Source organism: Leptopilina heterotoma, unplaced genomic scaffold, assembly GCF_015476425.1.
Source record: "Leptopilina heterotoma isolate Lh14 unplaced genomic scaffold, ASM1547642v1 Lhet_26, whole genome shotgun sequence".
Classification (NCBI taxonomy): domain Eukaryota; kingdom Metazoa; phylum Arthropoda; class Insecta; order Hymenoptera; family Figitidae; genus Leptopilina; species Leptopilina heterotoma.
Genome location: NW_025110969.1, coordinates 4,981,946 through 5,054,034, shown reverse-complemented (window position 1 = coordinate 5,054,034; position 72,089 = coordinate 4,981,946). Strand labels below are relative to the sequence as shown.

General features: G+C 32.9%; 5 protein-coding genes across 5 annotated transcripts; 2 read left to right on the top strand and 3 right to left on the bottom strand.

Moving 5' to 3' along the window:
* Positions 1 to 29,311: 29,311 nt before the first annotated feature.
* On the bottom strand, positions 29,312 to 31,075 carry LOC122503369. The gene is made up of 3 exons (XM_043613874.1): positions 30,554 to 31,075; positions 29,682 to 30,484; positions 29,312 to 29,543 (listed from the first exon to the last, which is right to left on the bottom strand). Exons 1-3 carry the CDS (start codon positions 31,073 to 31,075, stop codon positions 29,312 to 29,314), a joined length of 1,557 nt encoding a protein of 518 aa, XP_043469809.1.
* Positions 31,076 to 40,128: 9,053 nt separating this feature from the next.
* Positions 40,129 to 42,375, top strand: LOC122503368. Its single transcript, XM_043613873.1, has 2 exons — positions 40,129 to 40,310; positions 40,788 to 42,375. Exons 1-2 carry the CDS (start codon positions 40,129 to 40,131, stop codon positions 42,373 to 42,375), a joined length of 1,770 nt encoding a protein of 589 aa, XP_043469808.1.
* A 7,111-nt stretch (positions 42,376 to 49,486) lies between these two features.
* On the top strand, positions 49,487 to 50,713 carry LOC122503367. The gene has a single exon (XM_043613872.1). The coding sequence runs from the start codon at positions 49,487 to 49,489 to the stop codon at positions 50,711 to 50,713; it is 1,227 nt and encodes a 408-aa protein (XP_043469807.1).
* An 18,879-nt stretch (positions 50,714 to 69,592) lies between these two features.
* LOC122503366 lies at positions 69,593 to 70,408 on the bottom strand. Its single transcript, XM_043613870.1, has one exon. It carries the CDS (start codon positions 70,406 to 70,408, stop codon positions 69,593 to 69,595), a length of 816 nt encoding a protein of 271 aa, XP_043469805.1.
* Positions 70,409 to 70,442: 34 nt separating this feature from the next.
* On the bottom strand, positions 70,443 to 71,105 carry LOC122503365. The gene has a single exon (XM_043613869.1). It carries the CDS (start codon positions 71,103 to 71,105, stop codon positions 70,443 to 70,445), a length of 663 nt encoding a protein of 220 aa, XP_043469804.1.
* Between the last annotated feature and the right edge of the window lie 984 nt (positions 71,106 to 72,089).

The window sequence follows — 72,089 nt, the reverse complement described above, 5'->3', positions numbered from 1 at the left end:
TTAATTATTCAATAAATTATTTATTTTTGCATTTAAATTATTGAATTATCTAATAAAAATTTATTTAAAAATGAATTTCAGTTAAAGTTTTACAAAATAATTGAATATTAAAAGCATTGTAGCATGAATTTTAAGAAATAATTAAATTTTAAAATGGTTTTAAATCAAATTCTTTAAAAATTTCTATTTTTCATACTTATAAGTTATAACTAACAATTCTGTAGAATTAACTATTTTAAAAAAGTTTAATTGAATTTTTTTCTGAAATTATTTGAAGTGTTTATTTTATAATTCGTATTTATAATTGAAGAATTTCTGAATAATTGAAATATCGTAAAATTGATTTGTAAACAAATGGATTTTAAAGTTCTCAAAGAACTTCTTCCAAAAATTATTAAAAATAATTTATTCCTGTGGATAAATAATAATGATTAAAATTTATTTAGAAAAGAAGTTATTGATGTTTTCAAATAATTTTAGAATTAAAGAAATTCGTAAATAAATGCAATGGAACATTTTTTAGAGTATCTAATCATTTTTAGAGTGAATCAGAATATTCTTTAGGGTCAGGGAAAAAGTCAAAATTTTGTCAAGTAATTAAGTTTTTCATATTAAAAAAAAGAAAATATTTTGCAGGATTTACATTTGTTAATTATCTAAAATGTTTGTTACAAAATGCTAATTTTTTAGAAACAAAGGAAATAATGAATAATATAATAACATTAATAATGTTTGTAGATTGATAAAAATATTTTTGAATTATTTGAAAAACAAAAATAATCGGTTCATTTGGGGTAAATGTAAACAAGGGGTAAATGTAAACAGTAGATGTTTCAGCTAAATTTAGAAATTTAAAAATATAAAGTACGACGTCAATAATTTTACCTCAGCTCACCTACAAGATGTTCTGAGTATTTCCAATATTTTATTTTGACAATTGGCACTGCCATACTGTAAGTTATTTTTTAATGCAAAAAAGATGGAAAATCGAAGTTTTACTGTTTCAGTATATTGTCTCGCATTTGCATAAAAATAAATTTAAAAATTAAACAAAAATATGTAATTGTTACGTATGACTTCGTAACATTTATATTTACATAGAAACAACGTAATTTAATTGAATTATATAGAATCCATTTCATAATTTTGCCTTGTAACCTAAAAACACAATTATCGTTCTTACACAAAAATACATATTTATTAGTAACACCAATAAATTCCAACATTAAGCAAAACTCTGAACAACCCACTTTTAATCAGGTAATTAGCACAATTAAATTAAGCAAAGCACATTTTTCCTTTTTATGTTAATATCGCAAGGCAAGATTTCTTTCAATTATTTGTAAATTATTGCACAACAACGAAGTGGTCAGAATCTAAATTTCGCAAGTACCAAATTCTGCAAGCTGTCAGAATAAACTGCATTGAGGATTTCCCCACCTAATTGTCAATCAATAAAAAGAATTGACAAGGAGAAATCTGGGAGTTGCCCGCGTAAACTTGGCGAAACTAAGTTGGGCAGTTTTAATTCAGGCAAAGTACCTGAACGTGATATATATATTGTGAGTCATTAAGACTAAAGAATTTTTATCCTTTTGTGAATTGAAGGGCGTAGTCCCCATTTATTGTAAAACAGAAATATTGAATTGAGATTAAGTCCACTTTAAAGAATATCAAGTTTGAAGCTAAATACGAGTAAGAGAAAAGGAAGATTGCTGCGATATAAATACAAATAAAAGAAGCAAACATAACGATTAAAAGTGAGTAAATAATTACACATTACACTCATATACACAAATCAATTTTCAAAGAAATACGTAAATTTTCATAAGTTGATTTCATGAGATTTTACTAAAAAGAATATTCACATTCTTTTTTTATTATAATTTATATTTTAATCCCAGAACATTTATATATTGGAAAATTAAAGGTTTATAAAATATATGTAAATCTGATAATTAAATAAATATTAATTTAACCAATAATTTCTATTCTTATTAATTGTAACTACACAATTGATATCAATAATTGTGAGAGTGGAAAAGTCCCCTACCTATTCAAATTTATTTAATTTGCTGAAGAGCATTTTTCGTTATCACGACAGATTTAAATTGATAGTAAAATAATTTATCTATTTTACTTTTATTAAATTAAATCCTATTCGTAACAACTGGTGGCAGCGGTGGGATTTTTCCCTCTAAATTATAAGGGTAGAATTTTGGAAATTTATATTTAAAAAAAAAAAAAAAAAAAAAAAAATTTTTTAAAAAAAAAATTTTTTTTTTTACACATTACACATATTTACACACTGATACTATCATTGACTATATATATATGTTTGTACATGAAATTTTAATTGTTTTTTTTATTTACAGTGAATATAAAATAGATATTGTGCGGGTAGTAGATTTTTTTCTAGTTCGTTAAAATCGAACTGTAGGGAAAAAGTAACCATCCTTGCATCGGCAAGCTCTGGTTTCTATAATAAACGTGCCCAATTCCCTGAATTAACCTTGCCGGAAGTGTGTAGCCACTTGGGCAAGTGAAGGGACTAAAATTATCGAAAATATTCACGGTTTAAATAAAATTTTTAAACATTTTTCCTACGGTTAAATAATCATTTTAAATCAACGTATAATTGTTATAACATTCATGTTGTAGTTTATAGTTTTCTTTTCTCAATGAATAGTTCAGATAGTAAAAAAACAATAGGCAAGAAGGAATAAAATTCGCAAGAGCAGTCCGAAGTAAATACGATTTAGAACAAGTAAATTTAGTTAAACGCGTGCTATTCGTGGAAAATAAATCGAATTATAGTAACGACAATAAAAATAATTCTCTCGAAAAAATTGTAGAGAATCTAGACAGTTTAAAACTGCGAGAATAGACGTTTATATTGAAGTACAGAAATAAATGAATATTTGCAATTAAGCAAAACTGAGATTTATGCGAAAAATAAATAAACTAGTTGCTGTTTGAGAAAAATAAAAAGTATATTGTTCGTTTAAATTTGCAGTTGCATTTTTATATAAGAAAGAAAAAAAGAAATTTTAGTGAAGTGAATTTTATAATTATAAAATTTTGTTCGTTAAAATAATATTAATTGAGTTAAAAGATTTAGATTAGTAATGCAAAATTGAAGTAAGTTACAGAAATACGAAACGGGATCAGGTTACCGCACAAGGCCGTGCGTACGCGAGTAGTAGGTCTCAATGAAATTTCGCAAGTCTGAATATTGTAGGTAGTATTTCTTTTCTTTCATTTAAAGAGAAATATCAATCTGTTTATTTTTTTTCAAGAGTTACTGTTTTGTAATAATTATATGTCTGAAAACGAATTTAAGTATTTTCTGAGTCAACAAAATAAGAGAATAAGAAGAGCAAGTTTAAAAAAAAACAATAGTAATTTCTTGTTAGAATAGACTATCACACTGAGAAACAATATTTAAAGTAAAATTTTCTTTCAAAATCCTTTTTGTTCCTCATGACATATTATTTTTAAAAAAAAATTTTTTTAAAAATATTTTCCTTTTATTTTCTGTTTAAAATAAAAACAGAAAAAGGTTTAATCTTAAATATTTATTTTATTTCATTTGAATTTCCTCCCCAAAATTACGGAAGTGTAATTCAATATATTTTTAATTTATTAAAAGTTTATTGTAACATTCATACGCTCAAACTTTTAAGTACGCTTAGAATTTATTTCTTCAAGCGAAAATAAATGTATTTAGAGCATTGAATATTCTGTAATTTTGTATTTTAATGAATCTGTTCAATATTATTTAATTATAAAATTTTAATTAATATTGAATTAAGTCATACATCTCACAACGGACCACAGTCTCCCCGTTCCGTTGTTAGTAGAGTTTGACATTCGTTATACCTATGCCTAAACAAGAAACATTTATTTTAAATACAAAACAAATTTGTAAAAGCAAAAGAGGAAAAAAAGGAATGAAAAAGATTTGTCTTAATAATAGATATTGCATATTTTGAAACTAAAATAATTAAAAACGAAGTACAGATGCGTTAAAAAAATGAATTATTTACTATTCATCTATTATGTTTAAATTATATAGAATGAACAATGTCATTGTACTCAAAATTGTTACTTAGTGGTGACATAGAAAGATGGAAATCGGAAGGATGCAATTTTAAAATAGGCGATCGTAAAAATGTTTACAAAAATGAAGAGTATGAAAAGCAACATCATGACAACCATAACCAGGGACAAGAGGAACATAGAAAGAAAGATAATTGTTATGATCAATATTTTGATGATATTAAAGAGGAGGCTGATTATGAAAATCAATATTATCGCCAAAATAAAAACAAACAATTTAATGAGTATGAACAAGTTACACTCAATAGTTACAAACAACAATGGAACCACCATCGGCAAAAAAGGAATCAACGACAGGATCAAAGATTTAATAGCAGAACCTATAGTAATAACGGTATCAACAACCAAAATAGAAACATGAATTTCAAAGAAAATTATCAAAGTATGAACATGACATCACAGGGGTACGAAAAAGGAAATTTCTATAACAGCGATAGGAATTTTGAAGAGTATAACATCGATTCAAGAAATTTACAATATAGATTTGCTGAACAAGAACAAGAATCCAATTTCAAAAATGAATACAGAAGATACAACGATATACAAGATGATTTCAGAATAGAGCGGCAGAAGGATTATGGATATACTAATTACAAAGAATCGTATATGAACTATGAGGAACAATTTTTTAAAAATGATTATTTCGAAGCAAAGGAATTTGTAGACAATAGACCTGAATTTAAAAGAATACATGATTATGATTTCGTAACACCACCAATTCGTTTTAAAGATTCGTTCACAAACCAACACTCTTTAGAGGATGAAAAACAATCTGATTATAATGTCTCACCCTCTGTAAATGAACAACAATTTGAAACAGAAAGCGAAAAATCAAGAGAAAAAGAAGAACATATTACTATTAGTAACTTCAATAATACAAAAATTCTGAAAGAAGAAAGAACTCAAGAGCAATTAAGCAGCAAAAATGAAAAAGGAAGAAAATTAGAAGAATTTAGGGATGCAACAATAAGTAAAAATGCCAAGCATCCAATAGAAATGTCACATAAAGACGAAAATCCTGCAAGGAATATGACAATTTCTTCTGTCACGAGTGTAAATCAAGAGATATTAGAAGAGGTCCAAACTTTAAACAAAAAATCCAACAACTTTGTATCAATAATTCAAGATTATTCTGAGGAAAAACAGCTACTAATAATATATGAAGACAATGAGACAGAGAATGTACCAGATGAATTTACAATTGAACTGAAAACTGATAAACTGGACACGGAAAGTAATGGAAAGATGACGCTAATAAACAGTGCCACTCAGCAAAATTTGCGTATACCAGGGTCAATGTCATTCAATTTAGTACAACCGAAATTAAAAGTAGTTAATAAAAGAAAATGGGTTCATAAAATCCAAAAAGAAAGATTAAATGCGAAAGGGCATTTAAAGCAAAAATTAAATGCGTTTTATTTTGAGGAAAATAAATTACGAGACAAAACATGGAGGGAACTAGAAGCAAGAGTTAAATCAGAGAGGTTAGGAATAGGTTAGACATAGGTAAACTCAAGCAGAGGGAGTCATAATGTAAGCCTAAGCAAGAAATATCTTTCACAGTCTGTTTGGGTAAAATATTAAATTTACTATTTAAAAAAAAAAAATCTCATAAACTAATTGTAATATAATCATGAATTCTTAAGGATTATAATTCTTTTCTTATTCTGTTAAAACATTATTCTATACTCTATTTTATTCTCGTCTAAAGTAGACAAAGTAAGGTTAAAATTGAGAACATTAAATGACAACTAATTCAATATATAACAAAGGATAAAATAGGATATAAAATTAATAGTATAACAAATGAAACAAAAGACTAAAAATTTGTTAATACTTTTCTTGAAAGAAAAAGGTAATCCAAAAAAAAGAATAAGTAATGAGTCAAATACTAACACAGTACAAATTGCTATACTAATTTGGAATAATATTGCATAATCACTTGCTAACAAATAAAGTTTGTCCAAAGTACTAGAATATTAAAGAAACAAATTTTTTTATATAACAAGTTTTAAAATAATGTTTTTCTCTGAATACAGGAAACTTAAAAAAACACCTTTACTAAATTTGGTACTCAGAAAAATTTAATTTAAAAATAAATAATTACCTGATTAAAATGTTTATTTTTCTACAATTATGTATAAAAATCAACAAAAAGTTATAATATTGTTTTAAACATTTGTATATATGGTTTTTTTATTAATATTAACAAAATTAACCAAAAGTTTATTTGAGATGAGTTTCAAAATACCAATACTATGCTATTCTATAAAAAATAAGTATATTATTGGTTAAAATATTTTTAAAATATTATGTTTCATTGATGCTCTGATTAAATTATGCTAAATCGTAGTTTTTAAATAATTCTATTTTTCTCATAACAGCTTAAAACTATTATGGACTAAATAATATTAAAAGGAATGCTTTAAATTTTGAGCATAAATGAAACTATTGTATATTATCAATAACATAAATTAACAAGCTTAACAGTATTAATTTATAAACTTTAATATTAAATAAAATTATTTTTCTTTAAAAAAAATCTATTTATTTTTCTCGTTGAAAACTAAAAAAAAAATAATGTCGTTTTGTACTTGCATCTAATGAAAACGAGAAAATTTTTGTAATAACAATTTTACTTTTCTTAAAGTTACTTAACTATTTTTTATAGTATTTCCACAAATCCAAGCACATTCAAAGTTCCATAAAAACTTAAAAATTCATATAAAAATATATCTTGTCATAATTTAAAATATATTCTTTTTGAAAAACTATTAATAAACGACAACACATGGAACGAAGAGAAATAAGTTAAAATTTTTTTTTAGTTTATTTCTATAAATTCTTATTGTTTAGCAATTTCTAAATGATATTGCGAAAAAATGTAATAAAGAAACAGTGTTAGCCAATAATTCAACATTATTTCTTTAAATTATTGCATTTTGTGGAATTAAAGAACAATTTTATATCCTTCAATTTGGTTTGCATCTTTTTCGATACATCGTACTAAACTTTATGAACAAAATAATGTTAAACTAAGGCCATATATATTTTTTCTCAAAATTATAATATAATAATAATATGATATAATAATTCAATGTACACAAAAATTTGCGATTATTTTGATTACATTTTTAATATCAGAATTATTACTTACAAAATTTAGAAGGAAATGGTAACGGAATTTAGATTTCATTTTATTATGAAAATACAAAAAATATCCTAATGTTAGAAAAAAAAATAATTTTCTTTTTGTAAAACAACCTTATAAAATCACTACGAATTATAATTTTTCCTAACGAATAAGCAAATCTTGTGAAATAACAACAAACATTGTAAGCAAAATTTTTTTTTTTGAGTTGAAAAAGTTATATTAAAATTAAATTTAAATATTGTAAAGTTAGGTTATTAAGTTTGTTCAAAGAATAATTTTCAAATGTATTCTTCGTTTAAAATTAATAGAAATTGCGTACTTATATACAATTTAAAAAAAAATTTAAACAGTTGAAATAAAACGTTAACTAAAATTATAAAAACCATAAACATTGCCAATAAAATAAAAAAAAGGTTATTTATCTAGAAATAAAACAAATGTTTCATTTGATGAAATACAATGAAATTAAATTTAAAAAAGGAAACACTTTTTTCTACGCTACATGTCTAAAAAGTTAAAAATTTTTAAATCTAAAAAAATGTATTAAATACAAACAAACAATGTACAAATTAACGCCAAAATTTTCTACCGCTGTAAACTAATTCAAGTAAAAGCAAACTAAGATACTTAAAAATCTTCCTAAAACAAAAAAAGAGGAAACGAGTTTTTTTTTAACAAAAAGTTTGCCTTTATTTAAAAGAATCATTTCAAATGTTAACATAAAACAACGAAAATATTTATATTGTAAAAAAAACGCTATCAAGGGACGACAGCGAATAAGAAAGGGGTATATGGGCAGAAAACCGAAAATGTTCATTTTTTTATGCACCATATAGGCATAAATTCTATTAATTTTTGTTTGTCATCTTTGTCTTTTAATGATTTTGTGCAAAACTTTTCTTAAAGAAACAATGTCAGATAATAAAAAAAAAATTAACATTATTTCTTTAAAATTTTACAATATTCAGAACCAATACGAATCATAGAAATATGTTTACGTTCTCGTTTTCAATTAACTTATTTAGAATTTCATGAATGTAACTTTAATAAATTTAGTATATTTTTTTATCAAATAAAAAAAAAATCCTTTTATAAATTAGAAATTTATGATATTGTTATTATATCAAATCAAAATTAGTGACATATAGGTTATTTTGTAAAAGTCATTTCATGTAGACGTACCAAAAATTTGAATTATTCAATATAAAAAAAAAATTTTTCTAATTCTTTAAAAAAAAATAGAGAAAAAGCATGAAATAACTTACAACTTGGTTTTCGTCTTAAAATATAAATCAAATAACAAATAAAACTTTGTAATCGACACAACAAATCTCTCTAATAAGCACAAAATATCCTCAGAAAATGAACAATTATTTACAAAAAAAAAACAAATTAAATATAGTACTAAAATTTGAACAAAATGTTACAGTAATTTCAATTTTTGACATTATGAAATCATTTAATTATCAAAGATCAATTCTATGTATTCTGCGTTTTAAAATACGAAACATTTGTAACAGGAATAATAATTTATAATCATTGTTATTTTTACATTTAAAAAAAAATCAGACATTATCAATTAAATCATTTAAAATTTTTTTTTGTTAAAGAAACATGATTGTACACCGAAACAATGCAGATAATATCTAGCTTGGTAAAAAAAAATGCAATCATATATCAGTAATTACAGAAAATTTTTATGTTTTCAGTAACTCAATTAAGAAAAAAACAAGTTTAAAAATCACATATTCAAACACATTTTTTTTTCTACCATGCTCGATCTTAATGACTTAAAATACAAAAATTACTTATCAATGAACAACGATAAATTTCCAGATTATTATTATTGTTATTAATAAAACAAAAGCAAACTTCATTCATCTAAAAAAAAAAAAAAATAATAAAATAAAAGAGGAAACGATTTTTTTTACTCTCTAAAAATGATAAACAATTTGTTTTTGTTTTTTTTAAAAATAATAACATTTTTTAAAAATGGGGATATATTGGTTATTAACACATTCGAAAACTGATATATTTCAATCACAAATATCAAAAAAAAAATTAGATTTTTTTTTAATAAAATACTTTTCCTACAGAAATCTATGTAAAAATTATATCAAGAGGAATATTTGTAAAACTCGATAGAGTTATAAACATAAAAAAAGCAGATTTACACCAAGGAACCCACCATCACAACACGACTTTACCAGCTGACAAGGGACGTCAGCCTAATAAAAGGGGGGCAGTTGTTACGTATGACTTCGTAACATTTATATTTACATAGAAACAACGTAATTTAATTGAATTATATAGAATCCATTTCATAATTTTGCCTTGTAACCTAAAAACACAATTATCGTTCTTACACAAAAATACATATTTATTAGTAACACCAATAAATTCCAACATTAAGCAAAACTCTGAACAACCCACTTTTAATCAGGTAATTAGCACAATTAAATTAAGCAAAGCACATTTTTCCTTTTTATGTTAATATCGCAAGGCAAGATTTCTTTCAATTATTTGTAAATTATTGCACAACAACGAAGTGGTCAGAATCTAAATTTCGCAAGTACCAAATTCTGCAAGCTGTCAGAATAAACTGCATTGAGGATTTCCCCACCTAATTGTCAATCAATAAAAAGAATTGACAAGGAGAAATCTGGGAGTTGCCCGCGTAAACTTGGCGAAACTAAGTTGGGCAGTTTTAATTCAGGCAAAGTACCTGAACGTGATATATATATTGTGAGTCATTAAGACTAAAGAATTTTTATCCTTTTGTGAATTGAAGGGCGTAGTCCCCATTTATTGTAAAACAGAAATATTGAATTGAGATTAAGTCCACTTTAAAGAATATCAAGTTTGAAGCTAAATACGAGTAAGAGAAAAGGAAGATTGCTGCGATATAAATACAAATAAAAGAAGCAAACATAACGATTAAAAGTGAGTAAATAATTACACATTACACTCATATACACAAATCAATTTTCAAAGAAATACGTAAATTTTCATAAGTTGATTTCATGAGATTTTACTAAAAAGAATATTCACATTCTTTTTTTATTATAATTTATATTTTAATCCCAGAACATTTATATATTGGAAAATTAAAGGTTTATAAAATATATGTAAATCTGATAATTAAATAAATATTAATTTAACCAATAATTTCTATTCTTATTAATTGTAACTACACAATTGATATCAATAATTGTGAGAGTGGAAAAGTCCCCTACCTATTCAAATTTATTTAATTTGCTGAAGAGCATTTTTCGTTATCACGACAGATTTAAATTGATAGTAAAATAATTTATCTATTTTACTTTTATTAAATTAAATCCTATTCGTAACAGTAATTCTTCCTTATTAATGCCCTAACAAAAATTGACTTTGATTTTTGATTTTCGTCAATTTAGTTAATAAATAATTAAGTGTTCACATTTACCCCGAGAATTCAAAAACTCGGGGTAGATGTAAACATAACTTTTAAACTACATTTTAAATGAAAATAATTAAATAAATTTGCTTCTATTTGACAATTTCATTACTTTGGCAATGTTAAATTACATAGAAAAGAAAATTAGGTCTTCTTTAAAAAAAATTTGTTCAAGTTATTCAAGTTTTTAGATTACTAATTTTGTAATGGTTGATTGTTTATTTTATATGATACATTATCAGTCAACTGGTTGATTTACTACACATCTACAAAGAATTTTTTTTCAGTTTTTCCATCCCTTAAAACAGTAGTATACTCACGGAAAAAAAGAAATTAGCTGCAACAGTAAACAGATGTTTGCTGTAAAATCTCTGAAAATTAGCTACCACAGCTAAAAAGTTTGCAGTGGCAGCGAACATGTTAGCTGTGACAGCAAACATTAGTAAAAATTTAGTCGAGTTTGCTGTCATAGCGAACTTGTTTGATCTCACAGCGAACTTGTTCGCTGTCCCTATTTCAACGAACAAGGTTTGCTGTGGCAGCAAAATGTTCGCTGCCACAGCAAACCCTTTCTATGCGTGCTTGAAATAACTTGTTTCTTAAACCTCGTTTAACTGCAGTGGTGTTTACATGTACCCCGAATTTTAGGAAAACTAGCAGAGCTACGCGCGCTAAAGCGCGCGCGATATTTCTCTGTTTCTGTCTTATGATACTCAAGACCTTATTTTATTGTGTGTATATAAAAATGTAAGACCTTATGATCCGTTTTTTTCTTTTTCTAAAATATTGGAAAAAGATTACAATTTTGTTTTGAAGAATTAAAAAACATAAAACACGAAAACCAAAAATTAAATTTAACACACTGAGCTATATTGTAAAATGTTTATAAAACGTTAAGGTAATTACAGATTTTTTCAAGATAATAGAAAGGTTTTTTCGCAAATAGAATGAACATTTCCAATTTGTTGAAATTTGTACCACTGTTAGATAAAAGTTTTTAAAAAATGTAGTTAAATTTTTTAGACCTGTGAGGACTTGTGAAAAAAGTTATAAGCGTCTTTGTTTTTAACTTTTAACATTGAGTTTTGTGGGAAATGAGTACATTTTCAAACATATTTACTCACCACAAAGTACTTAAAATAAGGAAATTAATAAAACATTTTTTAATACGAGACAGATATATAATTAATTAATTAATTAATTTATTAATAGTCATGATATAAGTCGAGGTATAAGCCGTCCATAAACCACGAGGACAATTTTTTATTAATTTTTGACCCTCCCCCCATCCAATATGGAACACAAATTTTTACTTTATGCAATGGACCTTAATTTTGTCACTCGGTGGTTTTTAGGGACGCTGATTACGAATTTGATGTAAGTTTTCATAAATTTAAAATGGTGTATTCAATATGCCAGAATTTTCTTTTAGATTTATGCAATTGACCTTAATTTTGTTACTCGAGAGTTCTAATACCAGTCAGTTAGCTGTAAATGTCATAGGAGCGCTCACTGACAATTATTTTAGCACTTGCGTCGATTCACGACCAGCGAGCGTGTATAGAAAATTTTTTTAAATTTCTCTTTCCCATATTATATTAGTCATTTGAAATTTTGAAAACAAACATCGCATTCGTAATCAGCGACCCTAAAAACCACCGAGTAACAAAATTAAGATTAATTGCATAAAGTAAACATTCTGTTCCATATTAGATCCGCCATTTTGATTTATGGGAAACTAAAATTGAATTCGTAATCAGCAACCACAAAAATTCCCGAGTGACAAAATTAAGGTTTATTGCATAAATTAAAAAAAATTTTGTTCTATATATTAAATCCGCTATCTTGAATTTCTTAAAAATAACATTAAATTAGTAATCAGCGACCCCAAAAGCCTTCGAGTAGGAAAACTTAGGCGAATTTAATTACATTTTAGTATTTTGAAAAATAGTCACCACCCCTTTCAAAGTTCCCTTCATATTTTAGGCCATATTTGGTCCGCCATCTTTAAATTTTACATTCTAATTTACTTTTTTTAAAAGTATACAATTTTTGTGCCTCTATGGATGAGAATTGAATATTATTCACGCACGTACGTTTAACTCCTTAGCAGAGTAGTCAAAATAAAGTTTTCGTGTCACAACTTTGCTAAATTTTTTTATTTCTTTTAATGCCATATATCATTATATTTTATGTTTTTGAGGTTACTGAATCCAAATATTTGGATGGGTAAATGGGTAAAAAAATAACCAAACTTGAAAAAATGAAATTTCTTTTCTGTTTTTAAAGATAAAACCGCTATATTTAATTTTTGTTTTAAACGAAATTCTTTTTTTTCACCCCGGAATCGAAAAGAGCACACTCAATACCTATAAGAAACATACTTGCGGTATAAAATATAATCTGTTTTATTCATAAAAGTATAGGTTGAATTTGCGCAAAGAATTTTCTTATTTTAGGCGTTAATGGGTTAATCATTAAAATAATATTATAATATTTGGGGAGAGTGGTACAAACCGTCCAGATGTCAATATCTCCGAAATGGCGAGATTGTCAAAACTGTTGTTTAGAATTTCAAAACAACCATGTATACCTTATTTTTAAACTAACATTTATACTCAAAATGAGCGTATGGGGCAAACAGTAATAATTTCAATAAGTTAAAATTTGACTGGTTCCCTTCTTAAATTCTTAAATTCTTCTTAAATTTAATTATTCTTTTCTGGACGTTTCGAGGAACCATGGCTACTTTTTTCGTAATTCGATGACGTTGTCGCAAAAGGTTCTATTGGTGCACTAGTATCTTTATATAAAAAAAAGTTTGCAATCTTATAATCGAGTCAGTCAAAATATAAAATAAATGAACTAAAAAGAGTTGTAAAAATGAAAAGGTTTTTTTATTTTAAGTAAATTAAAATTTTTTCACTTATATTAAATTCTTATTTCCCTAAAAATTCATGTCGGGAAACATGTTTTTCATAATTTTCTCATTACCAGGAATTTGCGGTTTTCATTAATTTATCGATAATTAAACTGATAAATTTCATTGGTTCTTTAAAAAAATGAAAAGGGCCCATTTTGTCGGTCATTTGCAAAAAAAATCCTTATTTTAAAAATGGAGGTGTAATTGTGTAATTGTCGAAATGAAAATTTGGATATTGCATCAATTTTTTCACAATAAAGACTGTCAAAAAATTTTAAAGAAGATTAATATCTATTCTTTTTCTTCAAATGACACAATAAAATTGTACCTAATCATTAATCTTGTAAAAATATTATATTAAGCAACAAGGGTATAAAGGCAGCCATTTGATTACGGTGATTTTTGTGACACGAGTCGAGGTCGAGGGCTGCCCGAGACCTCCACTCGTGTCACAAAAATCACCGTAAACAAATGGCTGCCTTTATTCCCGAATTACATACGATATTTTTTATTTCTCATGCACAAAAGTGTCGATTTCAGATAGCAGACGACAGGGAGTAAAAGACATTCACTTGTTTGACTTGTATGAAAATGGCGGCCTTTTTTACTTTGGGCAAAAAAAGCATGGGACCAACTGTTTTTTTGCCCTTGGAAAAAAATCGCTATTTTCATACGGTCGAACAAATAAATGACTGTTCAAAACAGGCAAAAAGAAGGCTTTTTTAGTATATATTATTAAAATAACTATGACATTTATTTAAAAAATTTCTTTTACATGTAAAAAATAATTTATTTAAGAATTTGTAAAAAAAAATTTTTCATTTTTATTTCAAAATGGCGGCGATATACGCCATTTTCGAAAATGCCCATTCTCGGTGTTAAGATCGATTCCAAACTTTCTATAACAGATAAAACCAAAAACGAAGTGGCATTCTCTTCGTTAGATATTTCTTTAGGTGTGGAACCTCAAAAAAGTGGAATTTTCTTCCCCCCCCCTTTTTTAGAGTACTTTTTCTCTAAAATATGCAAAAAAAGGTGTTTTTATTCAGAATTTCCCTTATAAAATAAAGAGAGTTAGAAATTTTCCAGTTTTTAAGGTTCCACTTATAGGCATGATGACGCTGAATCAAAAGCCGTTTGATTTTTTAAAATCGCTTTAGAAGAACTCGAGATATCACTCTTTCCAGATCAAAAAAAGACATTTTGAGAAAAACGCATTTTAAGTCTTTGTTCATAAGTTTTGAATTTTTTTTTAAAAAATCATCGGATTTGATTGAAAATCGTTACTCGGGGGTTTTCGAGGTCGCTAATTACGAATATTGAATCAGATTTTTAAAATTCAAAATGGCGAATCCAATATGGCGGACATTCTTTTTTTAAAATCATTGGATTTGCTTGAAAATCGTTACGGGGGGTTTTGGGGTCGCTGATTACGAATATGACAATTTTTTTAAAAATTAAAAATGGCGGATACAATATGGTGGACGAAAAAAAAATTAAACGAAAAAAAAAATTTAAAATAAAAAAATTTTCTTTTCCGTAATGTTGGATCCCCCATTTTCAATTTTGAAAATTTGATATCTAATTTTTGATCAGCAACACCAAATACATTTTTGTTTGTCTTTTTTAAAAAATGCAAATGAGAAAACATTTAAATCATACGATTGCTTATCCGCATACAAAAACATCTTTGACATGATGAAGAATAAGGATGTATAATTTTTGTTTTACTTCGAATTTTGCAATATTATTTTAGGAGAGTATTCTTGACACTATAAAAAATCCGAAAATAAAAACAAAAAAAAATTTCTGGGCCCGCATTTTATTTACAAAATAAAGCTACATTTTTGTTAAGCGCCATATTATTCGCCATATTGGATCCGCCATTTTGAATTTAATTTTAATTAAAATTTTCGAAATTATGTGTCAAATGCTTAATAAATAAAGCATTAACTAACAAATTGAAACCAATTCAACGCATGTAACGCGGCAGTGCAACCGCCCGTGAAACTGCACGCTCCATGTCTTTTTTACAGCGCGTAACAGGCTTAAAAAACCATCGGTACACTTCAGAAAGCCTTACCCATTGTTCGAAGATAATTGAATCTTAAATAATTATACGAATTAGTTTTTAAAAATATTTGCGATTGATCACAACTGGAGGCGGGGTGGGAGTCAAAAATTGATGAAAAATTGTCCATATGGTTTATGGAACAACAATAAAATTTATACCTCTCACTCATACTTCGTTCTCGATCTGCCTTTCTTTTACTCCTTAATCTATCTGTGAGTGAAAAAAGAAAAATAATTAGCTAATAAGGAAATAAGACGCCCATTTCGTATTTTGGCTTGAAAGTAAAATTCCCCACTTTTCCTTCCCCTATCAAATTCTGTTCCTCTCTTTCTACCTGACACGGAAAATTGAGAAAACAGAAAACCCCCTTCTAAACCCAAAAAGTGGGAATTACTTTCTTAACATTCGTCTCTCTTTCTCTCCTACTCTAAACTAAAAGGAGAGACAACACCTCCCTCCCTCTCTTTCTCTCTCACTGTGAACTCACTGTTACACTGTATGTAAGGAAAGACTAACTTAATATATATAGATATAATAATAATATTCGCCTCTCTTTCGCTCCTACTCTAAACTAAAAGGACAGGCGATACTTACCTCTTTTTCTCTCTATCAACCTTTCTCTCTCACTGCGGACAGAATGTACACGCTCTGGACAGACTGAATGAAAGAATACGAAGATTATTATAGTTAATTTCAAAATCTCGGGGTAAGTGTAAACAGTCAGTTTTAGGCGATTCAGGTGCATCAATATTTTTTTTTACCTTATAAAATTTTTCTAGGGAAGTAAAGTAACAAGTTCATGCAAAAGAAATCCGTCCGTTTTAGCTTTTAACAAAAAAACTAATGTTTTTGGTGAAAAAAAGATATTCCGTTTACATTTACCCCAAATGACCCTATTATTAAATTAATGATATAATAAAAAAATAAAGAAATGTAATATTATCTGTCAAAACATATTAAAAAACAAGAGCATACGTATTTTGTTAAAAAATCGTGATGATTTTATATTTTTTATTTCTATTTTCTATCAAAACTTATAAAAAAGAAAAGAATAATCATGACTAACTTCAGGTGTGGACAGAATGATAGAAACAATAAGACGATTATTATAGTTAATAATAGTTAAATATTAAACTATGTCAATAATAATAATAATTTTTGGATTCTAAAGCGTCAAAATTCATCCTGCATGTCAAAATAAAACAAAATTTTATTTCCTTTAAATTATTATTATTTCCTTAACAGAATTAAAACAAGATGAGCGATGTTTATAACATGAACATTTTGCTTTCTCTTTTGAATCTGCAAAAAAAGATTTTTCTTTAAAATCGTGATTAAAAAATTGGAATTATGCAAATTTTTTTGACTTATTAAAAAAAACTTAAGATTTCGTTAAAAAATTGTGATGAATAAAAGTTATGTAAATTTTATAAATAATTTCGTTAAAAATCGTAATAAACAAATAGAAATTATGGAAATGCTATTTCTTTTTTTCGAAAAGAAATTTAAAATGTTCTAAAATGTGATTTATAAACATCTTTTTCCTTTATTTCTAAAAAACTTCGATTTTGTTAAAAAAATGTAATTGAGAAATGGAAATAGTGCTTACTTGCTTTTTTAAAACACCAGAACTTTGTTAAGAAATCGTAATTAGAAATAGGAATATTTTATTTAATTTAATATTTATTTTTTTTAAAAATCTCATGATTTAGTTAGCAAAATAAGATTCCAAATCGATAAATGTCCAAATAAGTAAAAATTGATTTCGTAAATTTTAAAATGTAGTTCTAGAATTCTAAAATCGTTTACAGAAATTTTGCAAGTGGGTACTTTAAATAATAAACATATAGCACAATTGCCGAAAATCATTTTTTAAAATTTTCATATAGATAAATGTCCAGTAATTAAATAAGTACAAAAACTTAATATAGAAAGGTGCACATGTGAAAAATATTTGTAATATTTAAAAAAACAGAAAATTTTGTACAACAATTGTGATCATAAAATAAACATTATAAAATTGTTCATTTATTTAAAAAGAATTAATATATTTCGTTAAAATTGTAATTAACAAATAGAAATTTTTCCAAAATAAATTGAAAATTTTCTGACATGATGCAAATTATTATTTCCATTTTTCAAAGAAAAATAGATTTTGTTAAAAAATTGTGATTAGAAATAGGTATTTTGCAAAAATTTTTTTTTTTTAAATTAAACTCCTAATTTTAAGAAGATAATTGCGACTGAGAAACAGAAAATATGTAAAATATATTCTATGCCCTAATCTTAATTTTTTAACAATTTTTTAATTTTTTTTAAATTAGAAAAGAGAACTGCTCAATTTTTATTTGCAAAACAAATAAGTTTTTTAAATTAAAAAAATTAAAATTTTTTGAATGATTTCTCTTTTTATTGAAAATTTATTAACAATATTCCAAATTTTCATTAATTTTCTGAATTTCTGTTATGTAAGTGTATAATTTGTAACTCCAACGCAAACAAATAAAATAATCAATAAAAGCATTTAATAATTTTTTTAGAATAAAACAGATTTTTTTGAATTAATTTAAAAAATGAAAATAATAGGTTAAAAAATGGAAGTAGTGTAATATTTTCTATCAAAAAACAAAAGCATAATCATGACTAACTTCAGGTGTGGACAGACTGTACTGAATAAAAGAATAAATACGACGATTATTATAGTTAATTAAAACAAGTGAATTAATTTTATAAAAGACCACAATTTCTAACTTTAGTTCAAAATTATAGTTCTTTACAAAATTACTTTCTTGATCAAATTAATAAATCAAACAATAGAAACATCCTCATATGACAATTTTTAAACTAAAAAATGTTTAAGGAGGAATTGGACGGTGAATCGGGCAAAAAGTTTATGACATTTAGGGAAAATATATATTTCTAAAAGTATTCAATATAGGAATGTCTAAATGTTGCGAATGAATAAAATAGTAATTATATATGACTAAAAAATATCAATTACATAATAATTAAAATGTTTTTTTAAAGAAATTAAAATTTTTAACAATGCTAAATGAAATTTTGGTTAGTGAATGTACGAGTTTATAACCTAAGAAAATAAAAGTTACTAAAAAATAATTTCTAATCTATTAGGAAATATGCTGTAAATATATTATTAAAATGTTTAATTAGTTAAAATATAGCATATTATGCTATATAATGATTTTTTTTATTGTAATTTTTTAATTAAAAAACTTTTTAATCAACTGAAAAACATGGCAACGTTGCAATCTGAAAACTTTTTTTTGCAAACGTTGGCAGCAGTGTCGAATAGTCTGGTAACTGCATGAGCGAGTGAGTTAGCACTATTTTTACACAAGTGTGAGGCGATGCAACAGTTCAACTGAAAGCAACCACAAGCGCAAGCGCAATATGCCTCATCCTTGTTGACGTTGGTCCAGTTCTGCAAGTAACAAGAAGTAAATATTGTTAAAAATGCCAAAAGTTTACAGATGGAAAGGCAAAATCGTGACACAAAAAGTTTATGAAAAGCGTCTACACAGCCAATCTCTTGGAATAAACAGAAAGGGTTGTGGAGACAGTCCAACCTTGACTTTTCAAGAGACGAGAGAAAGTGAGGTTAGGGAACAATCAGGTATTGAAGATAACAATGAAAACGATGTTTCGAAGAAAGTTAAAGAACCACCAAAATTAAATTATTATGAAAAAAATGATAGCGGAAGCGAAACAGTTCCAGAGGAGGAGTCACACAATCAACCAGAAATACAGCCTGATTGTTCAAACGGCAGAAGAATTGTCGAATTCGCATTTCTCGGTTCACAAATGTGGTGTTGTTCGTGCAAAGAAGCATTTTCTTTCGACTTTATTGAAAATGAACTGCGACGTGGATTTGGTTCTATTTTAACTATCCGATGCCATAAATGCTTGCTTTTAAATAGGATTAGTACTGGCAAGCAAAACTGTCATTCAAACCAGGACAAGAGGGGTTTTACTCGATTTGATGTGAATTCTAAAGCAGTGATTGGTAATTATGATTTATTATATTATTTATTAATTATGTAATTTATTATAATTATAAGAAATTATATTTAAAGATTATACTTTTTTCCAAATAGGGAATTCTGCATACTTGGTAAATAACTATTGCTTCAAATACAAAAACCCCGAATTCAAAAACGGTTTTATGAAAATTCATTTTTACTTCATAATTGTGTGTGTTTTAGGAGCATTGCACAGTGGAATCGGTTGGACCCATTTGCAAAAGTTATTTGCATGTATGAACATTCCGTGCATCGATTTCAAAACTTTCATAACATACGAAAATGAAGTTGGCCAAGCAACTGAAGGTGTAGCGAAGGATTCTTGTGTAAGAGCAGCTGCTCTAGAAAGGCAATTGACTATTGAAAATGCAGAGAAAATTGAGAAGTCATTGTAAATATTTTTTATTTTTAATTAACCCGTTTTTTAAAAAAAGGCATCACGCATGAAGCACTACGGTTGATAATGATTGTTATTCGACATCATAACAGATATGATTTAAATAAATATCAGTTTTAATACTGAAAGAAAAAATAGCACAGTGAGTGGATAATTATTTCCCCTAGATTTTTTTATTTAAAATAATTAGAGCTATGTATAAATGTGAATAAAAATTAGTTTTTAGTTATTAAAAAGTTTTTTATCACAATTCCTATTTTCAGTTATTTTAATTTGTTATATAAGCTAACAGTTTCGAAATTTATAATTATCTTCAATTAACAAACTTTTATTTTATTCGCTTAATTTTTTTTACGTTGTAGCACTTTCATATTTCAAATATTAATTACATTTTAATTTGTGTAGGCCTGAAAGTTATCAAAGTAATTTTATTCTACCACGTGAAAGAAATGATTCGTCGGATATCGGTCAAGAATCGCCTTCTAACATTTTCAATGAAAGTCTTGACGATAGAGAGGTTAGTGAAGAAAATCTCACTACTTTCAACGATGTTGTGAGGATAATGGCATCGTATGACATGGGATGGAGCACGCGTGGTGCTGGTCGCAATTATGATAGTTTAAATGGCTTTGGAGCTCTTATTGGTTCACAGAGTGGATTAGTTCTGGATTTTGCAACATGCAATAGAAAGTGCAAAAAATGCGACAGCGAAAATCCAGATCCTGAACATATTTATCAGTGTCGAAAAAACTTCTATGGATCTGCAAAAGCGATGGAACCACATGTGGCTACCAAATTGGTTGTAGAAAGTCAAATTCTTAAAGATCAAAATATCGAGGTAGGAGTCCTAGTGGGGGATGATGATAGCTCCACCATTGCCGCTTGTAGATCTGCAAGCAACCACGTTATCTTAAAGCAATCCGATAGGAACCACACAGCGGGAGGAGTGAAAAAGGTACTCTTCAAAGAACAGAAAAGTCACAAGGAATTAACGAAAAATGCAATAATCTATCTTCATTGCTGCTTTACATACGCTATGGCTCAGAACAAAGGCAACAGCAAAGAAATGGCTAATGCAGTGCGGTTCATACCGCATCATGTTTTCAATGATCACACGTTATGTGGAGTGTGGTGCGGACATCATAATAACAATAATTATGATCATTCTATTATCCCTGGAGGTTTTCAAGATCCAAAACTCTTTGAAGCGTTGAAAAATGTATTTTACAAATTGGCCGACAATGCAGAAAAATTTTCGGCGGGAGCTTCTAGTAATAGAAACGAGAGTTTAAATGCCGTAATGGCGTCTAAAGCACCTAAATCAAGGTGCTACAGTCTTTCCGCTTCGGACGATTTTAGATTTGCTGCTGCAGTGGCCCAAAAAAATCTTGGAGAGAAATACACGGAAGAAGTGATCAACACATTGAATTTATCACCTGGAAGACATCACAGAAAACATGTTCAAAGGACTGAAACCATTTCACTCCGAAAACGCCAAATGGTTGAAAGTCGTGTTTTTAAGAGTAGACAAATGTTTTTAAAAAAAATGAGAACATCATTGCGGCATAGAAGAGAAGATGCTAAAGGTCCAACATACAGTGCCGCTCAAAAGGATTTGCCCACCCTACGACATGCAAGGGCAATACAAAAAGTTTTGTATCTTCAATAATAATAAAGATAAAATCTTAATCAAATATTTATTTTAAACTTTAAATATTTGACTTAAAATAATGCCAAAAAAAATTAAAAAAATTTTTTTTTATTGTTTAATTGCTGAAAATAAAAAAAAAATTTTCACTTTTTTAAAAAAATTTCAAATTGATAAAATTTTTGAAGAAATCATCACATTTAAAATCTACAAATGTCATTGGAAAGCATTTTTTGTCACCTTTTAAACGATTTTTTTGAAGATTGCTCTACGATAATTTTTAAGAAAGATATGATCATTTGTTTATAAAAATACCTTATTTTTTCAATTGTTGGTAACTTGAGAACAATTGATTTATAAAAAAAATTGTTAAGGAAAAAAATGTGCCTCTTTGTGCGTAGAATTAGAAAAAAAATATTTAATCATTAAAAAAAAAATTTTTCCATTTTTTCCTTCTGTATACATTTTTAAGACGAATAACATATACTTATCAATACATATCGATAAAATCTAACACAACATAAATTATTACTGTTAAAAAGAACAGTTAATAATTACACTTTTTAAATATTTAAATAACATGAATTAATTAATTAATTTCGTGATTTTATATTGAATGTTATTTTTAACAACACTGATTTAATTATTTATAAACAAATAAATGTGTTATAATTAATGTTTTTTAAATATTTAAAAAGTGTAATTATTAACTGTTTTTTTAACAGTGATAATTTATGTTGTGTTAGATTTTATCGATATTTATTGATAAGTATATGTTATTCGTCTTAAAAATATATACAGAAGGAAAAAATGTAAAAAAAATTTTTTTTTTAAGTTTAAATATTTTTTTCTAATTCTACGCACAAAGAGGCACATTTTTTCCTTAACAATTTATTTAAAAAATCAATTGTTCTCAAGTTACCAACAATTGAAAAAATAGGCTATTTTTATAAACAAATGATAATATCTTTCTTAAAAATTATCGTAGAGCAATTTTCAAAAAATCGTTTAAAAGGTGACAAAAAATGCTTTCCAATGACGTTTGTAGATTTTAAATGTGATGATTTCTTCAAAAATTGTATGAATTTGAAATTTTTCAAAAAACGTGAAAATTTTTTTTTTATTTTCAGCAATTAAACAATAAAAAAAATTTAAAAAAATTTTTTTTTGGAATTATTTCAAGTCAAATACTTAACACGGTGGTCTTCAAGCACTTTTAGGTTTACCTAAAATGAGCCAAAATTGTGCTAACGCAGTTTTATCTAGAATCGTTCCAAGATTCCAAATTTTCATTTCCGAAAATCGTAGCTGATTCTTTTTTCGAAAAAAACATAATATATGGACAATTCCACGTGAGATTTTAGTCGACCTCTTAAAATCGTGCAAAAATATTTTTTTTTATTCTGTATCGAAAAAAAACAGATACGTATTTTTCTATTTTTGTTTAATTGTCTAAATTTTCTAGTTATGAATTTTCGATATTTTGGACTTGTAATTGTAGACCTATATTCAGTAGCTTATAAGTCCAAAAATATTGAGTTTAGGAAAAAGTTGCCAAAGAATGAAAGTATTAGTTTTCTTTCGACTTTTAAGAAATGTAAACAAAAAATTAAAAAAAAAATTTTTTATAAACAAATTAATTTTTTTTAACTTTGGGCCTAATGTGTTAAATAAGTTTTAAAACATTTTCAAAAATCACTTGCAAACATCACAGTGAGATTTTTTTACAATTGACTTTTTAAAACTGTCTACAGCGTAGACCGTTTAATTTAAAACAAAGAACATTCAAATAGATTAAAAATTATACGCTGTAGACAGTTTTAAAAAGTTAATTGTAAAAAAATCCCACTGTAATGCTTGCATGTGATTTTTGAAAATGTTTTAAAACTCATTTAACACATCAGGCCCATTTCGGGACTTTTTGGAAAATCTCCTCTATATTATAAGGTATAAATAAATTTTTAAAAAAATAAAAAAAGATTCGGCTCAAAGTTAAAATAATTAATTTGTTTATAAAAAAATAAAATTTTTTTTAATAAAAAATTTTTTAAAAAAATTTAAAAAAAAATTTTTTTATAAAAATTAAAAAATTTTTTTTTAATAAATAATTTTAAAAAATTATTTGTTTACCTTTCTTAAAAGTCGAAAGAAAACTACAGTACCGTCCGAAATTGTCAGTCCACCCATTTTTAAAAGAATGAATACAATTTTTTAACATAAAATTTATGAAAACTCAAATTTTTTTTGGGTTATATTTTGAAAGACGATAAAATTTTGAAAAGAATAAGACCTCACAGAAGTCTTTTGGACAAAATTTGTAGAAGATATTCTTAAAAATCGTCATTTTCAATGTTTTACAAAAATTTCAATAACTTCTAAAATAATGAACGCTTTTTAATAATCTTAGGCTTATTTTAAAGACCATTTTCCACAGAATAAGAATTACTTATAGGTATTAACCTGTCATTTTTAACTTGGAATAAGCATGACGTCAAAGTTGGACAAAAAAATTCAAAAAATTTGAAATAATATTATTAAAATAAAAATAATTTTTGAAATCCAAACATATTTTTTTATTAAATTTTCTTGAAAAATCTACACCATATCATGTTTTATATATGTTCTAGAATAGTTTTTAGTACAAAAAATTTATTTCAAATTTTTCCAATTTTTTTGTTCAACTTTGACGTCATGCTTATTCCAAATAAAAAATTACAGGTTAATGCCTATAAGTAATTCTTATTTCGTAGAACATGACCTTTAAAATAAGCCTAAGATTATTAAAAAGCGTTCATTATTTTAGAAGTTATTGAAATTTTTGTAAAACATTGAAAATTACGATTTTTAAGAATATCTTTTACAAATTTTGGCCAAATGACTTCTGTAAGGTCTTATTCTTTCCAGAATTTTATCTTCTTTCAAAATATAAACCAAAAAAAATTTTAGTTTTCATGAATTTTATGTTAAAAAATTTTTTTCATTCTTTTAAAAATGGGTGGACTGACAATTTCGGACGGTACTGTAAAACTTTCATTCTTTGACAACTTTTTATTAAACTCAATATTTTCAAACTTATAAGCTACTGAATATAGGTCTACAATTACAAGTCCAAAATTTTGAAAATTCATATCTTGAAAATTTCGACAATTAAACAAAAATAAAAAAACAGATATATATCTGTTTTTTTCGATACAGAATAGAAAAAAAATATTTTTGGCCGATTTTAAGAGGTCGACTAAAATCTCACGTGGAATTGCCCATATATTAGGTTTTTTTCGAAAAAAGAATCAGCTACGATTTTCGGAAATAAAAATTTGGAATCTTGGGACGATTCCAGATAAAACTGCGTTAGCACAATTTTGACTCATTTTAGGTTAACCTAAAAGTGCTTGAAGACCACCGTGTTAAGGTTTAAAATAAATATTTAAATAAGATTTTATCTTTATTCTTACTAAAGATACAAAACTTTTTGTAATGTCCTTGCATGGCGTAGGGTGGGCAAATCCTTTTGAGCGGCACTGTATGAATCAGGAATGACATTATTGACTGAACCAGCCGTCCCAGTCGCTACAGATTTTGATGAGGATTTTGAAGAGTCGGAAGATTCTTCTTTTTTCAATTGTTCTTCTGGATTTAGAAACGACTGGTCTCGATAGAAATTGCGACATTTTACAAATAGCTGCCCAATGCAAAAATAAAAAATTATCAGTATATGTAAAGCCTACGAAGGAAATTTCACCTGCAGCAACTTCTATCCACGGAATATCAAATTGATACGGACAGCTTTTACTGCACGGAAAGCCAGTCGAGTCAAGCTCAGTGAAAGATTCACTAATGGCCCTTCTTGAATGGTTATCATTACTTAAGAAAAAATGTTGCATTGTAACACATAATTTGAAATTTGACGGTCCAAGACTATTAAAGGATATTACAAATAACTCTTTATTAAAAGATTTTAGTGAGGTTATTGAAGGATTTGCTGACAGCTTAACCATCATTCGACAAAAAACAAGTAAAAAAAATGTTCCCTTTCCGAGTTGAGTAAGGATTTGGACATTTTATTCAATGGGGCACACAATGCGATTAACGACTGTAGTGTATTATTTAAAATTTTTTAAAAATTAGAAATTTGCAACTCTACAATTCTTGAGCACATGACACCATTCATTGATCAAATTTCACATTGGATGCAACTTGATAATGTAAACAATAGTTTAAAGACTTTACTGCCAATGAAAGATTATTCAAGCAAATCAGTTAGACGTAAACTAGCGGAAAAAGGAATTTCAATGGATTTGTTAACTAAAACGTTTATTGACAAAGGCAAAAAAGAACTGGTAGACTTTATAAGTCAATCGCTTCTAAAACAAAAACAACGACTCCAACAGAAATCGTTAAATAAAATTTCTTAATATTTTGAACAAAATATTAAAAGATAAAAACAACTTTGGAAAAGAGTTTTTTAAAATTTATATAAAAATTCAACAGGCCGAAATATTATTTGCTTATTTATTATCAATATAATATAAAGTGCAAATAATTATTAATAATGTTTTTAAAAAGGAATTTTTGTTTATTTATATATAAATCTAAATAGTGTTGTACCTATATTTTTAGAATTAAAAATTTTTAATATGACCTTGCACTTCTTTCTAACAATTAATTTATTTTTAAACTTTTAATCACAGACAAATGTCGAAAAAATTATTTATTCAGAAATAATGGTCATAGCACATAAAATTTGTTTAAATAATGAAATCAATGTTGCATAATAACTATTGAGAGTTATGAAAATAATTGATATTAGATAAATATTTATTTTCAATTTTCTAAGTTATAGTGTTTAATATTTTATTTATTTAAAAATTTTATTTAACATATTTTAAGAGGTGAGTAATTTGTATTATGAAATCTTGAAATTGTTTAAATTTTGTTACCTTACTTTTCGAACTATAAAAACTTCACTTTGTTTAAAAGAAAAATTCTGTTATTTATGTATAACTAATTGTAATTATTTATTATTAATTATTAATTTTTTGATAATTAAGAAACGAAAATTAAAATAAAATGGCTAATAATTAGATTTTTGAATAATTTAAAATTAAAAGGGCATCAGGAAAAAAATAATGGTTTCGTGATAGACGTCTTATTTAAAAAGAAAAGAATATTTTGATAAATAATTATTTTATTATTATTATTTATTATTATTTTGATAAATAATTATTAAAAAAAATTGTTTAAGTATACGGAAAAAAGGGGTTTTGAACGGTTCAGTATAGATTCAGTGTCAAATCGCGACCACTTCTGAGAATTGGCGCCACCTCCTTGAACACTGACACATAGATCCACTTGTCTGTGTGCTCGCCGTCATATTGTCTCTCACTTTCGACAAAAATGCCAAAAATCCAACTTTTGTAATTTCGTTTTTCAATATTTATTTCAAAAATTACTTGCAAATCTCGAGAATATTCTTTATCATCATGAATTCCCCTAATTATCATGATAAATCAGAACTAAATATCTCTAATTATTTAGGAGTGATACGACACGCGGGAAAACACTTTTAAGGGGCGAGTTTTAACGGATGCCCTTGATTAATTATTTAAATTTTTAATTAGTACAATAAATAATTTTAAATTTCAATTATTATTAATAAATTAATTCGTTTTCAATATTATTCATGACAGATTTGTTTTAAAATTTGGCGCGCATCAATATGATTGGTTCGATTTTCTTCATCGACAACTATCTGTATTTTTTCTGCGACGTTGCCATGTTTCTACTAAAACTTTTGAGAAACTTGTGTTTTTTTTCGTATTTTTATTATTTTCTATTAAACTAGCTTGTGAAGACACACAAAATTAATTATTTATTAAAACTGGCATCTTTAGCTTTTATATATATTTATATTAAAAAAGGTTGAGATTTTTAAACAGTATTTTTTCGTTTGTGAAGATCCAATTTGTTGGTTTCTCTATAAGAGGCCGTGTTAAATTTATAATTTTAAAACTTTTAAACTATGCAGTGAAAAATTCTGAAATTTTTGGTACTTATTTATTATATCAAAATAAAACAAACCTCAAATTTTCAAGAATTTCTAATACCTATCCAGTTCCTCCTTAAAGCAATTTCAAAACTTAACTTACAAAATTAATACATACTTTTTTTTTTTTTTTTTTTTATTAAGAAGAGGGTTGTGGACCTAGGACCTTGCAGGTCAACGCCACTAACGCTTGGGTAATCCCTTTACGTTCCCCATAACCACCCCTATATCCGAAGTCCTTTCCACAACAGGAGGACTTCGGCCAGGTTTCTGGTAGCGATAACGGTCTCCCCCAGAAAGAAGTAGCCCGTAATGTGTTCCCGCTCCTTCACAAGTGCAGGGCAGTGACACAAGATGTATATCGGGGTTTCATATTCCTTTCCACACCTAAGGCACTTCGGGTCATCTAGGATCCCCATTTTGTGCCTATGATAGCGCAGATCACCATGGCCAGTTAATAGCCCCGTTATGATCTTTGCCTCTTTTCTATTTAATTTGCGGAATTCCGCTTTCCTCATATAGGGTTAATACTACTTCCCATGAGTACCTTGGCTTGTCTACAGCCCTTAGTTACCTGCCATTCCCTTTGGTGTTCCGCAGCTATCCACTGTTTAATTTCCAGTGTCAAGCATTTGTTGGAAACACCAATGGGAGGTTCAGGTCCAATAAGTTGTTTTCTAGCCCCTTCTTTGGCTAGCTCATCCGCCCTATCGTTTCCCGCGAATCCACTGTGACCAGGGATCCACAGGAGGGTAACGCGGTTCGTTTCAGCTAGTTTGTTAAGTGATTCATCACAATCACCGACCAGCCGTGATGTTGATACGTATCGTTTCTCTCTCAATTTCAATTCTGTTTGTGCTGTTTTTAGCTCAACTCTACCCCACCAGACCACACAAGCATAGGTCAGCCTAGGGAGCAGAATTGCTTCATAGATCCACAATAGTGTATCCGGTTTGAGACCCCAGCTACCACCAATGGCCCTTCTACATTGCCAAAGAGCAGCTGTAAGTTTCTTACATTTTTCCTCTAAATGCTTTTTCCAGAGCAGTTTGCTATCCAGGATTACTCCTAGATATTTTGCCTGCTCTGTGTATTTGATCTCTTTTCCGGACAGCGTAAGTGAGCACGAGGCTTTCCACTTGTACCGTCTGGTAAAAATAACCGCTTCCGTTTTCCCCGGATTTACAGATAAACCCACCTTCTCACACCATTTATCTACCAGGTTTAACGCTTTTTGGGCCACTTCGAGTATAACTTCAAGGTGGGGACCGCGAACGATTAACAAAATGTCATCCGCATAACCAATTACATGGTATCCTGCTTCGGTCAGAATTCTCAGTAGTTCATCCACTACCAAGGACCAGAGCAAGGGTGAAAGAACACCTCCTTGGGGGCATCCAGAGTTGACTGTCCCTTTCAGGACTGAGTCTCCTTTAGTTGATAAGAGGTTCCTGTTTTTTAACATATGACAGGTTCAATCAACCACTCCTGTAGGAATATTAAAAGCTGTCATAGCTCTTTTTATGGATTCCGGAGAGGCCTGACTAAAAGCTCCTTCTATGTCCATAAAAACACCCACAGCAAAGCCCTGATTCTGCAGTTGCCCATCAATTAGGTCTACTGCTCTAGCCAGAGCTGTTTCCGTAGAGCATCCCGCTCTATACGCATATTGATCCTTTTGTAGCGGGAACCGCTCCAAAATCTCACTGCGAATATATCTATCCACCAACCTTTCAACTAATTTTAGGATAAAGGATGTAAGGCTAATAGGACGGAAATCCTTCGGTGAGGTATAACCGTTCTTGCCCGCTTTAGGTATGAATACAACTTTTGTACCCCTCTACGCTACTGGGACATATCCCAGAGTCAGACTCGCCCTAGCAAGTCTTACCAATGGTCCAACAGCCTCATCTATCGCTCTTTGCAAGAGGACAGGGTAGACGCCATCAGGACCCGGAGACTTGTAAGGGCTGAAAGATTCCGTGGCCCATCTGATCCTCTCGGCAGTCACAATCCTGTTAGCCAACTGCCTCCGAGACCGGTAATCAGCCTGCGGAAGGTTTGTTGGCGGCTCAGGATCGGATCCGCCCTCCCCAGACCTCGAAAAGCCCGGGAAGTGTTCCTGGACCAGGCAAGCCAAGGTTCCATCGTCCGACTCAGAGAAATTCCCGTCCGGCAACATTAAAGTGCCCAGAATTGCATCAGGGTTCTTAGCGAGCAGCTTATCCAATCTGGCCGCCTCTTTCCCTTTTTCGATGCTAGAGCAGAAAGCATTCCAACTGTCTTGTTTTGCTTTCCTTACTTCATACCTATATTCGTCTCTCATTTTCGTAAAATCAGACCAACCATTAGTCGTGCGCCTTTTCTTGGCACGCTTAAAGAGTTTCCTGGTTTCTCTCCTGAGATGTTCTAATCTCTCGTTCCACCAGCACACCTCTTTTCCCGAGAATACTTTTGTCGGTTTGCAGCTACTTTCATAAGCTGCCTTAATAGCCTTTGTAAAATCATTGGCCGCCTCATCCAGGGTCTGATAATCTCTTATCTTACCCGGTAAACCAGAAAGTGTCCTTCGAAGTTCTGAGATATAACTAGCCCAATTCGTCCTTCTGGGATTACGAATCCACTTAGTTTCGGATCGGACCGCAGACTACACATCGAAGACTATCTGTGAATGATCAGAAAGAGAAGGTTCATTAGAAACTTGCCATCTTCTTACCTTATTTCCAATGCTTTTGGAGCAGAGAGTGATATCAATCACTTCCTGCCTAATCGCATTGCTAAAAGTCGGGGTCGAACCCGTGTTGAGAATATCTAGATTCGTTCCGATTAGATATTCCAGTAGCTCCTGTCCTCTCTGGTTGTCCTTTGAGCTCCCCCACACCGTATGTTGTGAGTTTGCATCGCAGCCCAGCAGCAGAGGAAGTCCCTTTTCCATACAGTAGTCCACCAACCTACGAACTTCAATTGGCGGATTATTTTTATTATCATATGGAAAATATGCCGATCCTACGACCGTCTTACCTATACCCTCCAGGTTAGTTACCACCACCATTAGGTCCCCTGAACACAGATCCAATAGTGGAGTTGCGTTGACACCCTTAGTAAGAATGCACGCTCTGGGTTTGGCAGCTCTGCAGTCCCTGTAACAAACTAGACCAACCCCACCAAGCCCCCTAATGACACCTCTTACTAACCATGGTTCTTGGATTAGTGAGATGCCTGTGTGCAACTTAGCCATGCTCCTCGTCAGTACTGATGAGGCGCCTTTGCTATGATGCAAGTTAATCTGAATAGCGGAGAGTTTGCAAACAGTGAATTATGTTTGCTCTTCTCCCTCCTCTACATTGCTTGTGCCGTCACGATCAGGGACAGTTACCTTAAAGGTTATCCGCCCGAAGTGATAGTGAGGCTTAAATTCGAGGGCCTCTATAGCCCTCGCCTGACTTTCAGGGACTTGAGCGACAAGAAGAAAACTCTTGTCCCTCCTGTTCGCCACCTGAGACCCATCAACATTCAGCAAACGCCAAGTCGATGTCTTCAACGTGGGGTTGAAAGCCTCCAAATGTCGCAAGACCGTCCGCGCGTCCGCCGTTTCTCCCGGGAACCACGCAGTAGCCTTTACCATTCTTTGGAGCATCTCAACCCCACCAATTTTCAACCTCGCTCCCTTCCAGGGCTCATGGTCGGCCACACATTTTGTCAGCCATTCCACAGCCTCCGGGTTGGAAGCGATGAAGATAAAGACTCCTCCTCTGCAGAAGGAAGTCTCAAAACGCGGCCACCTTTCGACCGGCTCCTCACAGGTCAGCGTCACAACGGTCTTCCTAAGAAGTCCAAACTGCTCATCAGTGAGCGCCACATCTGGGTAGCCCTCGCTATAGACCACCATCGTTAGAGGATTTGTCCTTTGTGCCATTGTTAGCCCAACATTGTACCCCTCTCTCCTGGTACTCTGTTGGACCGACTTTGGCCTTTTTACACCCTCTTTTTTTTCCAGAGGTGATGCATCCTGGCCACTCTTTTTCTTCGACCCAGTAGCAACACCCGAGGAAACCGAGTTGTTTACACCGGCTGCTAGCCGTTCTTTCCTTAGCCGTTTCTTTTCAGAACCGGTAAGGCGCTTTCTTCTGATTGGGGCCATTTGCACAGCCTCCGAATCTCCTCCCCCACCTAAGACCACATTACCATCAGATCCCGAAGAACCCGAAGGAGCAGCCAAAGAGGAGGGGGGAGACTGACCCACGACTTCAGGATTCGAGACCGTCACATCCACAACTTCCGAGGAGGTTGTAGACGCAGCCAACGAGACCCCTTTGTCACCCAAATTTAAATTGGTGAATTGATTCTCCATTTGAAGACCCACGAGTAGCAAGGGAAAAGAAAGTCCACTCCTGCAGAGCCCCGCTTGCAGGAGTAAGGCTAATACTACCGGAAGGTCGCCCGGTGTTCCGGAGCCGCCGTTTAAGACACCTCCGTTCACATCACGCCAAGACCAGCCGCCCGCTCGCCTGCCGGAACCCCAGCCGGATCGCTCCCCCGAGCTTTACGGGATCACTCACCGACCAGTACAATCCCGAGAGACAGACAGGCGGCCGGCCCGTCGTGAGCGACAGATTTGGTAACCCTAGTGCCATTCATCCATCGACACGGCAGAAACATCTTGGATTGGGGGACCGTTTCTTAGTTGGGGCCCCGCAGGCAGTACACCCCTCCGCTTCCAGTGGTGATCATTTCTGAACGCCCAAAGGTTGCTTCCTCACCATTCTTACCCTCTACTCCATGGAGCTGGTCTATTGGGCGGTCCCTCCCTTATGAGGAGCAGGCCGCCGCAAACGACCAACGAGGGAAAGAACGGGGTCCAGAGGTACTCCCCGATTAGGCCTTTAAGCCACCCCACCAGCTGCAAGGTCCTACGATCCCTAGGGGTAGTAATACATACTTACTAAAATAAAATAATAATAATACAAAATGTAACAGTTGTTAAATCTAGTGAAGAAAAATAAATAAAAACTCTTGAGCAATTATTATCAGAAATATATTTTAATTATTTAAAGTATTTTAATATAACAATTTATTACATTAATTTAAATAACAATTTATCACATTGTCAATCACAATTTTGGTAATAAATTATTTATTAATAAATAATAAATTATAGTGGTAATAAATAATATAATATATTTACGAAATATAATATATTTACGAAAGTCATTTCGTTTTAGTTTCTGATCGGTCCCTGGCATTAAATTTTAATAACATTTAAATCATTATTCTAGGGAACAGGAGGATTTTCAACAGTAGTTCTTTTTTTCCGTTCATCACCCCAATCTTTTACATTCGGAAAGACTGTTTTTAATTCGTCCAGGAAGAATCTTTCACTCACCGGCATAAAAGTTATGGGCTCTTTATGAGTTGTAGATAGTGGACCTGAAAACAATTTTTATTATATAAATTTAATATATTTTTTAAAGTAGTTTCATGGTTTAATCTACAGCTTCAAAAGTAATTATTATTATTAAAATATTCATTAAACGATATTCATACCTCTTATTAAACCAGACATTGCAGTGTTCTTAAAAGTATATTTGCCAGTAACTGTTTTTGATGAGACAAATTTTAATGCCAAATCTTCTGACATGTATTTTTTTTATATATTAGTTATTGTTCTTCTGGTTATCAAAAGAGGATCGTTAAATCGATCAAGTAAAGCTTTCTGAAATGATACGAATTTTATAATAAGAAAAATATTTACAATTGTTATATACGTTATAATTTCTCAAATTGCAAGATATTTTTAAGAATTTCATATTTGCAGGTTTCGTACTCATTAATTAATTTAATTACAATTTTTGAAAAACCTATTTTTTATAATTTCTAAATTAAATTATTCAAAACTAGAATGATATTTGTTATATAAATATCATTCTAGTTTTGGATAATTTAATTTAGAAATTATAAAAAATAAATTTTTCAAAAATTGTAATTAAATTAATTAACGAGTACGAAACCTGCAAATATGAAATTCTAAAAAAATTACATTTAAATTATTAAAAATATTTATTCTTGTGGCAAAATAAAGAACAATATTTTTAATAATTTAAATGTAAAACCTTTGAAAATTCAATTATTTTAAGAAATTACAAATACAATTTTTCTGAAATTCATTTTATTTTAAAAATTTGTTTAACCCTTAAACCGCACACTGGGTGTGCGACACCCGGGGACTTTTAAGTGTGTTCTTCAAGCTGGAATAGGATATTATCTTTTGGAAAAATTATCTTATATAGCTCAGTACATCTATTTTGAAGGAAAATAGGTTTCATAATGATTTATTTAATTTTAATAATTAAAAAAGAGTTTTTTAAAACTACTGAAATTACCTTAAACCAAAAAGTGGGTGTCAAACAAGTAGAAATTTTTCGCCGACAACTTCATAAAGTCATCAAATACACAAAGACACTTGGGAGACTAATGTCCCTCACGGAACATAAAGTTAAGTACAAAATGTATCGCCCAATAACGACACATGTTCAATTTTTACGAATTTAACCGAAATATTAGAGTAAAAAGCTAGAATATGGGTGTCGCACACCCAGGGTGCGGTTTAAGGGTTAAATAAAATAATTAAAAATTTTAATAATTTGCGATAATTTGTTAGAAAAATAATAAATCACAACAAAAACATCTTTGATGCAAAAAGTTCCGCCAAGTAAAAGGTTTTGTGACTGTCCAAACAATTAGTGAAATAAAAGTATACCAAGTAAAATTTATAATTAAAATTTTAATAATGATTGATTTTAAATATTTTCTCTACTACACAACTCGAAGTACATATTGCAGTTGAAAAAGCAACCCGGGCTTAGCTGTTGTTATTGTACATTGCGGCTTAATTACATTTCCGAATTAAGTCAATGTTCTTTATTGCATTTTGAATTGTAACAAATAAAATTTAACTTCATAATTAACACTTACAAAAACGAAATCTAATTACTCGTCATGATAAAAAATTTCTATTTCAGCAATTTAAAAATCTTGGCGTCAATAATGCTTCTAACTTAATGAAAGTATTGACGCCAAGATTTTTTAATTGCTGAAATAGAAATTTTTTATTATGACGAGTAATTAGATTTCGTTTTTTGTAAATGTTAATTATGAAGTTAAATTTTATTTGTTACAATTCCAAATGCAATAAAGAACATTGACTTAATTCGGAAATGTAATTAAGCCGCAATGTACAATAACAACAGCTAAGCCCGGGTTGTTTTTTTCAACTGCAATATGTACTTCGAGTTGTGTAGTAGAGAAAATATTTAAAATCAATCATAATTTAAATTTTAATTATAAATTTTACTTGGTAAACTTTTATTTCACTAATTGTTTGGACAGTCACAAAATCTTTTACTTGGCGGAACTTTTTGCATCAAAGATGTTTTTGTTGGGATTTTAAAACTTTTTGCGTCATCTTAACTTTTTAATAAATGAAATAATTAATTGTAAAAATATTGTGGTCTCTAAACTATTAATTTAAAATAAAATACAATTAAGTTTTAAATAATAATTTATTTAAGATATGATTCTTTACATAAAGTTTTACATAATTTTTAGAATTTTTATTCTATACACTCTAAAAATAACATAAAAACAAAAAAGTTTTTAAAATAAATTTCAAGCTTTCAATCCATAATAATATTTCAAAATATTTTACAAATCTGTTTAGAAGTTTACTCTCTAAATCTGAATAAATGAATTTTTACTTATTTTAAGTGAATATTCACTTATTCCATGTTTCAAAACTCTTCCACGTAGAATAAGTGAATATTCACACATAAAATAAGTGAATTATATTCACTTATAAAATAAGTACATACACACTTATGAATACGTGAATATTCAATTATGAAATAAGTGAATACTCACACATTAAGAAGTGAATTATATTAACTTATTATATAAGTTAAAATATATTTTTAATGAATGTAAATAAATAATCGGGATTAATATTATATAAAAAAAATATTTATTTTTTTTCACATTTTTTAAGCTAAATCCCCAAACGGTCACCAATCCTAATATTAACCGCACGCAATGTTGCTTAACTTTGATAATCAACGAGAAACACCACAATGCCACTTAATATGTTGCCTTATACTCATAGGAAATTATTGGGTGCTACTTATAAAGAGTTAGTTTATTGTGTTATACTTTAACGTTTTGTTCAAGATTTCTCTTATTATATATTATATAAATACTAAGCAAATAAAAAGTTAGTTATTAGATTACTGTTAATATAATATTTAACTGAATATTTTTTAAAAAATTTATTAAATTTTAAATAAGAATTTTTATAATTAAATAAAATAAATTTTTTTAAAATATTAACTGAAATGATAAAAATATTGTTTCTAAACATTTAAAAGTATAAATAATTGAAATGTAATGGGCAGGTGGATTTCTTTTTAAATAAATATTTCACTTATACATAAGTGCGGATTTCACTTATTAATAAGTGAAAACAAGTTCACACATAAAAAAGTGAATTTTCACTTATGTATAAGTAGATTCTACTTATTAATAAGTGAGAAAAACGTTTACACATGAAAAAAGTGAAAATTTCACTTATTCAGATTTAGAGAGTAGTCTCTGCGTTTGTCTAAATGTTTAAAAATTCAATTTTTTTGAGAAAAATGAAAATTATTCAAAAAATACGAAGTGAATTGAAATTTCCTGCAATATATATAGAGATTTCAACCCAATCAATAACATTCTAGAATATTTTACATATCCGTTTAGAAGTTTCCTCTCTGCGTTTGTCTAAATGTCAAAAAATTCAATTTTTTTGAGAAAAATCAAAATTTTTCAAAAAATTTCAAGTGTATTAAAATTTCCTGAAATGTATATCGAGATTTTAACCTAATTAATAATATTCTAGAATATTTCACATAACCGTTTAGAAGTTTAATCTCTGCGTTTGTCTAAATGTCAAAAAATTCAATTTTTTTGAGAAAAATCAAAATTTTTCAAAAAATACAAAGTGAATTAAAATTTTCTGCAATATATATCGAGATTTCAACCCAATCAATAACATTCTAGAATATTTTACATATCCGTTTAGATGTTTCCTCTCTGCGTTTGTCTAAATGTCAAAAAATTCAATTTTTTTGAGAAAAATCAAAATTTTTAAAAAAATTTAAAGTGTATTAAAATTTCCTGAAATGTATATCGAGATTTTAACCTGATTAATAATATTGTAGAATATTTCAGAAATCCATTTAGGAGTCTATGCTCCACGTTTGTCTAAATCTCAAAAAATCGCTCTTTTTCCGGTTTTCCTAGCCTAAATTCTATAAAACTATATAAAATATTGAATAAACTTAAAATAATTCTTTCTATTTTGATTCTTTATCTAACGAAAAAAGAATGAGCCAAATCGGTTAAGATTTACTCAATTTATTCAATTTTATCGAAAAACAGCCGATATTTCGAGAATATATATTCGCGGTTTTTGATATTTACTTGGTGGCCATTCTCTACCGCGAATCTTGATTATTAATATTTTGAAATAAATATTTAAATATTATTATATGTTTCTGGTCATGAAAATTGTCAAAAATTTCAGTTAAAAAACAATTTGTAAAACTATTTTTAGAAATCGAGGAAAATTTGAATTGATTTAAATTTGATAAGTTTAGATTAATTTGGATTAAGTAAAGTTAAATTTAGTAACAAAATTTTGAAATATTAATGAAACAATAAGTGGTTCCTGAATTCATGATTGTTCTAAAGAAAATGAATATTAATTTTTTTTCTTCATACCTCTGTCGAAAGTACGTACTTCCCGCTGTGATTTCGCAGCAGAAAGTCAAAAATTTGTGCTTTGGTTGATTTTCACACACAACCTCACTACAGCGAGAGTAAAAGAATTCTCTGTCGGTAAAAACACCTCTGTCGGTAAATAAGAAAATTTCGAGTTCCATAACAAATTAAAGAGTAATTGTTATTGCAATATAAAATGAGAAAAAAATTATCAAGAATACTTTTTATACTTTATAAATTTATTATCCACATCTCTCAATATTAAAATGAACGAAATCTTTTGCTGATATAATTATTTTCAAAAATTATTTTATTATACATTAGAAACTAAAATAAAATAAATAAAAATTTTATAATTTCTTTTTTAATACGTACCAAAATGTTATAATAAAATTTTAATAATTTGAAGAAATAATAAAATTTTGTTCATTAGAACGTTTAAGATTTCAGAAACATAAAATTAATTTTGTACCAACAGAAAAATTTTTTTGAAGATATAATATTAATTTATCTTCCACATTTTTTTCGTGCTTGCCCGCCCCCGACCAGAAACACTCGCTTCGCTCGTGCATCAAATGTCGGGTCAGGCAAATGTTGTTTGCAACAGAGAGACAGAGAAAAAACCAGAGCTTTACGAGTGTCCGCTAGAGGCGTTGAAGCGAAGAGCAAAAGTAAATAAAGATGGCCGTCTGTCAAATGAAACACAATTGCAATTTTCTTAAAAAAAAATTAACAAGCGTACTTTTGACCGTATATATAAAGAAAAATAGTATACATTACACGGGCAGAAATTCGAAAGCCCTAAACTACGCAATGATCATTTCGCGCAGTGAGGGAATTTCGAACTTTCTGCCCTTATAATGTAATATACTATATTTCAACTATTAGCGGTTTTAGAGTAGCAAAAATTCGAAAAAAAGAAATGAGCAGTTTTTAATGCCACAAAGTTAGTAAAAAGTAGGATTTAGTAAACAGTATGACACCTGCATTCAGTGGTTAGTCTTTAATTTATGAAAAAAAATTGTACTTCTAATTCTTTCTGTGCTTACGAAAGCATTCCGAAACTCCGCATTTGCCAATTTGTAATCAAATTGTTGGAACTCGTCATAACTTTGAAAAGGGATTTGCAAATTATTTTCAGCAATAAAGTCATTAAGCTAAGAATTTGAATCAGCAGCTTGAAATTTATTCAATGTCAAACATTGATTTTCTAAAATTTCCTGAAGCATTGAATTTGACTTATTGGACAAAAGTAAAACTTGATCTAGAATAATCAATTTAAAAAGTATCAGGGATCAAATTATCTATTTTATGTAATAGTATGTAAAAAAGGAGATTTTAATTTTTTGAAAATTTCCTTAAAAACTAAGTAAAAATTAATATTAAAAATCGATGATTTACAAAGTATCATTTTAGGATCATAAAAATTGATATTTCTAGAATTTACTCTGTAATAATAATTTTTTATAACAAATTTGCTATTAAAAATTGCTATTCCCAGAGTCAATTTTATAAATAGTACAAGTTGGCAGAAACTCCAAACAGTTTCTGTTTTACTTTGTAAGAAAAAAAGTTATTCTATACCTATTTGTTGCCTTGTATAAAGAAATTTTTATATTTAAAAATTTACAAAAAATAATATAAATAGTATATTACATTATAAGGGCATAAAGTTCGCCATTTTTCTTTATTTTATACGGTCAAAAGTACGCTTATTAATACATTTATTAAAAACATTGCAATTTTACATCCTAAAATTGCACAGCCATGTTTTATTTTGAGCCTTTAGATGTGTCTACTATATCGACCTTTGTAATAGATTCCTATAAAAAAAGTCGGTAATTGACCGACTGATGGTAATGTAGATTTCTAACTCACTATGTGCGCCAGTGTTCTAGGATACCGACTGCAAGACCTATGAGAACTTTCAAGTTGTCGCGGCAGCCGGCGCTTACTATACGATGTGATGAGGTAGGAGTGGTGTTGCGCGCGACTGAGGAGAGTTGCGCGCGACTATGGAGTAGTGGGGCTCGTCGTAGTGGGGTGTCAGGTATGGTGGGGACCAGTGTATAAGTTCGAGAGCGCGAGCCACAATCATCAGTAGCATCTTTTCAGATGCAACTAACAGTTTACAGAGTACCTCCAGATATATTTTCAGAGTTTGTTTTCTTTGTTTCAGTTGTGCTTTTTTGATTTGTTTCAGAATTTTTTTTATTTGTTTCAGGATTTTTTTTTGATTTGTTTTAGAATTTTTTTTTTATTTGTTTCAGGTTTTTTTTAAAATTTGTTTCAGAATTTTTTTTAGTTTTGTTTCAGGATTTTTTTTTGATTTGTTTCAGGAATTTTTTTTTGATTTGTTTCAGGATTTTTTTTGTTTGATTTGTTTCAGGATTTTGTTTTTAAATTTTTGTTTCAGAGTTTTTGATTTGTTTCAGAAATTAGATTTGTTTCAGGAATTTTTTAGACTTAACTTCTAAGATGCCAAAGATTAAATCACCGAAAAAATCGCGATCAAAAATTAAGATTGACGAGTACAATGAAGTTTGTCAAGAAAGTGACAACTTTATTAAAATCGCGGAAAATCAGCTCATTACCACAATGTCCATGTCTGGTGATGAAAAATGCATTACAGCATTTGAATGGCAAAACAAGTGTCAGAAGTATAAAAATATATTTAGAAATTTTTTAAAAAAGTCTGACTTTACAACCTCTCAAAAATCTAGGTGTTTGAATTTGATCCAGAAATTGGAATACTTGTTTTGCCACTTTGATGCAATAATGAAACGTGGTGCGGGTGTACAAATGACAAACGAAAGAATGAAATGGGTTAATTTCGATGAAGCATTTGAAAGTCGATTGCAAACTAGTGGGATAATGAATATAGATTACAAAGATATTAATGAGTTCCTTGATGATGCCTGTGCTTTATTTAAATTTAATATTGAAAAATCTTTAAACAAGTATGGTCCGTTAAAAGTATATATCGTGTTGGGGGCGAAATTTAAGAAAGATTTAATGAATGGGAAAGAGGATCAATCAGAATCAAAAACTTTTATCGCGAAAACAAGTGAAATTTTGTTGACAACCCAGTTAGATGAGTAGTACAATGTTAATGTCAAACAACCAACTTTAAAAAGGATTGAAGAATTCCAAGAGAAAGACTCTAATTGGAAACTTGATTCCATTCAAAGGTTGAAGGTTAACATTAACACGTACAATCCCATGCGTGCAGGTTCTTATATTGATTTACCCCTTGCTATAAAAAGGAAACAAGCTTGTGTCAACGTTCAGAACACAGATAATAAATGTTTTCAATGGTCAATACTATCAGCTTTGTATGAACCAACAAGGGATTCAAAACGCGTTTCAAAGTACATCCAATATGAGAATGAACTAAATTTCACAGGAATTGAGTTCCCTGTTTCTCTCAAAGATATTTCAAAATTTGAGGCTCTAAATAATATCTCAATCAACGTGTACGGACTTTCAAGGAAAAATAAGAATTTTAATGTCTACCCATTACATCTTACCTCGCAGAAAAAGGTTTGCCACTTAAACCTTTTGCGAATTGAAGACCATTACATAGATGAGGATGATAATGATGATGATGATGAATTACCTATCATCTCTTTCAACTACCACTATGTCTGGATAAAAGACTTATCTAGACTTGTTGGCTCACAATTGTCGAAGAAAAAAAATAAAAAGTACATCTGTGACCGTTGTCTTCATTACTTTGGAGATGAATTAAAACTCACAGAACATGAAGAAACATGCAGAACAATGAATGATACGAGAATTAGGCTACCAAAACAAGGTAAAAATTCTGTTGAATTCAAAAATTTTCAAAACAAGGAACGTGTACCTTTCATTATTTATGCTGACTGTGAGAGCCTTTTGATTCCTGCTGAAAAACCACAAGAGCCAAGCAATACCGAGGTCTATCAAAATCACAAATTGCTTAGTATTGGATACTATTTGAAGTGTGGTTTTAATGACTCGTTGTCTTCATACAAAGCATCTCCAAAAGATGAAGAAAATCCCGCCCTATGGTTTTCTAAAGAGTTGAAAAACTTGCAAGAAAATCTAGAGCCTATATTTAAAAATTTTAAGCCAATGCAACCACTAACTCTAGAACAATTTACAGATTTTAGAAATGACAATACGTGTCATATTTGTAATAAGAAAATCGCGAATGGGGATGTAAAAGTAAGAGATCATAATCATCTAACTGGGGAATATCGGGGCGCCGCGCATCAAGATTGTAATGTAAACTACCACGAATCACCGACCATACCTGTTGTTTTTCACAACCTCAGTGGTTATGACGCGCACTTCATTATTGAAAGTATTGCTACTGAATTTGAAGGAAAAGTTGATCTGCTTCCAATAAACAAAGAAAAGTATATCAGCTTTACTAAAAATATTAAAGGTAGTATTATCAAATTTCGATTTATTGATTCTTTTAAATTTATGGCGTCATCATTGGACAAATTAGCTTTCTATCTCGACGAATACAAAATTGTTAATTCAATTTTTTCTAGTTATAGCGACGACAAAATTCAATTGTTGACGCGAAAAAGAGTTTTTCCTTATGAGTATATAGATTCAAGAGAAAAACTCGATGAAAGTCAGTTGCCTCCAAAGGAAAAATTCTATAGCACTTTAAACGACTCAAATGTTTCTGACGAAGATTATACACATGCGCAGAAAGTGTGGAATTAATTCAATTGTCAAAATCTCGGTGATTACGTTTATTTGTATATGCAAACTGATGTTTTGTTACTTGCGGATATATTCGAGAATTTTAGGAATCAATGTTTACTTGCTTATGGCCTCGATCCAGCGCATTATTATACGACACCCGCACCCGGACTAACTTGGGATGAAATGTTGAAGCATACGAAAGTAAGTCTCGAACTCCTCACAGATATCGACATGGTGATGTTTATTGAGACGTCTTACATCGTATACTTTGACGCAAATAACCTGTATGGTTGGGCAATGGTGCAATCGCTTCCTTATGGTGGCTTCGAGTGGGTAGAAAATATTGACGATAGTTTTGATTTTAACGCTATAGATGATGATGCGCCAAATGGATATATTTTGGAAGTCGACTTGGATTACCCGGATGAATTGCACAAAAAACATAGCGATTTTCCGTTTTGCCCCGAACACTCGAAGCCACCAGGATCCAAGGAGGAAAAGCTCCTAACTACCCTCCTACCTAAACGGAAGCACGTTCTCCATTACCGTGCTTTAAAGCAAGCCATTGCCAACGGTCTGGTGTTAGTTCATATTCATCGCGTTTTGAAGTTTAAACAAGCTATGTGGCTCAAAAGTTATATCGATTTTAACACTAGAAAAAGAACTAATGCCAATAATGAGTTTGAGAAAAATTTATTCAAACTAATGAACAACGCGGTATACGGAAAAACAATGGAGAACGTGCGAAAACACGTTGATGTTAAACTCGTGACAAAGTGGGAGGGTAGGTATGGAGCTGAAGCTTTAATCGCGAAACCTAATTTCCACAGCAGGGCTATCTTTAACGAAAACTTGGTTGCCGTAGAACTGAAAAAAGTAGAGGTTTTGATGAACAAACCACTCTATGTTGGTTTGACAGTATTGGATGTATCAAAAACTTTAATCTATGACTTTCACTACGATTATATGTTGCAAAAGTATGATTTTGAGAAATGTAAGCTTCTGTACACCGACACCGATAGCCTTGTTTATGAAATTAAATGTTCAGACATTTATGCCGACATGAAAGAAGATATTCACAAATTTGATACTTCAGATTATCCTGTAAACAACGTGTACAATATTCCGCAAGCCAACAAGAAGATTTTAGGTTTGATGAAAGATGAGTGCAGTGGTAAAATTGTAACAGAATTTGTTGGCTTGCGGAGCAAAATGTACAGCATCCGCGTTGAGAATAAGGATTTCATAAAAAAGGCGAAAGGTGTAAAAGCTGGAGTTGTTAAAAAAGACATTAATTTTGATGATTATGTGTATTGCCTTCAAAATGTAAAAATTCAATCTAGAACGCAGTACTCAATCAGGTCCAATTTGCACAAAGTGCAAACTTTAAAACAAACAAAAGTTGCACTCAGTCCGTATGATGACAAAAGGTTTTTGTTAAAAAATAATACTGACACCCTTGCATGGGGACATTGTAAAATTGCTGAAATTATGGAAGATGATGATGAGGTATTGTAAAAAAATTGTTGGGAGAGAGAATTTGTTATTTTAATAAATAAAACCTGTTATATATTTTATTTTATGTCTTCTTCTTTATTCAATAAAACCTTAATCTAGTTACATTATTTTAACTTATTTTAACGTTATTTTAACATGTTTTAAAATTATTTTAACATTACTTTAACTTATTTTAACTTTACTTCAACATTACTTTAACTTTGCTTTAACGTTAATTCAACTTTATTTAAACATTAGTTTAACTATATTACATGTCAGATTTTTTAATCCAACTATTGTGAGACTTATCAAATCCAATCCATTTCACGTAGACATCATTACCACGAGTCTTGAGAACTTTCTCTACTTGTTAAACATCTGGATGTTTGACTTTCAGCAGTTCTTCCTCATAGAAACCACCTTCGATGGGCTGATTTTGGTAATCTAAAAGTTTGTATGTTACTTTTTTTGTCGATTTAACTTTATCCACAGTGAATATTTCCGTTGTCCAGTTGGGAGTATATCCTTTTTCAAAGATATTTTTAAACTTGCTAACCCGAACTCTATCTCCAACTTTAAATTTTGATCTTCTGAGCGGAATTTTTCGTAGTTTACGGATACGTCTCAGCAGTTCTCTTGTGTCTTCTACGGTAACATCTTTGGGTTTCATACCAATAGTACGATGCTTTTTATTATTGTACTTTGATATGAGCGTAGGTAAAAGATTTATCCATTTGTAATTGCCTTGTAAGCTGAATTCCGGCCACATCATATTTTTCAGAGTGCGATTAAATCTTTCAACAATTGATGCTTTCAAGTTACTAAAAGTTGAATAGAGATTAATGTTAAATTCTTGCATTAAACTCTTGAATTCAGAATTGTAAAATTCTTTGCCTCTATCAGTGTGCAGATTTTTTGGAATTCTGCCTTGTTTTAGAATAGTTTTCATGGCTAGAGAAATATCCTTTCCATTCTTACTCTTTACAGCTACAGCCCAGGCATATTTGGAAAATATGTCTATAACTGTGAGCATGTATTTGAAACCTTTATTAGAATAAGAATAGGGTATCATTTCAACCAAATCTGCTTGCCAGGTTTCGTCGATGCCACGCATTTGAACTTTTCGACGAGGATAATTTTTTCTAGCCTGTCTATGCAACTCTTTAACAACAGTTAACTTTTCATCGTCCATTTTCAAGGTTTGTTAAACGTGAATCCAATTTAGCAATATATTTAGCGTTTTGAAGAGGTAATTCGTGTTGTAAATCAGTTTCAATCTGCTTAAGTTTTTCGTTAATTCTTTCCTCGATAGATTGTATAAGAATATTCAAGTCATCAATAGCTGATCTTGAAGATGATGTAACTGCAAAGACAGTTTTTATTTCGTTTTTAACAATTTGTTTTACTTGTCTTAGATTTATTGCGTCGTGTTGCTCTTCAGCGTCTTGCACGTTGCAAAGTCTTTTGTTATCAATATCGTATTGTCCACTTGAAGTAATTTTAAAACCAATTCCAGAAGGTCCAGGTTGTCCACGACTTGCAGTAGGTCGTGACAAAGGATGTCCAAACACATCAATGCTCATTTTAATACTAAGCTTTATTTGCTTGTACTCTTCTAATATATAATGCGAGCTTCACGTAGTTCTTCAATAATTGACATAATTTCATTATTGTGGCTCGGATTTCCAGCTTGCTGCGATGCTACTAGCAGACGTAATCGGTCAACTAGTTCATTGGGATCATCCCAATAAATGTAGTCTGGGTTAAATTGTTTCTTTGCAATCATAAATTGAGGTAATTTATTTCCAAGCTTCTTCTTCTTCTTCTTCTTACTCTTTATAACACCACTACCCTTTTTTGGTGTACTCTTAAAAAGTTTTGCAATGATATCAATGCATTTAGAACTCCTGTTTATGTTGACAGGTTCACTGGAACTATAATTTTTTCGGTGTGCATTTGTAGTTACAAGAATTTCTTTTTAATTTTCCAAATCATCTGAACTTATTAACGCATGATTAGGTTCTTGTCTAAATAAAAGTTCAAGCAATCCAGCAGTTTTTAAATATTTTTTCTTTCCAGCAAGTTGAATATGTGAACCTTCTAAATCAACTGGTGTATCACCAATTATAAAAGAACCATTAGGAAGCTTACGTACTCCATAAACCATGTCTAAATATTTTTTTCTGTTTTTATTCAATAATTGAATAAATTTATTTGTCAAATTTCCATAATTAAGTTCTTCGTCTTCAAAGTTGTTGTTGCTTTTATCAAGTAGAGTGTCATTAAGTAGTGTTTTATCAAATTCCTCCTCCTCATCAACAGCAGTTGAGAAAGAAAAATCATTTTCCTCCTTTTTAACTTTTTCTTTTTTAATATTTTTGAAAGGTATATCAGTTACTTTAACCAACTTTTCCAGAGGTGCTACTATTGGTTGAAGAGTTTCTTTTAATACTGTTTCTGCAGCCTCTTTACCCATTTTGAGTAAACGATGTTTTCGCCTAATAGCATCACTTGCTTTTGCTATTTGACGAAGTGTTTCTTGCTCTTTTCGATACATGTTTTCTTTGTAACAAGATAAACTATACTAATTAAAAATTCAGTAAACCTGTAGTATTTATAGTGTAATAAAACAATCAAATCCTCTTCTATATCTTCCCTCATTAAAATTACGGTCTTTGTCAATAACAACAAAACCATATTTATCAGATTTCCAACATTCTGAACATAAATCGCGGAATTGAGTATAACTCATATCTGTATTAACATGATCTTCATATACATGTTTTAGATTCTTTTCATCTTGTCTAAATAAAACCAATAAATTAACATTATCTCGAACTAGATGTTTAGGAATACGAGCATACGTTTGGCATAAATAGAAACTGTCAACGTTTACATGTCTACCCATACAAAAGAAAGCTCTAACATTATCTTGCTTTTCACAAGCAATGTCATCAAAAACAAAAATTGAATTTGCTTTAGCATCTTTTGGAGATACTACTTCTTCATGTTCACTAAATGGGAAATACTCAACACCATCTACATTTTTTATTACATTTTCTAAAAATTTATATTTCGGTTGCTGTAGAGATTTAGAGTAGAGGTAAATATTTTCAAAACTTAGACCATTTGGATGTATTATGAGGGAAAGAAGAGCATTTGTTTTACCACAATTTGAGGGGCCACAGAAAACTGCTCGAATGCTGTCTGAAAACAGACTACCGTGACGTTTAATCTTTTTTTCATTAGTTTCAACATCTATACTAGAGATTGGCAGTGCAACAGGTTGTTTCGTGAACTACATCTTGACAGTAACTGTCCTAAAAGCTATAAATACCAAGCTTTTATATTCGTTTCATCAGTCTCACACCAACCTTTGTAGAGTGAAGAATGATTCTGCATAAGGATGTGAAAAAATGTCGCTTTCAAGGAAAAGGTTTAATTAATCGTATTATCAATAGTTTACCGTTCGAGTTACATTTGCCAGGTTACCAATTCTGTGGCCCTGGTACAAAGTTGGCAAAGCGTTTGTCTCGTGGTGATCAAGGAATTAATCCGTTAGACGCTGCTTGTAAACAACACGATATTGCATATTCACAAAATCGTGAAAATATTCAAGCTAGAAACGAGGCAGATAAAGTTTTAGCTAAGAAAGCTTGGGAACGTGTTAAAGCTAGTGATTCTAGTTTAGGTGAAAGAGCAGCTGCTTTAGCTATTTCTGGAACCATGAAAACTAAATCAAAATTAGATATGGGGATGAAAAGAAGAAAAAAAAGAAAGTCATCTATAAGAAAGAAAAAAAGGAAAACAATGTGTAAGAAGAAACGGATAGCGTTAAGGAAAATTGTTGACGCTGCGCGAAAAAGCATGATTCCTAGTAATAATGCTGAAGAATCAATTCGAGCAGCTATGATTGGTGCACGAAAAGCAATAAAAAATGTTGGTGGTAAATCCAAAGTTTTATCACCTAGAATTCTTCCTGTACCTACAAAAGTAGGTGGAATATTACCGCTAGTTCCAATTTTTGCTGGACTTAGTGCTTTAGGTGCTCTTGCTGGAGGAGCTTCAGGAATAGCAAGGGCTGTTAATAAGGCTAAAACAGCTAGTGAACAGCTTTCAGAAGCTCATCGTCACAATAAAGCAATGGAAGCTATATCGCTTGGAAAAGGATTACACCTTAAACCTTATCGACAAGGACTTGGTCTCCACTTGAAACCCTACATTAAAGGAAAAGGAATTAAAAAACGAGCATCAAGAAAGAAGAAGAAGCGAACAACAAGAAAGAAAAAAAACTTGCAGTGAAGCTACCTCACCGTCCATTAACTGATTTTGATCTGATAAGATATGCTAAAGCTGTCAAAATACCTCGTTTTCTTGGGGTTTTTATGCGAAATGAACTACCTATCAGCGGTCCTCATCTATATGAATCAGGAATAATTAATCTTGATAATAAGGAAGGTTCAGGAACACATTGGGTAGCATATAAAAAATGTAACAATGAAACCATGTATTTTGACAGATTCGGCAACCTTGCTCCACCAACAGATCTAGTCATTTATCTAGGTGATGGTAGCTTAATAAAATATAATCATGAAAGACATCAAAATTATGATACATATGTGTGTGGACACTTGTGTCTTAAATTTTTATGTAATCAACTAAATATTAAGAGTAGCTTTAACCTATATAAAAGTGTGTAACTATTGTAAGCTTTCAGTATAAAATCTGATAGCAAGATGAGTGATTCATTTACTTTAACGTTAACGGGAAATTCTTCAGTTCTTGAAGCTGAATATTTCCCTCCAATAGAACTAAATTCAAATAAAAGTTATGTACTTGGTCTTGTTGAATTGTTGACTTTTAATTCAATTCCCAATATTGATAAAGGAAATAACAAATTTTACGTTGGAAATCAAGTAATTGATATTCCAACTGGAAGTTATGAAATTAAAGACATTGAATCCTATATACAAAATTCTATAGAAATTGGAACTGTCATTAGTATAAAACCAAATAATAATACATTGCGCAGTGTAGTTAAATCAAATTTGCCAATTAATTTTAAACCTATTGACTCGATTGGTAAATTGTTAGGATTTACATCGCAGCATCTAGCACCTCACAGAGCACATACTTCTGATTTACCTGTAGCTATTTTAAAGGTCAATTCAGTTAGAATTGAGTGTAATATTACATCTGGAGCTTACATAAATAACCAAAAAGTCCACACTATCCATGAATTTTTCCCCAGAGTTCCACCAGGATATAAGATTATGGAAGTGCCTGCACACGTCATTTATCTTCCGATTGCCACCAAGACAATACATAATATACAGCTGCGAATTGTTGATCAGGACAGTGATTTAATAAATTTTAGAGGAGAAACTATAACGATTCGATTGCATATAAAGTCATTGTAATGGGAATTGTTTATAATCACAGAGCTGTTGTTGGTGGAAACTATAAAAGTCAGCCAACATGCAAGAGTCAGATCAGTCTAAAAGAATCTCACAAGGTGTTAACACCTCAGAATCGTCGCTTTCTTCAAGAACTAGGACTAAGAGTTATTCCTCAAGGAAAACGGCAACAGGACAATTAATCTATATATTTTTTGGGTGCTGTTGCAATAAAAATGGACGAACTTCTCAACATTCCAGCAGCAGTAAATTTTGATGAGTCCATAGCTCATTATGAAATTCATGCTCATCAACCATATGCATCTTCATCTTTCAATAATAGTGATGAAATTCGAATTGCAGTACAACATCAAGATTTATGCATTTTACCGAGTAAAAGTTCATTACACATTTTTGGTAGATTAGCTAAAAATGATGGAATTACTCTTACAGAAAATGTACAATTAAGCAATAATGCTGTATGTTTTTTGTTTGACGAAATTCGCTATGAATTAAATGGAATTGAAATAGATCGATGCAAATACGTTGGACATACTACAATTATGAAAAATTATGTCTTACAAACACCTACTCAGCTAAACTTTATTGAAAATGCTGGATATTCAAGAATGACAGCTGATGCAAGACTTGTATTGGAAAATGGCTATTTTGATGTCACAATACCACTTAGCATGATTTTTGGTTTTGCTGAAGATTATAAAAAAATTATTATGAATGCTAAACATGAACTTATTTTAACAAGAGCACGTTCTGATATGAATGCTATAATTCAAACAGGACAAGGCGGTGATGAAGAATTCAAAATTTTTATCAATAAACTTGAATGGATGGTTCCATACGTTTTACCTGCTGATAATAATAAAATAAAACTATTAAAATTTATTGAAAAAGATCCATTAATTTCAATGAGTTTTCGATCGTGGGAAATATATGAATATCCTTTACTTCCTGCCAGCTCAAAAGTTTTGTGGCAAATTAAAACTTCAACGCAATTGGAAAAACCACGCTACGTTATTGTTGGATTTCAAACAGCAAGAAAAGATAAACGAAAAAAACATGCGTGTCATTTTGACCATTGTAATATTACAAATGTTAAACTCTTTCTAAATTCACAATATTATCCGTATGGTAATTTAAACCTAAACTTTGATCAAAATCAATTCTCTCTACTTTATGAAATGTATGCTAATTTTCAATCATCCTATTATGGAAAAGATTCAAAACCTATTTTAACAAAGGACATTTTCAAAAGTCTATTTCCTCTAATTGTAATTGATTGTTCAAAGCAAAAAGAATTTTTAAAACAAGCCTCAGTCGATGTAAGGTTAGAATTTGAAGCAGGAAATAACATGCCAGCTGAGACCACTGCCTATTGCTTAATAATTCACGATCGCGTCATACAATATAAACCAATCAGCGGCGTTGTAAAGAAACTGTTGTAGTGGGGATAATGTAGTGGGGAGTGGTGATCGGTATAAAAACCGATGTTTTCGAAGAGAAACTCATTTCTGTTTCAGGATGGAGTTCATCGTAGATGTTCAAGGCTTTAAAAGACAGCACAACGAATTTGTTTTTAAAGAGTTGGCAATCCTTCCTCTCCAATCGGATGCTCAGCCACTCGTTTGTCTGTTTGAACCTCCTTGTGCATGGAATTCGCTGCTTGATCGTTATAAAAGTGAAAACCTTTGGTTGACACATAATTATCATGGAATTAATTGGACTGCTGGAGACATCCCATACGATGAACTTCGTTCTATTCTACAAGGAATATTGCTGGGTTCTAAAGCCATCTACGTTAAAGGATTAGAAAAAAAGACATGGCTAGAGTCATATGTATTAAATGTATTTAATTTAGAAGATTTGGACTGTCCATCGTTAAAAAAACTCGAAACGAAATTGTTAACAACAACATGTAAACATCATACTCTACATAAAGAAAATTGTGCTGCAAAAAATGTTAAACTTCTTCGAGAATGGGTTTTAAACCCTCTAAACCAATATGTAAATGCTGTCATTAAAGGGGTAGACGAAGTTGATTCTACTTTGAAATCTTTTTATGAAAATTGTGAAGCTTTTTTGTAAATATTATAAGTTTTCTTAAAATAAATTAAAATAATTTGAATTTAAACAATGTGTCTTTTAATTTTAAACAAAACCTAACCTTAAAGAAATCTTGCATTTCTATAGTAAATAAAGTTAAAAAAAACATAATAATTTAAAATAATCTTATTTTACTTAAATTTAGGTAATTGAAGGTATGAAAATTACTTTGACAACATATAATTGCTAACAAAATTATGTTTATTTTATCATTTTTTTCCTTTTAATACAATTTTGTTATTCATATCTTTAAACAATTTTTTTCACTTTAATAATTTAAATTCAACGTTGTTATATGGTCCTCCAAGATATTGAAGTTGCAAGTTTTTACATGATGCAGCCTCGTGCATCAGTTTAAGGCTGTTAGACCCTTCCTCGTCATCAAAATGTTTTGCAAATCGGGATGGAAGGTATGTTATGAAGTTAGCATCAAGCTCTACGATGATCCTAGGTCCGTATTTCGTTTGAATTTTCTTGATTTTGGTCACAACGTATCGGCCATTAGTTGATAACTCTGATAGCGGCTTCGTTGGTAGATAAACGTCTAATCGTCCAACTGCGTTGACTTTTTCGAGATCCATTATTTTTTTCCTATTGTCGTTTACAACAATCTGAAACAGAAAAAAAGAAAAAAATAAGAAGAAACTGAAACAAAAGAAACAGAAAAAAGCAGAAACTGAAACAAGAAAAAAATAAGAAGAAACTGAAACAAAAGAAAAAAAAGAAGAAACTGAAACAAAAAGAAACAAAAAAAACAGAAACTGAAACAAAACAAGAAAAAGACAAACTGAAACAAAAGAAAAAATAAGAAGAAACTGAAACAAAAAAAAGAAAAAAATAAACCTGAAACAGAAAAAGAAAAAAGAAACTGAAACAAAAGAAAATAAGAAGAAACTGAAACAAAACAAGAAAAAAATAAACCTGAAACAAAAGAAAAAATAAGAAGAAACTGAAACAAAAAAAGAAAAAAATAAACCTGAAACAGAAAAAGAAAAAAGAAACTGGAACAAAAGAAAATAAGAAGAAACTGAAACAAAAAAAGAAAAAAATAAACCTGAAACAGAAAAAGAAAAAAGAAACTGGAACAAAAGAAAATAAAAAGAAACTGAAACAAAACAAGAAAAAAATAAACCTGAAACAGAAAAAGAAAAAAGAAACTGAAACAAAAGAAAATAAAAAGAAACTGAAACAAAACAAGAAAAAAATAAACCTGAAACAGAAAAAGAAAAAAGAAACTGAAACAAAAGAAAATAAGAAGAAACTGAAACAAAACAAGAAAAAAAATAAACCTGAAACAGAAAAAGAAAAAAGAAACAAAATAAAATATGAAGAAACTGAAACAAAAAAGAAGAAAGAAGCTGAAACAAAAGAAAATATGAAGAAACTGAAACAAAACAAGAAAAAAAAATAAACCTGAAACAGAAAAAGAAAAAAGAATCTGAAACAAAAGAAAAAGAGAAACTGAAACAAAAGAAAATAAGAAGAAACTGAAACAAAACAAGAAAAGAATAAATCTGAAACAGAAAAAGAAAAATGAAACTGAAACAAAAGAAAAAAAGAAACTGAAACAAAACAAAAAAAAGAGAAACCTGTAACAGAAGAATGTAAAATGCCTGCAAGGAAGAAGAAGCTCTTTTGCTGGAAACGCTGCAACAGAAATAAGCCGCTCCTGTTTGAATACAGCTGAATATATAGTCGAATCCCCTCTCACATGTGTGACATACACCCCACTCTTCGAGACCACTACTCTGCGCACGCATCTGTAAATTATAAAGTGAGTTTGGAATGTAATTTAAAAAAAAACCTGCAATTTTCTCCTTATAAAATATTTATTTTTTAATATATTTTTTTTTCAAAGAAAATGCCATTTTTTTTAAACTTTGATTGCTAAAATAAAATTGTAAAGATGAAGGTTTTCTATCTGGAGGATGGAGGACGTGTTTCCGCTGGTGGAAATTCATAATTTCCAAACATTGTATCTATGTCCGGGAGACATTTTAGAATTTCTGAATTCTAAAAAAAAATTAAGTTAATTAACTTTATAAAAAAATTAAATAATTAATTTTCCTGGTAAATATCTTGCTTACCTCTTCATCGCTAATATTAATCTGTAGAATATCATCATCTTAATATTCATTATAATCATTGTATTGAAAATCGTAATCATTGTGGTCATTTATAAACTCATTTTCAATACAATCTCCTTCGTTAGCACCTTCACCTTCGTTAGCATCTTCTTGCTCACCATCATCTTTCTAGCTCGTCGTCACTGCTTAAAATGATAGTAGATCCACAACTATCATACTGATTATTTAGGGATGCACTATCGGAATACTCATCCTCGTATGCATTATTATAAAATTCATCACATAAAACAATTTCTACTTCGATGTTGGATTCAATTTCCAATTCAACGTTGGATTCAATTTCACCACTTTCACCACTGTCACTTTCATCAAGTCTGATTACTGGTGTATACTTTTCCATTTTGTTTCTTTTTTTAATTTTCTTTTAATCCTGAAAACATGTTTAAAATCTATTAATATAAAGGTTTCACCAAAACTATTGAACAAAATTAAGTCACATATGTACTTTAGAACTAAGAAGTGTACCTGAGTGCAGCTGAAAAGTGAATGACTTTCCTGACAAACGCATCACCAAGATTCGTTGCTCTCCACTACGGTTCCATCAAACGGTACGAACACCTTGATGTGTTGAAAAAAGGAACTAACTTTATAAGGCGCCAAATTTAAAACAAGAATTTGAATACAGTAAATTTGTTGCATTATTATTCTTTTCTATATCAAATAAAAAAACAAAACTCTTTTCTTAGAAACCTTAGAAGCTAAAATACAAAAGAAATAAAACATTTTTGTGAAAGCTTTGGAGTGATATTTAATCAAAATTCTTTTTATAGAAAAATTTACAAACTAAAATATAAAAATACAAAGTTAAATTTTTTTTTAAAGCGATATCAAATCAAAAACAAAACTCTTTTCTTCGAAACCTTAAAAGCTAAAATACAAAAGAAATAAAACATTTTTGTGAAAGCTTTGGAATGATATTTAATCAAAATTCTTTTATAGAAAAATTTACAAACTAAAATATAAAAATACAAAGTTAAATTTTTTTTTAAAGCGATACCAAATCAAAAACAAAACTCTTTTCTTCGAAACCTTAGAAGCTAAAATACAAAAGAAATAAAACATTTTTGTAAAAGCTTTGGAGTGATATCAAATCAAAAACAAAACTCTTTTCTTAGAAACCTTAGAAGCTAAAATACAAAAAATAATACTTTCACGAAAACTTTGGAGTGATATTACATAAAAAAAAACAAAATTCTTTTCTTAGCAACCTTAGAAGCTAAAATACAAAACAAATAAAACATTTTTTGTGAAAGCTTTCGAGTGATATTACATAAAAAAACAAAATTATTTTCTTAGAAAAATTTACAAACTAAAATACAAAAATAATTCTTTCACGAAAACTTTGGTGTGATATTACATAAAAAAACAAAATTCTTTTCTTATAAACCTTAGAAGCTAAAATACAAAACAAATAACACTTTTACGAAAACTTTGGAGCGATATCAAATCAAAAACAAAACTCTTTTCTTAGAAACCTTAGAAGCTAAAATATAAAACAAATAACACTTTTACGAAAACTTTGGAGCGATATCAAATCAAAAACAAAACTCTTTTCTTAGAAACCTTAGAAGCTAAAATATAAAACAAATAATACTTTCACGAAAACTTTGGAGCGATATTACATAAAAAAAACAAAATTCTTTTCTTAGCAACCTTAGAAGCTAAAATACAAAACAAATAAAACATTTTTTTTGTGAAAGCTTTGGAGTGATATTACATAAAAAAAAATTATTTTCTTAGAAAAATTTACAAACTAAAATACAAAAAAATAATTCTTTCACGAAAACTTTGGTGCGATATTACATCAAAAAAACAAAATTCTTTTCTTATAAACCTTAGAAGCTAAAATACAAAACAAATAACACTTTTGCGAAAACTTTGGAGCGATATCAAATCAAAAACAAAACTCTTTTCTTAGAAACCTTAGAAGCTAAAATATAAAACAAATAATACTTTCACGAAAACTTTGGAGCGATATTACATAAAAAAAACAAAATTCTTTTCTTAGCAACCTTAGAAGCTAAAATACAAAACAAATAAAACATTTTTTTTTGTGAAAGCTTTGGAGTGATATTACATAAAAAAAACAAAATTATTTTCTTAGAAACATTTACAAACTAAAATACAAAAAATAATTCTTTCACGAAAACTTTGGTGCGATATTACATAAAAAAAAACAAAATTATTTTCTTATAAACCTTAGAAGCTAAAATACAAAAAATAATTCTTTCACGAAAACTTTGGAGCGATATTACATAAAAAAAACAAAATTATTTTCTTAGAAAAATTTACAAACTAAAATACAAAAATAATTCTTTCACGATGTGATTTCGAAATAAAACAAAAAACCAGGAATCAATGACATTGCGCTTTCAAATAAAACAAAAACCAGTAATCAATGACATTGCGCTTTCAAAAATAATAATAATAATAATAAAATTAAAAATAAGTAATTTTTTCACGATGTGATTTCGAAATATAATAACAAGACAAGAGAAACATTTAAATCATGCGAAAAAAAGTATTAAAAAATTTGGTTTCTAGAAAACAAAAAAAGTTATTTTTGTCTTACTTTTAACGCTTTAATTTTTTTTTTGCTCTAGTGGCATCTTTTCCTTTTTTTCGTCCATGTGGGACCTTGTTTTCTTTTTCACTATCATCCTCACTAGAGTCTAAATCTGATGAATCAGAGTTGGATGAACTTGAATCGGAGTTGGGTGAGCTTGAATCGGAGTCGCACGAGCTTGAATTTGAATCCGATGAGCTGGAATTTGAATAAATCGGGGTGTGAATCGGTGATTGAGTTGGAAGGTGAATCGTTGAGGTAATCGGTGAGGTAATCGGTGAATAAATCGGGGTGTGAATCGGTGAATGAGTTGGGGTGTGAATCGGTGAATTAGTTGGGGAGTGAATCGGTGATTGAGTTGGGGAGTGAATCGGTGATTGAGTTGGGGAGTGAATCGGTGATTGAGTTGGAAGGTGAATCGGTGAATGAGTTGGAAGGTGAATCGGTGAATGAGTCGGGGAGTGAATCGGTGATTGAGTTGGAAGGTGAATCGGTGAATGAGTCGGGGAGTGAATCGGTGATTGAAGCCTTGGTGGTAAATATTCATTTGGAATATTTTCATTTGACAGTTTGGGGTATGTCTGTGACGTTGAAGGAATTTGATCGCTAATTTTTGACGGAACCTCCCATCTAGAAGGTCGCTTTCTTTTAGATTTTGGAGCTTCTTCATGTTGTTCACCAATTCTTCTCTTTTTCAGCTCTGCCTCCAAATGAGCAATTCGCTCTTTCAAAAGTCGCTCCTTTAAAAAGAGAATTTAAAATATTTAAGAAAAGTAAATGGTGAATAAATGCATATTATTATTATTATTATTATTATTATTATTATTATTATTATTATTATTTTTTTTTTTTTTTTTTTTTTTTTTGCTTAGGGAATTTTTGGAAAACTGTTTACAGATACCTTGGATTCCGCACTCCAAGGTTATGTGGGGTTGGTAAAATAAAAAAAAGGGAATTTAAAAAAAAGGATAAATAAATAAATGTTATAATAAATTTAATAAACTGGCGACCTACTACCAGCCCGACCCACTAAAACCCGTAACCCTTCTTTTGGAGCCCTTTACCCTCCCTCGGAACTGTCGTAAGACTTTAGCCTTCGAGGGAGGCGCTCCAACTCTATCGCTGCTGCGACTTTGTTCTGTGTCTGCGGTTCTCCTGCGTCAATAGTTAAAAAATTTAAAACTATTTCAATATAAAAGCGGAATTAACAGCACAACAACAATAAAAAACAAAAATTTTAAGAAGTTTAAAAAGTCAAAAGATAAAATTATAAACGGATATATAAAAAAAAATAAAAATAAACGCGTATAAAATATTGAAAACATAAAATTGTACAAAGATGAATAAAAAAAAACAAAACAAATTAAAAAAAATGTATAGGGACAAATAAATCACAAAATAAATTAATAAAAAACAAACAAACAAATTAAAAGCTGTTTAAATTACGCTTTTTGGCGGCCGTCGAGATCCTTCCTCGACATAACCGAGATTATGAAGTTCTCGACTTACCGCCAATTCTCTTCCGACTGGGTCATCAGCGATACCATATTCTCCGGTGTAACTTGACTGTTTACACCTTCGAACATGGCCCGCCTTTCCAAGTCCCATTTTTTGCATGAGAAGAGGGTGTGCTCCGCGTTGTCCTCAGGGAACTGGCAATATGCACACACCTCGTTCTCGCGTAATTTAAAGCGACACAGGTACGAGTTAAAACACCCGTGACCTGTGAGCGCCTGAGTCAAATAATAGGAAACCTGACCGTGTTTCCTATTTATCCAGGTGGCGAGTGCCGGGATAAGGCGATAGGTCCATCGACCTTTTCCCTCACCATCCCATCTTTCCTGCCATCTTTCTATGAGCCTGTGCCTCGCTTCTTTGCGGATCAGGCCCTTGCTTGGTCTTAATTCCTCATCCCAGGAACTGCTTTCTTTAGAAAAGAGAAACATTTCTTCCCTTTCCCTCGCCAAGAGATCTGCTGGCGGGACACTTGCAAGGACCTGCACAGCACTCGTAGATACCGTCTTATATGCAGAGATGATACGCGTTGTTATCGATCTCTGCGCCGACAGTATCTTTTCACAGATGGTAACACATCTTTTACTCCTCAGGGATGGGGCCCACGCTGGTGCTGCATAGAGCATTTTAGCGTGGGCGACACTCGCCACCAGTCTTCTTTTTTGTTCACGGGGTCCGCCAACATTTGGCATTAACCGTGAAAGATTAGCCGCACACTCGATCGCCTTATTCGACGCCGTAGCCATGTGGTGGTGGAAGTTTAACCTTCCATCCAACTCCACACCAAGGTATTTAATTTGTTTACTCCACTTGACCTCGAATCCGTCTATCACGATTCGTGGGAGCTCATAACCACGTCTGTCTGTGACTAGCAGTGCCTCGGTCTTTTCCAGGGCCATTTCAAGACCTCTGGTATCCAGCCAGCTTTTTGCTAGTCGCAGACATTCGTTCACCAATGTCCCAAGAGCCTCCTCACTCTCGGCAGTGCACACGAACAACGCGTCGTCCGCAAAGCCGATGATCATCGCACCTTCGGGCAGATCCATTCGCAGAAAATCATCGTAAGATACATTCCATACAAAAGGACCCACCCTCGAGCCTTGAGGAGCCCCACGCTGCATCTCTTCCCTGAGAGTGCAGGTGTCTCCCTCATATATAACCCACCTGTCGCTAAGATAATTATCCATTATCCGCAACAAGTAGGGCGGCATGTTTTTCTTTTCCATCGACTCGATGAGATCTTTCCATCTTGCGGAATTAAACGCGTTGCGTATGTCAATTGCTACCAACGCGCAGAAGCTCTTCTTTTTCCCAGGTCCCAATTTGTTTTTTCCTGCTTTGGCTATGTCCACAACTGCCTGGATGGCATCAACTGTGGACTTGCCTTTACGGAAACCAAATTGGTAATCGGATAGACGATTCTCTTCGGTCAAGTGGCCCTGCATTCTCTGGAGAACCATATCCTCTAGAAGTTTACCCATCGTATCTAGCAGGCATATAGGCCTGTACGATGAAACCTTATCTAGAGGTTTTTCACCTTTCCTTAGGAGGACTAACCTCTGTCGCTTCCAGTCGCGGAAGAACTCTCCTCTCTCAAGGCAAAGATTGAAGCATCGAAGCAGAATCTGGGGTGAAGTGTCGATTACCAACTTTAGGATCTCGTTACTTATCCCATCGATTCCAGGCGCCTTGCCTGTTTTTAATCTTTTGCCTGCTTTTTTCAGTTCACTAAGTGTGAAGAGTTCTTCCTCTTCGACTTTGCAAAAACTCCAGTCCCTTCTAAGGTATGGTTCTGCAGGAGGAAACAAAGAACTTATTATCTTTCTGACCCAATCGGGATTGTCCAGGCCGGGGGTCTTTTGCCTCGTCACTAATTTCTTAGTTACGATTTTAAAAGCCAGACCCCATGGGTCCTTATCGACCTCCTCGATTAGGTCCTTCCAGCTACGGCGTCGCGACTTGCGGATCTCTTTCTTGAGGTCCTTTTTCGCCTCCTTGAAAGCCTCTTTCAGCAAGGGATCTCCCTTAGAACGGGTATATGTCCTTCTTGCTTTGAGGCATTCCTTTCTCAAGGAGGACAGTTTTTCTGACCACCAGTGCAAGGATTTTTTCCTTGGAAAGGCGCCTTTGCGACGTGGCATCGACGCATTGCAAGCGGTGACGATTATATTTCGCACCGCTCGCACCTCTCCATTTAGACTTTTCGGCCTCCTCACCCAACCAGAATCCTCAATTAAGATAGATTCTTTTAGGGACCGGCTGAACTTCTCCTTGTCGAGTTTCTTAATGTTCCACGAGAAGGTTTTGCGACTAGGAGCTTCCTGTCTCTTTCCTCCTCGTGTGTCTCCCATTGAGACTGAGAACTCAATGTACTGGTGGTCACTTGCTGTATATTCCTCAGAGACCCGCCAGTCGCTTATGCGGCTAAATATATTAGACGATGCTATCGTTAGATCTATTATCGATCCGATCGCACCTCGTCTAAACGTCCATGTTTTTCCCCGGTTTACAACTAATAAATCGTTCTTGGAGATCATTTCTCCAATCAGAATTCCTCTCTTGTCGAGCCTCGTCTCACCCCACTCTGGCGACTTTGCATTAAAATCGCCAGTGATGATGACATCCAGCTTGGATTCTATGAGGCTCGATTCTAGGTCTTCTATATTGGCTTCGAAGGTGGTCAGCGGGTCGTTGGGTGAGAAGTAGCAGCTATACATACGTATGTTAGCCACCTCTATCCACACAAACCCGCTGCTTGTCTCCAAGAACTTGTCAACCCGCAATTCTGGGTTGCACAGCTTGATGGCGGCTCTCTTCGCCTTATCCTGATACCAAGGTGCGAGGTCGCTTCCTTGATACTGCTCACTGCAGAACAGGATATCCACCTCATTTTCCCTAGCTGTTTGCATCAGGAGCACCTGTGCATCCTTACTTGTATGCAGGTTGACTTGAAGGAGCTTTAAGGATTTGCCCTTTTAAGTTTCTCCAGTTCCTCCTTGTAAACCGGGCAGGAAATTCTTCCAGGGATATGGTTGACTTCCGTTTTTCCCAAATCTGTACACGTTATGCACTTTGGCTTGTCATTAGTACACTTTTTGGAGAAGTGTCCCGCTTCGCCGCATCTCCGACAGTTTTTTGTTCTGTCGGGGCCCTTGCAAATTCGGGTCACGTGTCCATAGGCTAGGCACTTTTGACATCTTGTCACTTCTAAGTGCGTTCGGATGGATGCATTTATCCAGCCAATACGCACTTTGCCCAGCTTAAGCAGACTCTCGCTGTCCGTTTCATTCAAGCGTACTAGTGCCACTTTCGTACCACCAAAACGTGTCAGAAGTCGGCAAGTCACCTCTAATTCGGGCTTTTGCAACTTCTGCTTTAAGACGGTTAAAACGTCCTCCTCTAAAGTTGTTTCGACAAGATCCCGAATTTCGAGGGTCTTTTTACTGACAAGAGCCGTAACCTCGGCCTTGTCCAGAAGAACGGAGGTAAGATTCTGAGCGAACTTTGAAGTTTCACCCCCCCTTTTCACAACAACAAGAACCTCTTTTTTAAGAGTTCTCCTAATTTTCACAATCTCTGTTCCAGTTTCCTCTGGCTTTACCGAAGTTGTTGCCAGTTTTATGAGATCATGGTAGGTCTCTGGATTCCGGGCCACAATTTTTATTGCCTCCGTTGTTCTAATTTTGGGGGGGCGCTTCTAAAGTCGCTCCCTCTCCTCCGCTTTCTTCAAGGCCTTTTTCTTACGGGCCTCCCGTTTCCTATTGGAGACAGTTTCAAAGTCTTTTTCGTTTTCAGGCTTATTTGCCACAGTTGCCTCCGAATAAGAAGCAACCCTGGCCGAAGCAGCCTTACTCACCTCCGTCTCCATAACAGTAGGGTTTGCCTTGGTCTCCTTGCTCTTAACCCTCTTACCCTTGGGAGTGGTCACAGAAGAATCAGTCTCCGGACCTTCAAACTCTCTAGGGCGCTTCCTTGGGTCGATGGACTTGCTCTCGCTGGATGTGGCGTGCGACATCGATCTAGGAGTTTCAGGATTCGACCTTGGTTTGCTTGGGCTAATGAAGGGCTTAGGTATAAATCGCAGGTTTCTGCAAAGCACCTCGTGCACCTTCTCCATTGCCACCATTCCATCCTTAACATCCTTGCTAATGTTTTTTTGCTTTTTGCAAGCACGCCACATACTATCCAGTATTATTGGGATCAGATCGACCTGTTCTAAAACATTTTCTTCGAATCTGCTAAGTCCCACATCCTCAGAATTTTTTATTTGGCTCCCTCCAAAATCCTTGGAGCCGTCTGCACCGACTACCGGGGCTTGAACCCGATCAGAATCGGTGACGGGATTACCCTCATTTGAGGTACCCGCTTGGAGTAATTTATTTGAATCTTTATCCATTTCATTCATTTTTTTTTGGTTTTAGAATCAGGGAACCACCCTGTTGGTTGCCCTTTAGTGAAAAGCCCCGCCACCACGGCAAGGTCTACCGAACATATCCATGATGTCAATCATGTCTGGCAGTGGATAAGCATCCACTTCTCCCAGCACATCAAAGACATCGATGATGTTCGGTAGTGGACAAACATCGGCGGGGATTATTATTATTATTATTATTATTATTATTATTATTATTATTATTATTATTATTATTATTATTATTATTATTATTATTATTATTATTATTATTATTATTATTATTATTATTATTATTATTATTATTATTATTATTATTATTATTATTATTATTATTATTATTATTATTATTATTATTATTTTTTTTTTGTTTGTTTTACGAAGGAAGTTGGAAATCTGTTCATCAGATCCCTCGTGGCCCGGACCACGAGTTTTGCAGGGTTGAACATTGAGCCGCATGTAGCATAGGCTAAACTAAGTTTAGCTTAGGCTCTATCGACCTACTAAAACCAACTCCCTATTTCCAGGACTCTATTTCCACTTGCGGAACTACCTAATGGCTTTACTTCGCAAGTGGAAGTCCTCTCTCTTACTCCTCTCTGTCCATTGTTAAAAAACAATCTTTCCATTAACCACCGGGGGGGAGTCGCGGGAGTGGGAGGAGGAACGAGAATTAGTTCCTCCTCCCCCTCCCGCGAATCGTCCCCAGTGATTACTCCAGGTTAACCTCTTCTTCCGTCCACATCTTTTGTCTTCATTACCGAGGTAATAAAGAACTCGATGTGGCGCCAAGAGTCCGCGCTTTGGAGCATAGTTGAGACCATGTCATCAGCGGTGAATTGAGTTTTCACCGCGTCAAACATGGCCCGTCTTAGCTCACTCCATTGCCCGCAGGAGAAGAGAGTGTGTTCGGCGTCGTCTATTTCAGCGCCGCAATACACACATTTCGCCTCTTTTCTGATCTTAAATCTATGAAGGTACTGACCGAAGCAGCCGTGACCAGTCATCGCCTGCGTAAGGTAATAGCCAACCTCGCCGTGCTTTCTTTCTAACCAGGTGGCGAGGTGGGGAATCAGGCGGTATGTCCACCTTCCTTTGGATTCCCCATCCCATCTTGCCTGCCAACTATCGACTAGTCTGATTCTTGCCGATTTGCGGATAGCCATCTTTAGGTTACCGCCGCTCTGTTGTTCCTGCGAGACAACTCGTTCTTTATTGAGCCGAAAGACTTCCTGTCTTTCTTTTGCCAACAAATCTGTTGGCGGTGTACTCGCAAGAACTAGAGCAGCGCAATCAGACACCGTCCTGTAGGCTGAGATTACTCTCCGTGCGCTCCCTGTCTGCACAGAGAGCAATCTGTCCAAGATGGCGTGGGTCTTAAGGGCATCAGCCCATACAGGGGCAGCATAAAGCTGCTTTGCTAGACCCACGGTCGCCACCAAGCGCCGCTTCTTTTCCCTGGGACCACCAATGTTGGGCATTAACCTAGATAGTTTACCCATACATTCGGCGGCCTTGAGTGCTGTGATGTTCACGTGAGGACCGAAGCTTAACCTTCGGTCCAACGTCACTCCCAGGTACTTAAGTTGATTTCCCCATGAGACTTCAGTTCCACCTATTTTCACCTTTGGGGCTTCAAAAACTCGCCGGACTGTAACAAGCAGAGCCTCGGTCTTCTCTAAGGCCATTTGCAGGCCATGACGAGACAACCAACGCTCTACTCGCCGCAGTCCTTCATCGAGTTTTATCTCGAGGAATTTGGTTTCCTGCGCTCTACACACCAGAAGTACATCATCCGCAAAGGCTTTCAGGATCGTGTCTTCGGGCAGCTCCATTCTCAGGAGATCGTCGTACATGACGTTCCATATGAATGGACCCACCTTAGACCCCTGTGGTGCCCCGCAGGTCATCTCTTCCTTGAGATGGAACACATTGCCTTCGTACACGACCCATCTGTCACTGAGATAGTTGTCTATCATTCGCAACAGATAAGTCGGCACTCCTTTGCGTCTCATTGACTCAATGCAGATGTCCCATCTCGCGGAATTGAACGCATTCCGGATGTCGATGGAAACAAGAGCACAGAAACCCTTCCTCTTCCCCTGATTGACTTCCTTTGCCAGTTTTACAACAGAGAGTATTGCATCAACTGTTGACCGGCCTTTCCGAAAGCCAAACTGGTTCTCTGATAGGCTATTTTCGCCTACCAGGATTCCCTGAAGTCTTTCTAGAACCATCCCCTCTAGAAGTTTGCCCATCGTGTCCAATAAACAAATTGGTCTGAACGATGAGACTTTATCCAGAGGTTTATCGCCTTTCCTAAGGAGAACCAACTTTTGCACTTTCCAGTCACTGAGGAACTCTCCGGCTTTTAAACACGCATTAAAGACGTTGAGAAGCAACTCTGGGTATACCGCGACGACCTCTTTTAGGATCTCGCTTGGTATTCCATCCCTGCCTGGCGCCTTGCCATTTTTCAACGCCCTTGCCGCCTTTTTTAGTTCTTCAAGCGTGAAAAGCTCCTCCATCTGTACTACGCAAGTATAGTCCTCCCTGGGGCTCGGTTCCACATGGGGAAACAGCGCTCTTATGATTTTTTGGACCCAAATCGGATTGCCTAGACCCGGGGTTTTTTGTCTTGAAACTAATTTCTTAGTAACAATTTTAAACGCCAAACCCCATGGATCATTCTCGGTCTTCCCGATTAGGTCCTTCCAGCACTTTCGTTGGCTACTCCTTATAGCCCGCTTGAAGATTCGCCTGGCTTTATGCCAATCTTCTTGCAGCGTGAGGTCTCCCTTCGAGTGGGTATATTTCCTCCTCGCTGCATTGCATTCTCTCCTTAAGCGGGCTAATTCATCGCTCCACCAGTACAGAGCACCCTTCCTAGCTTTTGTTTGGCGCCGGCGAGGCATGGAGCAGTTGCAAGCATCCGCTATAATCTGCCTCGCCTCTCGCGCTATACCCTTTGCAGAAGTTGGCTCCTTTTGCCAGCTGGACCTCTTGATGAGGCGAGCTTCGGCCAGGGACTTTACCAACTTCTCCCTATCAAGTCTCCTAAGGTTCCAGGAGGGTTTCTTTTTGTCCTTTTGTGGGCAATTGTACCCTCCCATATTCTCCTCGGAGACTGAAAACTCAATGTACTGGTGGTCGCTCATGGTCACCTGATCCAATACCTTCCAATTTCTGATTCTACGGGCCAGGTGGGGAGTTGCAAATGTCAGGTCAAGAATTGACCCTGACGCTCCCCGCCTAAAAGTGAGCTCTTTTCCCCGGTTCATCACCACCAGGTCATTCGCAGAGACCATATCGGTGACCAAGATTCCCCTTCTGTCCTGACGGGTCTCTCCCCACTCGGGGGACTTACTATTGAAATCCCCCGCAATGAGGACATCCCCGTCGAAAGCTCTTATGCTTTCTTCAAGAGAGCGAATCTCGGCATCGAACTTTTTAAGGGGGTCGTTTGGGGAGAAGTAGCAGCTGTAGATACGAACACCCGCCACCTCTACCCAAACAAAGCCCTTATCTGTCTCCAGGAAATCACCAATAACGATGTCCGGGTTACACACTTGTATTCCGGACCTTCCCGATGCGTCCTGGAACCAGACAGAGAATTCTGGCTTTCTACACTGCTCACTGAAGATCAGTATATCAGCCTTCCTCTGTCTAGCAGTCTGCATCAGAAGGTCCAGCGCGGCTCTTCCTTTTCCGAGGTTAACCTGAAGTACCCCGAATTTTAGATTTTAACTCTGACAGGATTCCCCAATAAACTGGGCAAGCCCTGCTTCCTGGAAGGTGGTTTACTTCCTTCGACCCCTTGTCGGAGCAAGTCATGCAACGAGCAGAACCCTTACACGACTTGCTTTTGTGGTCCAAACCACCACACTTCCAACAAGCGTTTCTTCTGTCTGGGCCACTGCAGCCTCGTGCCAGGTGTCCGTAACAGAGGCATTTAAAGCATCTGTCCACTTCAACTCTGGCCCGGACTCTGCAGTTCACCCAGCCGATCTTAATACGACCGGTCTTAAGCAGCAATTCCGCGTCCAAGTCTGGCAGACGCAGAATCGCCATCTGCGTACCTCCATATCGTCGGACTAGTTGGCAGGGCACGTCCAACTCGGGCTTGCCCAGAAGACCCCGTACGGCCTCCAACACCTTTGCGACGACTACAGTCTCGTCGAGGTCTACAATTTCTATCGACCTCGTCGAGACGGCAGTCGCGACATCCGCTTTTCCTGTTAGGGCAGTGGTCAGCGCACTGCTGAAACTAGTGAGATCCTGTCCCTTCTTGAGTACCAGGAGGATCTCCTGCTTCCTGGATCTACGAACAGACAGGATCTCGACTTTATTTTCCTCAGGGCTGACCCTTTTAAACATGTAGTCTAAGATCTCCTCCGTTTTCTCACCTTCTCTTGCGCTTATTTTTATCGCGTCTGTCCCCCTTTTCTTTTTCTTACGCGGGGATTTTTTTATTTCCCCTGTTGGGTCATCCCCAGTCTTTTTTTCTCCTTTTTTCTTTTTCTTCTTTTTGCCCTTCTTACTCTTCACCTCCTCCCAGGGCTCATCAACTTGAGTGGATGGTCCGGCCTCCTCAGCAGAAACTTCTACATTATTCGGCCGAGGAGACGCGGACACCTTTCCCTTTTTGGACTGCCTGTTCTTGGGCGTAGTTGAGGCCCCCCTCTTCTTACTTTCAGAAGTGGGAGTCCTACTAGGATTTTCCCCTAACCTTTTATTTTGTCGTCTTGCAACGAGCTGTGAGGGGTTGGACTATTATTATTATTATTATTATTATTATTATTATTATTATTATTATTATTATTATTATTATTATTATTATTATTATTATTATTATTATTATTATTATTATTATTATTATTATTATTATTATTATTATTATTATTATTATTAGTATTATTATTATTATTATTATTATTATTATTATTATTATTATTATTATTATTATTATTATTATTATTATTATTATTATTATTATTATTATTATTATTATTATTATTATTATTATTATTATTATTATTATTATTATTATTATTATTATTATTATTATTATTATTATTATTATTTTTTTTTGTTTTACGAAGGAAGTTGGAAATCTGTTCATCAGATCCCTCGTGGCCCGGACCACGAGTTTTGCAGGGTTGAACATTGAGCCGCATGTAGCATAGGCTAAACTAAGTTTAGCTTAGGCTCTATCGACCTACTAAAACCAACTCCCTATTTCCAGGACTCTATTTCCACTTGCGGAACTACCTAATGGCTTTACTTCGCAAGTGGAAGTCCTCTCTCTTACTCCTCTCTGTCCATTGTTAAAAAACAATCTTTCCATTAACCACCGGGGGGGAGTCGCGGGAGTGGGAGGAGGAACGAGAATTAGTTCCTCCTCCCCCTCCCGCGAATCGTCCCCAGTGATTACTCCAGGTTAACCTCTTCTTCCGTCCACATCTTTTGTCTTCATTACCGAGGTAATAAAGAACTCGATGTGGCGCCAAGAGTCCGCGCTTTGGAGCATAGTTGAGACCATGTCATCAGCGGTGAATTGAGTTTTCACCGCGTCAAACATGGCCCGTCTTAGCTCACTCCATTGCCCGCAGGAGAAGAGAGTGTGTTCGGCGTCGTCTATTTCAGCGCCGCAATACACACATTTCGCCTCTTTTCTGATCTTAAATCTATGAAGGTACTGACCGAAGCAGCCGTGACCAGTCATCGCCTGCGTAAGGTAATAGCCAACCTCGCCGTGCTTTCTTTCTAACCAGGTGGCGAGGTGGGGAATCAGGCGGTATGTCCACCTTCCTTTGGATTCCCCATCCCATCTTGCCTGCCAACTATCGACTAGTCTGATTCTTGCCGATTTGCGGATAGCCATCTTTAGGTTACCGCCGCTCTGTTGTTCCTGCGAGACAACTCGTTCTTTATTGAGCCGAAAGACTTCCTGTCTTTCTTTTGCCAACAAATCTGTTGGCGGTGTACTCGCAAGAACTAGAGCAGCGCAATCAGACACCGTCCTGTAGGCTGAGATTACTCTCCGTGCGCTCCCTGTCTGCACAGAGAGCAATCTGTCCAAGATGGCGTGGGTCTTAAGGGCATCAGCCCATACAGGGGCAGCATAAAGCTGCTTTGCTAGACCCACGGTCGCCACCAAGCGCCGCTTCTTTTCCCTGGGACCACCAATGTTGGGCATTAACCTAGATAGTTTACCCATACATTCGGCGGCCTTGAGTGCTGTGATGTTCACGTGAGGACCGAAGCTTAACCTTCGGTCCAACGTCACTCCCAGGTACTTAAGTTGATTTCCCCATGAGACTTCAGTTCCACCTATTTTCACCTTTGGGGCTTCAAAAACTCGCCGGACTGTAACAAGCAGAGCCTCGGTCTTCTCTAAGGCCATTTGCAGGCCATGACGAGACAACCAACGCTCTACTCGCCGCAGTCCTTCATCGAGTTTTATCTCGAGGAATTTGGTTTCCTGCGCTCTACACACCAGAAGTACATCATCCGCAAAGGCTTTCAGGATCGTGTCTTCGGGCAGCTCCATTCTCAGGAGATCGTCGTACATGACGTTCCATATGAATGGACCCACCTTAGACCCCTGTGGTGCCCCGCAGGTCATCTCTTCCTTGAGATGGAACACATTGCCTTCGTACACGACCCATCTGTCACTGAGATAGTTGTCTATCATTCGCAACAGATAAGTCGGCACTCCTTTGCGTCTCATTGACTCAATGCAGATGTCCCATCTCGCGGAATTGAACGCATTCCGGATGTCGATGGAAACAAGAGCACAGAAACCCTTCCTCTTCCCCTGATTGACTTCCTTTGCCAGTTTTACAACAGAGAGTATTGCATCAACTGTTGACCGGCCTTTCCGAAAGCCAAACTGGTTCTCTGATAGGCTATTTTCGCCTACCAGGATTCCCTGAAGTCTTTCTAGAACCATCCCCTCTAGAAGTTTGCCCATCGTGTCCAATAAACAAATTGGTCTGAACGATGAGACTTTATCCAGAGGTTTATCGCCTTTCCTAAGGAGAACCAACTTTTGCACTTTCCAGTCACTGAGGAACTCTCCGGCTTTTAAACACGCATTAAAGACGTTGAGAAGCAACTCTGGGTATACCGCGACGACCTCTTTTAGGATCTCGCTTGGTATTCCATCCCTGCCTGGCGCCTTGCCATTTTTCAACGCCCTTGCCGCCTTTTTTAGTTCTTCAAGCGTGAAAAGCTCCTCCATCTGTACTACGCAAGTATAGTCCTCCCTGGGGCTCGGTTCCACATGGGGAAACAGCGCTCTTATGATTTTTTGGACCCAAATCGGATTGCCTAGACCCGGGGTTTTTTGTCTTGAAACTAATTTCTTAGTAACAATTTTAAACGCCAAACCCCATGGATCATTCTCGGTCTTCCCGATTAGGTCCTTCCAGCACTTTCGTTGGCTACTCCTTATAGCCCGCTTGAAGATTCGCCTGGCTTTATGCCAATCTTCTTGCAGCGTGAGGTCTCCCTTCGAGTGGGTATATTTCCTCCTCGCTGCATTGCATTCTCTCCTTAAGCGGGCTAATTCATCGCTTCACCAGTACAGAGCACCCTTCCTAGCTTTTGTTTGGCGCCGGCGAGGCATGGAGCAGTTGCAAGCATCCGCTATAATCTGCCTCGCCTCTCGCGCTATACCCTTTGCAGAAGTTGGCTCCTTTTGCCAGCTGGACCTCTTGATGAGGCGAGCTTCGGCCAGGGACTTTACCAACTTCTCCCTATCAAGTCTCCTAAGGTTCCAGGAGGGTTTCTTTTTGTCCTTTTGTGGGCAATTGTACCCTCCCATATTCTCCTCGGAGACTGAAAACTCAATGTATTGGTGGTCGCTCATGGTCACCTGATCCAATACCTTCCAATTTCTGATTCTACGGGCCAGGTGGGGAGTTGCAAATGTCAGGTCAAGAATTGACCCTGACGCTCCCCGCCTAAAAGTGAGCTCTTTTCCCCGGTTCATCACCACCAGGTCATTCGCAGAGACCATATCGGTGACCAAGATTCCCCTTCTGTCCTGACGGGTCTCTCCCCACTCGGGGGACTTACTATTGAAATCCCCCGCAATGAGGACATCCCCGTCGAAAGCTCTTATGCTTTCTTCAAGAGAGCGAATCTCGGCATCGAACTTTTTAAGGGGGTCGTTTGGGGAGAAGTAGCAGCTGTAGATACGAACACCCGCCACCTCTACCCAAACAAAGCCCTTATCTGTCTCCAGGAAATCACCAATAACGATGTCCGGGTTACACACTTGTATTCCGGACCTTCCCGATGCGTCCTGGAACCAGACAGAGAATTCTGGCTTTCTACACTGCTCACTGAAGATCAGTATATCAGCCTTCCTCTGTCTAGCAGTCTGCATCAGAAGGTCCAGCGCGGCTCTTCCTTTTCCGAGGTTAACCTGAAGTACCCCGAATTTTAGATTTTAACTCTGACAGGATTCCCCAATAAACTGGGCAAGCCCTGCTTCCTGGAAGGTGGTTTACTTCCTTCGACCCCTTGTCGGAGCAAGTCATGCAACGAGCAGAACCCTTACACGACTTGCTTTTGTGGTCCAAACCACCACACTTCCAACAAGCGTTTCTTCTGTCTGGGCCACTGCAGCCTCGTGCCAGGTGTCCGTAACAGAGGCATTTAAAGCATCTGTCCACTTCAACTCTGGCCCGGACTCTGCAGTTCACCCAGCCGATCTTAATACGACCGGTCTTAAGCAGCAATTCCGCGTCCAAGTCTGGCAGACGCAGAATCGCCATCTGCGTACCTCCATATCGTCGGACTAGTTGGCAGGGCACGTCCAACTCGGGCTTGCCCAGAAGACCCCGTACGGCCTCCAACACCTTTGCGACGACTACAGTCTCGTCGAGGTCTACAATTTCTATCGACCTCGTCGAGACGGCAGTCGCGACATCCGCTTTTCCTGTTAGGGCAGTGGTCAGCGCACTGCTGAAACTAGTGAGATCCTGTCCCTTCTTGAGTACCAGGAGGATCTCCTGCTTCCTGGATCTACGAACAGACAGGATCTCGACTTTATTTTCCTCAGGGCTGACCCTTTTAAACATGTAGTCTAAGATCTCCTCCGTTTCTCACCTTCTCTTGCGCTTATTTTTATCGCGTCTGTCTCCCTTTTCTTTTTCTTACGCGGGGATTTTTTTATTTCCCCTGTTGGGTCATCCCCAGTCTTTTTTTCTCCTTTTTTCTTTTTCTTCTTTTTGCCCTTCTTACTCTTCACCTCCTCCCAGGGCTCATCAACTTGAGTGGATGGTCCGGCCTCCTCAGCAGAAACTTCTACATTATTCGGCCGAGGAGACGCGGACACCTTTCCCTTTTTGGACTGCCTGTTCTTGGGCGTAGTTGAGGCCCCCCTCTTCTTACTTTCAGAAGTGGGAGTCCTACTAGGATTTTCCCCTAACCTTTTATTTTGTCGTCTTGCAACGAGCTGTGAGGGGTTGGACTATTATTATTATTATTATTATTATTATTATTATTATTATTATTATTATTATTATTATTATATTATTATTATTATTATTATTATTATTATTATTATTATTATTATTATTATTATTATTATTATTATTATTATTATTATTATTATTATTATATTATTATTATTATTATTATTATTATTATTATTATTATTATTATTATTATTATTATTATTATTATTATTATTATTATTATTATTATTATTATTATTATTATTATTATTATTATTATTATTATTATTATTATTATTATTATTATTATTATTATTATTATTATTATTATTATTATTATTATTATTATTATTATTATTATTATTATTATTATTATTATTATTATTATTTTTTTTTTTTTTTGCTTAGGGAATTTTGGGAAATCTGTTTACAGATACCTTGGATTCCGCACTCCAAGGTTATGTGGGGTTGGTAAAATAAAAAAAAAGGGAATTTAAAAAAAAAGGATAAATAAATAAATGTTATAATAAATTTAATAAACTGGCGACCTACTACCAGCCCGACCCACTAAAACCCATAACCCTTCTTTTGGAGCCCTTTACCCTC

What these genes read in the sequence shown, in the direction of transcription:
- LOC122503369 (XM_043613874.1), bottom strand. Translation starts at nt 31,075, where the DNA reads ATGGCTAAGTTGCACACAGGCATCTCACTAATCCAAGAACCATGGTTA. An exon ending in CCAAAAGCATTGGAAATAAG is followed by an intron (nt 30,485 to 30,553) that starts GTAAGAAGATGG and finishes TTCGATGTGTAG; the next exon opens with TCTGCGGTCCGATCCGAAAC. An exon ending in CTGGGATATGTCCCAGTAGC is followed by an intron (nt 29,544 to 29,681) that starts GTAGAGGGGTAC and finishes ATATATTCGCAG; the next exon opens with TGAGATTTTGGAGCGGTTCC.
- LOC122503368 (XM_043613873.1), top strand. Translation starts at nt 40,129, where the DNA reads ATGCCAAAGATTAAATCACCGAAAAAATCGCGATCAAAAATTAAGATT. An exon ending in TGGCAAAACAAGTGTCAGAA is followed by an intron (nt 40,311 to 40,787) that starts GTATAAAAATAT and finishes AACTTTAAAAAG; the next exon opens with GATTGAAGAATTCCAAGAGA.
- LOC122503367 (XM_043613872.1), top strand. Translation starts at nt 49,487, where the DNA reads ATGGACGAACTTCTCAACATTCCAGCAGCAGTAAATTTTGATGAGTCC.
- LOC122503366 (XM_043613870.1), bottom strand. Translation starts at nt 70,408, where the DNA reads ATGCAGACTGCTAGACAGAGGAAGGCTGATATACTGATCTTCAGTGAG.
- LOC122503365 (XM_043613869.1), bottom strand. Translation starts at nt 71,105, where the DNA reads ATGTTTAAAAGGGTCAGCCCTGAGGAAAATAAAGTCGAGATCCTGTCT.